A 58,264-nucleotide genomic window follows, 5' to 3' on the forward strand; every position below is an offset into this window, starting at 1 on the left:
TCATCCACGTATTAAGTCTTGAGGACTACTTTTACGTGTAACCAATGAGAAATAGAAACATGTAAAATGATAATTGAAAAATTTAAAAGGTTAGTTTGACCAGTAATTATCTTTTTTAGATTCTTATAGCTATGTATCAGTAACGTACTCTCTTTTTGTTTTCAGGTATTTTAAAAGAGAAAAATAAAAGTAAAAATAATATAAAAGATAAAAATAAAAAGTAGTAGAAATTATTTTTAATATAAAGATAAAAATAATATTTTAATTAAATATTAATATTTAAAATGTATTATAATATTATAGACGTATAAAAAATGTGTGAAGCATAAAATACACAAATTTTTTAATAGCAAGTACAATTAAGTCTTACAATTTATAATATTTTTAGGTTTAAATGTCCTTCAAATAAATTGATAGGATTTATCAATTCCTTCTTTAAATTTTGAAGGCTTTAGTTATCTACTTAATAAGTGGACAAAGGTTTAATAGTCTATTTTTTCCATGCAAAATAAAAAAAAAGGTGTCCCCCACTAGCGAGCAATTCTCCTGGGCCAAATGGTGCAACAAGTACAAGTGAAGCAATTAATTGTATTGTAAGCGCTACATATATATAATTCTACATTTACATCATAACAAATATGTTTGGCCTAAACTATTGCCTTATCTGTGTTTTATAAGCTAAAGCTAAAAAGTTAGAAGAAAAAACAACCAAAAAAAAATTTCAATGCCACCACAACAAAAAGATAAGATTATTTTACTTTCTTAATTTACACCACAACGTTCTAATGCAGAATCCAGTTTAAGCAAGACTATGGAGAATAAAACAGCCCATTATGAAGCAACATGTATGCACAATTTCAATACTCCCTTTGTGACACTAAGTTGTTAATCCAAATTTAATTCCAAAAACAGCTAATCCAGCACCTCCTAAACCAAGTAACACCACTGGAATTTCTGTAGAGATATTGGGAGCTACAAACTCTGACACAGCAACAAAGCTTTTTGAGTTTATCCCAATTTCAAACCTCAATCTAATCCCAGACTTGAAGGCACTAGTTGATTTCAATGCAGCAAACTATTTTCAAGCCTCCAATGAAGAATCGAAGACCTTCGTAAACACCAATTTAAAGATGAAGATTGGTCTGTGTAACTCATGTTTTTTTTTATGGTTTGAAATACATTAAGCAACGAAGAGAAAGTTGGTATTAAATTCTTTTTGAAACAAGCAAAATACCAACATTTGCTAACTGTCCAGGACTATCTGTTCTTAAAAACATCTTCAATGCTTGGTTTTAGTTTAATTTTATTTTGGGTCCTATTTAATGGATTATACAAGTAGCAATATTTTATGAAAAATATGAAAATTTGAACTTGTAACCTCTTAGATGAGTATGGAAAGATCATGTTATTTAATTAAGTTATAACTCATTGGCATACAAATAGCAATATTTGATTGATCTTTTTTTACAGTGATACAGTCTATCTTTATATAAATATTGTATCCAATGTAAATTTCAATTTTAAATCAATTCAATTGTAAAAAATGATACCAAAAAATATTTTATTGGAATTACTCTAAAAGATTGTAATTAACACATAGGAACGTAACGTTATATGTAGGAACACCGTCATCTCTTATTGCCGGTGAGGTTCACATAAAGGCCAAAATGTCCGACGAAGACAATGGATAGAGATCGTAATGGTATTATGCTTTCATTTGGAGTTGGTTAGAGGTATTTAATGAAATTATTAAGGTCGGAGTGAAATTTTAGTTAAATTTTTAATTTTTTGGCCTTGACCTTTTATAGTTAGTCTAACGAATTATATGTATTGTTCTATTTATTTTTTCACTTTTAAAAAAATTGGACAAAAGCTCGATTTTAGTCTCTTTTATACCAAAAGCTTAAATAATTAGTTTTTTTTTTAGTAGGTGAGTAAGTGTTCTAGATAGATTAGGAAAATTTTAAATGGGTCACCCATTTAATTTGTGGGAATGACTCGTTTAACCCGCAGTTATTTGAATAAATCAGGTCATGTCCGTTTAATATCTCACTTTTGTAAGTCTAGTTTTAGAGATTAAAATTCTTTCAATTAAGCCAAGTAAATAGATGATTTCAAATCAATTTAGATTTGTTGAGTGGTCAATTTCCTCATCTGTTTAAATTAAGTATTAAAGGTTCGAGTTTTATTATTTTTTATTTTTACAGGAATTTGGTTAAAAAGTTTTACTCAAGGAAAGAAAAAAAAAAGGCACCTATTCATTCATCTATACAAGAAGTTTCATGCTATCTGAAGTCTAAAAGTCTAGTTATGAAATTATAATAACAAAACTAATGTCTACAATAGTACGAATAGTATATAATATATTCTCATCAACTTTAGTCACCAAAAAAAATATTCTCCTCAACTTTTAGTAGACCTTAGATTGTTAAGCTAAGCTAGTATCATCATTTTTTCATTTGGTGTATGTTCATGTGAATAATATATTTATATGTTGAAAGAAGAGACTAAACAAATCATTTTTTGAATTATCCGAACTCAACTAAATTAACCTAGTTCTAAACTAATTATATTTTTACTTGCTCATCTCTTGTATTTCAGAGTAGCCTCAATCATGAGTTACACGAATAAAGAAAGGTTGGAAGTCTAGGGCATGGTTTTCAGATGTTATTTACACTAGCAGCCACAAAGCTGATGACACAGGAAATTATAATCAAAGTCATCTTGCTTCCTTTTTTTAAAAATTGAAAAATGAAAAATGACGCGTGAACATATCCAATAGAGGATGCACTAAGGCACATGTATGTGTTAAAAATTAAGGTTACTGTGTGGTTTGCGTTTTTATTTTCTGTTTTTATTGTCAGTATTTTCTATTTTTTGAATTTTGTAAAAAAAAAAAAGTAAAAACAACAGATAAAAACAAAAAATAGAATTTAATTATTTTTACTGTTTTTATTTTTTTGTTCACAAAATAAAAAATAAAAAATATTAAAAAAAAAACAAAAAAAAAAACGCAAACTAAACACACTTTAAAAGTTCTTTGTCATCTAAAAATATGATTTCTTAGATAAACGGAGAAATTAAATTACCCAATTATTAAGCCTAAAAGAGAAAACATGCATAAGAAAAGATTTACCAAAATTCAACCATGCTATCATTGCAGTCACACAAAAAAACCTATGCTATCATTGCTATGCACATATAAACAATCTTATTAAAATTTTCAGAAGAAAAGAGTATCCACACTTATTCGAATTAATGACATGACATGCCATTTCAATTATAATATAATTTCTAATTTTAGTCTTAGGTGTGTATGTAATAGAGAAAACGATAAATAAATTTTTAATATTTTATCTCAAAAACAAATAAATTATCGACTAATTAAAAAAACAAAAATGTCTCTTTCTTTCTAAAACGCGAGACATCTAAATCTTTTCAGATAATTTATTTGTCTTTATATATTTTTGACAGTAAAATTTAAAAATCTCATATTTTAAAAAATAAAAAATATTTTTATATTTTTAATTTGTTTAAAATTTATGTATTTTCGAATTATAAAATTAAAGACTTATTTATTTTTTTAATAAAAAAAAAGAAATAGTAGTTTGGACCTTTGGTCTTTGACTACTCGATCGTCCATGAATTTACTTATGTAAAATTGTAAATTATTGTTTACTAGATATGAAGCCAACCATGGCCTAATATGTTTGTTAGGAAAGCCATAACTAGAAGTCTTCTAAGTAAAGTACATATAGACATTATCGAATTCTCCAAAAGTAGATTGAGCATTATTATTTAATGTCGATAAACTCACCAAGCAGAGCCTAGCTAAGAGTCTTAAAAGTTGGGATTGGAGTAAAGTCTCAGAGGTTATTATTTAGAGCCGCCAAAACGAGATTACTGAGTTCAAATTAGCTCATCTTAAATGTTGAGTCAAAATTGGAAAGACTAGTTCTACTTTTTTAACGAGCCAATAAAATATTAGTTCTATTTGATTTAATTTGTCTTAGTGATGATGAGTTAAATGAGGGATTTTTTTATTTATATAAATTAAATAATTTTATTAATTATCAATTTTTATAATATTCATCGTTTTTACTGAAATACATTCCATATCACATTTTATTTATCGTATAAACGAATTAAATTTACGTTTATTTTACTGTAAACGAAATAAGGTTGAAAATGAGGTGATAGTATGACGTGTGCATACGTGTTCTGTAATGTCTCTATTTTATTTACACTATAAACGAAATAAATTTAGTAACGCCTATAAAAGGGGTTTCGTTCACAGGTCTAGAAGAAGCCAAAATTCAATGTTTGGATAACATGGATAGGCGGCGGTACGAGGGACGGATCATCCTACACAAAGTTCGACTGTCCAGATCCACCACCACTAACATCACCAACTTCTGCGTAGAGCTCCATCACTTGTTCACACAATTCTACCATGAATGTCAAACATCAGCCGCACGCCCGCACATGCTCGTCGCCATGTAGTTGAAACAGACGAAATCGAAAAACTCTATTTCTCATCGGGGCTAGCATTCTATACCCTATCATTCCAATCTCTTTTTTCCCACTATGATTGAGGTGCCTCAATATTAGACTCTTCAGTTCCGACAACGAGGCAACTCGCCGTGTACACAGCAGCACGGGATTCTCACACTCAGACTCGACCCCGTTATCTCGGTTCTTCATAAAGCAATTGGGATACACACACAACTAAATATACACTACTAGTAGACATTATAACTAGTTTGGAAAAGGTTTAAAAGGAGATAGTGAACTTGTTGTGAAGAATACAATAGATTGCACACCCTTTTATAACTGCTGGAAATTTGTCCTATTGTATTTCGTTTACAATATAAACGAATTAACTTTATACGTATTTCGTTCACAGTGTAAACGAAATATACACGTGTCGTTTTGTCGACCATTTTTTGTTTAGGGTGTAAACGAAATACGTGTAAAATTAATTCGTTTACACTATAAATGAAATGTGAGATGCAGCGTATTTAAGTAAAAACACTGTATATTATGAAAATCAGTAATTAATAGTATTATTTAATTTATATAAATAAAAAATCCGTTAAATGAGTTGTCCCTTTTTTATTTTTTGATTTTTTAAAAGAATTTGATTAAAGAAAGTTAATCAAGGACAGAAAAAGTACCTAAACATTCGTATATACAACAGATTTCATACTAACTAAATTCTAAAAGCCTAATTACGAAATTACAATCACAAAGGTCTACAATAATAAGAATAGTATATAATAGAATAAAGGATCATTTTTGTCTCCAACGTTTAGGGTAAGTCTCAAAGTTATCCCTAACATTTCAATAGTTCTATTTAAGTCCCTAACGTTTTAAAATTAACTCAATATTGTCTGCTGTTAGAGATCCGTTAACAAAATTGACGGCAGGACAAAATTGAGACGCTTTTGAAACGTTAGGGACTTAAATAAGACGAAAACGTTATGGACAAAAACAAAACATAAAAATAAATTTTAATTTAATTTTATCTTTCAATAATATTAATTTTTTACTATACATAGTATTCAATTATTTTTTAATTACATCTAAATAAATTACACTTAATTATATTACTTTTATTTTAAATGAATTTATTTTTTTTATAATTTTAAAGAACTTTGATACATTAGAGACAAAAGGTATAATTTATATTTTATTGTATATATATTATTTTTTTCTTTTATGCAAGTTTATATATTAGTCATTTTGCAAACATTTCATGATAACTAAAAATCTTTAAGAGTAAAATTATAAAAAAAATAATTTATTTAAAATGAAAGTAATATGATTAAGTGTAATTTACTTAGATGTGATTAAAAAATAATTGAATATTATGCATAGTAAAAAATTGATATATTGAAGGATAAAATTAAAATTTATTTCTATATGTTATTTTTGTCCCCAACGTTTTCGTCCTATTTAAGTCCCTAACGTTTCAAAATCGTCTCAATTTTATCCCGCCGTCAATTCTGTTAACGGATTCCTAATGACAGGACAACATTGAGTCAGTTTTGAAACGTTAGGGACTTAAATATAGGATTATTGAAACGTTAGGAATAATTTTAGAACTTACCCCAAACGTTGAGGACAAAAACGATACTTTACTTTGTATAATATAAGCTCTCTAACTTTTATTAGACCTTGGATTGTTAAGCTAGTATCATCAATTTTGCACTTAGTGTGTGTTCATGTAAAGAATATGTTTATATGTTAGAAAGAGCGGGCGAAACAAGTCAATGCTCATGTGTGTGTGTTAAAAGTTTCTTGTCATCTAAAAATAAGGTTTCTTATATAAAAGGAGAAATTAAATTACTCAATTGTTGAACATAATAGAGCAAACAAGCATAAGAAAAGATTTACCAAAACTCAACTATGCTATGCACATATAAGAAATCTTATTAAATTTTTAGAAGAAAAGAATATCCACACTTATTCGAATTAAAGGACACAATTGGCTAAATTACATGGGGGCATCATGCTTAATAACGGTATAAAAAACTTCAACCACCCTTCAATGCTACCCCCATGCAGTGTATAGTCCCATCTTCAATCACCCACCAAGTCACGCACACAAACACAAATATTGAAACATATCATACAACCATATGCATCATATTGGAAGATGTTCAGGTATTCGGTTGTACTTGATCGAAACATTTGATTCCACTATTTAGAATCTTTATATTTTAAAAAATGTAAATGGCGTAGATTGATGGAAAATCCTTGATGTGAATAGCACCGGCTAGAACCCATGCTGAGCATGCAACCGGTTCATACTTTGGTCAGTTTATAATGGTTCAAAATTCTCCTACTTGCCCAAACCGGCTGAAAAATAGCTCTGTTTTATATACTAAAGTTGTTTTAGCTGATATAATATTGGGTCTTTTAGTTACATTTTTGTTGCTTTCACTGGAAATTGGCTCCAAATTTTGTATGATGCCATGAAATAAAAAATTTTGGTAAGAAAATATTAACTACACAGATAAGTGATGAAATAGCTCAACATTTTTATTATAATATAAAATTTTTAAAAACATTTTAATTTTCACATAAATTTCGAAACAATTATTTTACATCTTAATATTATTACAGGAAAGTAATTGAATATATTAAGAAATTCATACTGATAAGGTTAAATAAATTTTTGAAAAAGACAAAATTAAGATAGATATTCATGCTATGTACAAAAAAAATTATTCACTTCATATTTTTAAAATTTTTAATTTTATTATTTAGTAATTTATTTAATTTGTATTACTATTATTTTATTATATAAATATTCTTGAATAATTTTTCTGGAATAGATTTGAAAGAAGATAAAATAAAAAAGTATAGTTAAGAGAAAGTGGTGTTATTACTTATTAATTTGAGAGTAGTATTATCATTTTCATATATATATATGTATATGATGTTTGTTGTATAGATATTCTTAAATAATTATTATAGATATATTATTTATTTTATAAATATATTTTAATAATTATTAAAAAGATATAATTTATATTAAAATTTTATATAATTAATAAAATCAACATGTTACGATATACAATAACATAATTGCGAATAAAATAACTAAAATTGGAGTATTTTTTCTTATTTATTAGAATTTTGTACACATAAATTAATACTGTTTGTACTTATATTTTTTAAAATTTGCATATCTAAATTAATAAAATTTATTTGTTAAAGATAATTTAATAATTATACTTGTTAAATAATGACAAAAAATACTAATAATTATTCATCCCCTAAAATTTCTCATATATATGGATATACAAATAAGTAATAAGAAATATATAAAGAAAATTTAACAAATTTAAAAATACAAAATAACTAAAACAACGTAATAAGAGAATATAGTTTGAATATATTACTTTAAAAGAAGAAAGCACTTAATTTCAAATCATAATTTAAAACAATAAAATAATAATAAATTAACAAGATAAATAAAGGAAATAAAGTACAAAGAAAAAATAATTTTAAAAACAATATATATATATAGTCATATTTAAATTTAATACCATTTTCTTATAATTATATTTTTTTATCTTTTATCTCCAATAATTATTCAAAAATATTCTTGCAATAAAATAAATTAATACAAATTAAATAAATTAATAAAAAATAAATTTAAAATATTTTATAAATACAGATTGAATAGAAATTTTTTGTATAATTTATAAATATTTACTCTAATTATACTTAATTTCCTTCCTATTAATAAATTGTTTAATCTTATCGGTATTAATTTTTTTAACATTTTCAATTACTGCTCTATAATAATATTAATATATAAAATAATTGTTTTTAAATTTACGTAAAAATTAAAATATTTTCAAATATTCTATATTGTAAATAGAAATGTTGAGCCGTTCTATCCCCTATTCTTATATACTTTGAATGAGTCAAAACGAGGCCACTAATTAAGCCACAAACATTTGAAGCGAACTATCCTACTATTCCTATGTGAACTATTTCAGCTGGTCAATTGCATAATTTCATATCTACTTCAAGAATTAATATGGTAATCCCAAAACTCACTAGAAGATAAAAATATTGCTGGAAACTTGATAGACACAAGAACATAAATACGTGATAATTTTCCCATCATTACTAACTTGTATAAATTATTGTAGAGTAAATATCGTTTTTGTTCTCAACGTTTGGGGTAAGTCTTAAAGTTGTCCCTAACGTTTCAATCGTCCTATTTAAGTCCCTAACGTTTCAAAATAGACTCAATGTTGTCCTGCCGTTAGGAATCCGTTAACAGAATTGATGGCGGGACAAAATTGATACGATTTTAAAACGTTAGAGACTTAAATAGGATAAAAACGTTGGGGACAAAAATGATACATAGAAATAAATTTTAATTTTATTATTCAATAATATCAATTTTTTACTATATATAGTATTCAATTATTTTTTAATCACATCTAAGTAAATTACACTAAATCATATTACTTTCATTTTAAATAAATTAATTTTTTTATAATTTTACTCTTAAAGATTTTTAGTTATCATGAAATGTTTGTAGAATGATTAGTATATAAACTTGCAGAAAAAAATAAATAATATATATATAATAAAATATAAATTATATCTTTTGTCTCTAATGTATCAAAATTCTTTAAAATTATAAAAAAATAAATTTATTTAAAATGAAAATAATGTAATTAAGTGTAATTTATTTAGATGTAATTAAAAATTAATTGAATATTATGTACATTAAAAAATTAATATTATTGAAAGATAAAATTAAATTAAAATTTGTTTTTATGTATTGTTTTTGTCCCTAACGTTTTCGTCCTATTTAAGTCACTAATATTTCAAAATCGTTTCAATTTTGTCCCGCCGTCAATTCTGTTAGAACAGGACAACATTGAGTCAATTTTGAAACGTTAGGAACTTAAATAGGACTATTGAAACGTTAGGGACAACTTTAAGACTTATCCCAAACATTGGGGACAAAAACGATACTTTACTCATTATTGTATAAACCATATGTATCATATTACTGACTTGTATAAATTATTGTATAAAGTCTGCTATTTGGGCTATCCTGGTATTAAGAGCCCATTTTTTATGCCAAGTTTATTTAGTGCTAGTATGGAATCAAATCATGTTCTACTATTATGCCAAGTTTATTTAGTGTTAATATGGAATCAAATCATGTTCTACTATTATGTCGTGGAATCAAAGAAGTTATTAGTTCGCCAAAATTTTCTTCTTTTTTTTTTGGCAATTTTTCTCCTATTTGACATTTAGTTATTACCATTAGTTTTTTAACTTTCCTTGTAATATGTAACTCTTGGACAGTTGTATAAAGTTGCGGAATATTTGTAAGAAATTTCTATCAAAAATTTAAATTAAAAATATATGAAATTGCCATAAACACACCTTAGAATACAATTGCTAACTGGTAATATTCAAAACACTTTTTTTTTTCAAAAAAATCAAAATTATATAAAATGTTGAACGAACATGGAACCGAATAAATTCATAAGTACATACCAATTAATATTAATAAGTCATCATAAAGTATACCAACATCATACAATAAATCAAATTAATTACATAATAAAAATAAATTGTCATAAGGATCAGTTAAACATCATTCAAACTTCAAAAGTCTATCATAATCCCCATAAGTTTAAAATAAAATAAACCCTTAAGGATGATCTAAACCTAAGAAAATGTGAGTTTAAATTAAAAAAAAAAAACAAATTAGAAAAAAAAAAGGTCTAAAGACCAAGTCATTCCAGACATGTGACTGCAAAATCATGCAATCATCATCTGTTAAGCAGTTGCAGAGACAATCTCCACCACAGACAGCCATCTTCACCCTTCACTTGCAGCAGCATAGAGAACTCATTCAACACCCAATTATAGCAGGTACAAGGAGAGAAACTGACCCCAAAGATTTTAAAAAATAGCTAAGGGGAAGGTTTGGGGAAAAAGAAAGAAGAAAGTAAAAAAACAAATCCCCTGATTTAAACAAACAACCACCATCATGCCATCAGAGTAGGACAGCCGTGTATATATATATTTTTGATATAATGTATAAAATTGTGTCTATTCTTTGAGGGATTTTTCCTTCCCATTTCTCAATCATGTTTTTCTATATACCTCATGAGAAATTGCATCGCACCACCCATATGTAAAAATTAAGACCATGATAGATACCTGCTTTCCATTTTGCCCTAAGAATATTCTCCAAAAAATCTTTTTTAGAACATCTGAAACTAGTTTTGCGCAGAAATTGAGTGATTTGAAACCTGAATCCCAGCTTGACCACCATCGCTGGTGGAGGGCAGAAGTTGACTATTTAATTCCCCAAAAGGCCTATTCTGTAAAGCATCTAATCCTTGAGCACTGTCATTGTTAGTTGACTCTAGCGCAATGCCTTGAATCTGTTCTGCCAACCTTCCAACAGTCTGAGAACTCATGATATTAGGGGGAATGAGCCATCTGGCCCAATCATTTCGCCTCCTTATCTTGTCGCCCTATAATTGAAATAAAAACAAATATGATTAAACTTTGTAACAATAAATATGAAAAAATCCTTTGAGAATTTAAAACTAAGAACTTGACATCTAATGAGTTTAGAAAATATACATTCACTTCAAGGACGGATGAAGTTCGAACAGCATCCAACACAACCTGGATGTTATCAGTCAGCTGCATAACCTGGTAAATACAAACTAATGGTCATCTAACTGCAGATGATTCTACACAACTCAAATATCCAGCAACAAATAAATTTTCACGATAGTTAGAAGGTTAAATAATTACATATAATCTTAAGATAGATTACTATTTTTGAGAAGGTCTTCACCTTTTCTATCTTCAGTATCTTGTCATTTTTTTAATATGCATACTTTAAATACAATGTGTTTGTAATATCAATTTTCATCTATCAACACTAATTCAATGAATATTGATATTGCAACCATAGAAACATAAATCATAGTCATGTATGTTTTCTAGGAAAGTTCTCAAACACAGCAGATGTCGCATCAAAGTACATATAACAGAGACATAATTGAATACTCCAAGAGTAGATTGATTATTTATGGATAATAAGTAAATAAAAAAGTTGTGTTAATCATCTATAAATTCAAACAAACAACCCCATTCATGATAGAAAAGGAGCAGAGGAGTAGTTAATAGCTAGAAACAACAGAAGAACAATAGCTTACTTTCTTGAAGCCTGCTATCAAGCTTATAGGAACCCACCCCTGATCATCCATGTTCTGCCGCAAGTACAGATCTTTGATCAAATTGTCATTACTGCAAAACCAGTTATTGCATGTATGCAGTCATCTTTCCAAATCATATACCAAATGAAAACTGTAGCTAACAAAAATATGAGCATTACCTGAAATAATAATCAATCTGGTTCACTATCTTTGTATACAAGTGCGGATCAGGAGGTTGATAATACATCAAATTTGGTGGTATTGGAGGAATATAAGAAACACCTCTTAGTGAATCCAGGTGTGGAGATGGCATGTACACCATCTGCTGAAGAGGTGGTTCTGAAAATGCATGTAAACATCAGAACATATCCATACACAAAAACATTAAATAGCATGTTAACGTTTATAAATTTTACCAGAATACCCCATGCCCCCAAAAGGCCTCATCTGTGGGGGTGCAGCATAGAAGTGATTAGGAGGAGGTGGTGGCGGAGCTTGCACCATCCTCGGACCAAATCTCGGTGACATATAATTGTCTCTGCCATTGAAGTTTCGATGAGCATTCCAGTCCTGATGCCCATGTCCCTGATCACGTCTGCCACCATAATTATGATGGTGAGCCCCATCTCCACGAGGATGTGGACCACCATTCCGGTTTCTAAACGAATTACGCTGAGGATGGTCATTACGCTGCTGAGGGTGGTCACTAGACCCAAATCCAGTCCTAGAGCCATGGTGTTGGGGCCCTGATGCAGTGACCGAACCTTGAGGACCAGAATGTTGCTGTGGGTGGCCTCCATTAGAGGAGGTATTTGAGTTGTTCCTTCTAAATGTCCTTTGGTGAGTCGGCACTGCATTGCTCATGCCTGCATTGTCCTTTACTTGCCTCTGTGGAGAAGAAGGAACAGAGCTCCCAGTATTCTATAATTATCACTCAAAAACAAATAACCATCAGTGTGTACATTAAACAAACAAACAATAACTAACATCCATGAAAGTAAAATCACGGAGAACAAACGCAATTTCTAGCAATACTCAATCCTCAGTGACATCAACTACTGTTTTATTTGTTCCGTAATTAGAACTACCCCGATTGTGCCCTAAAAATAACAAGCAATACCTTTTTTTTTTCTTTTTCGTTTATTTTCTCTTATTCTTTAGGTTATTCTCTAACTTTCGATCACTGTCAGCTAAGAACTCCTCCGATAAAGGATTTGAAAGCTTTAACAATCATAAATAATGTAACAATTGAAATTACTAACAATGTGATTTAATTTATCCAAATCAAATCAAAATCTGAAAGGAGGAACACAAAAATCGCAACCTGCAATTCCGGCACAGGGCCCTTCGCAGCAGTCTCCGATAGCGCGGGAGATTTCGCCGTAGCCCTGGCTGACTCCACCAACGCCGGCCAAGAATCTGCATCCATGACCTCCGACGAAGAAGAGCCACCACCGCCGCTCGAGGGTTTGCTCCAAGCAGGCCTCCTCCCGGCTCCACCGGCGCCATTGTTCCCGCCGTTGTCAAATCCCTCACGACCAGGCTCCTCCGGCGGCACAGAATTCACAGAAACAGCTGGAGCCTCAACGAGCGGCTGCGTAGGAGGAGCGGCGGCGGCGGCGACGACGTGGCTCCACGCAGAGGAACCAACGCCTCCAGTTCCAACGACGGTGAGATTCGGTGAATGATTGGAAGGAGCACCTGCACCGGTCATGGCCATTGGAATCGGAACGATGATGGAATCGAATAATCACGTGATGGATTGGGAGTGATCACGTGACCGAGAACAGATTGAAGAAGAAAACACGAAATTAGTTAGGGTTCGTTGCTCGGTTTGATTATTCCGATCTCTTTCTCTCTCTCTCTCTCTTTCTCTTTCTCTTTCTCTTTCTCTCTCTCGCTGTGTGATCGCGGAAGTGAGAAGCAGAAGAGGGTGGAAGAAGAGGAGGTTTGTTAAGAGTGTGTGTGCATTTATAGGAACCTAAGGCTCTGTTTGGCACCAAAACGTGTTTTCATTTTTCAAGCTTCTTCTTTCTCTCTCTTCATTCTCAAATTTTTATTTTTATATTACATATTAAATAAGATAAGATATGATAGCAGCTGAAAGATATAAGTATAACTCATTCAATTTTTCGAATGCTACTAGTTAGTAAGGTAGTTTTAAAATTTTAATTCAATTCAAAATAAAAATCGGTTGGAGTTGTTTTTAATTTTTTATCTTACTTACTATTTTAAAATTTTTGTTTCGAAGATACATTGCTTTTAGATATTGATTCTAGTATATTGAATTGAATTGAATTATTGATACTGTAAACAAATAATATTATTTTTATTACTACCATTTAATTGAATTTGGCATCCAAGTTTAAGTACCAATTTTTCCTTTTAATTTTTACTTATTTATTATTAACTAGTTACTTATATAAGGTGTTTATATAAAATAATTTAACTGTATTATATATACACTAAAATTAATTATTAGTATAAAATATATATTAAAATATAAAATACATATTAAAAATGAGTTCATAAATATATAGAAATGATTTTAATGCATCTATTATTATATAAACCAAATTCATGTGTTTGTGTTTAAATCTCTCTCGTTTGTTTTCTACTGTTGTTATGTTGTCACTTTTTTAATTATGATGATTTAAGATCAATAAAAATATCTAACATTATCATGACAATCTTGAACTTAATTAAAAAAATTTTGAGAATCCACTTTGTACGGATAATTAATTTTTACCGAATTTTTTGTTATCTTATTTAAATATCACTATTAACCATAGTTCTAAGCATCAAACTGAATTGACCGATTTTAATAGGATTAATTAAAAATCAAATACCAAATAGATTTTAACAAAGATAAAAATTAGTTACAGATCAAATTATAACTGCTTAAATTTGTACAATTTTGTATCAGCATCAAATTATCATAAAAAAAAAGTATGAATTCTCTTAAATAATAACATGTTGTTCAACGAAGATTGAGTAATAAGGTTTACTGAAACAAAATCCAAAATAAATCAACAAATTCTTGAAGAAGCTTCACTATTGGAAAATTGAATGAAAGCTACCTTTAAATATATTTATGTTTAGCTTTATTCCCCTATATACTACACACTAATTAAGTCTTAATTATATGTAGCTTTCAAACAAGTGTGTTTCTAACATGTATTATTTTATTAATAGATGTGACATGTATAACCATAAATAAATATCAATTATTTCACTCATTATTTATATATATCACTTTTATATAATTTTCTATTTTTATATTAAAAATATTTGATAAAAAATATAAGCAAATATAGTGCAAATATCATTATTACTTCACTTTTTTACTCACGTTACTGTGAATGTGAACAGTAATCAGTGAGGTGATCCAGCTTTGTAATATCATCTAATCTTATGAGGGTTATCTAGTGTAATTCATTGTTAGCAGAACCGGACCGGATTATCCGGTTCGACCTGAAAACTGATGAATTGGACTCGATATCGATCCGATCTGATGATTGGACCGTACAAAGTTAAAAATCGGTGCGAACCGGTCAAATCTACAAAGAATTGGTAGAAATCGATCAAATTCGATAGTAACCGGTCTGATCGAACCGGAACAATTTAAAATTTTTTCAAAATGAAGCAGTTGGAGTTCGAACCCCCTCTCTCCAAGAAATAAAAGGTAGCTACAAGGATTTATTTTTAAATTAATTATATTTTTATTTAACAGTAATTATAAACTCACTTATTATTTTTTCATAATTATATAATATCTATTAATATTATTTTTTAATAAATACTTGTAGTATATAATAGTATAATAGATATAAACTAATTAATAAATTATTAAAATTCGAAAATAATACTTATTTTAATATAAAAATAAAATAAAAATATTTATTGTTACGTTGGGTAATCGGAGATAATGGGCTTGACTCGTTAGGTTGGCCCAAACGCTTGTGGAGGGAAACCTTCGAAGAGAATCGCGCTCTTAGGCTTCCATCCGACTTGTGAGTACGAGTGAATGGGGGTGGTACCTGCAAAGACACTCCGATGCCTAAGTCAGCAAGGGTGTAAGCAGGTCTAGAGAGTATTGGGACTTAGAGATACCTGAGGGATGTCAGTGTATTTATAGTGGTGAACCAATAACCACCGTTGGAGTAGTTCCACTTTTCAGGGTGTATAACCGTCCCTTTATCTTAGGGAGGTTACGATATGGCCTCTGGAAATGGGTAGAGAGATTTTAGGGGCAGTTACTCATTTGAATGAGTGTTTATCTGCCAGTCAATCTTCGTCCCCAACTTCTTTGGGATAAGTCGTGGTGAGAACCGACTTCGTCAGGAGTAGGTCGGTATAGTGCGAGGCTCAATCCTTTGGATTGGGCCTTTCGTTGGGTCCTGGGCCTTATCATTGGGCCAGGGTATGAACAGTGTCCCTACTCGAGCCCAATTTCTTTTAAGACTTGGGTTCGAGTATTCTACTCGGGGTCGTAGCCGACCTGGGAGGGAACCGACGTGACTTTTCGTGGCTTTTGATTTTCACAGTTATGTCTAATCAAACGTCGCGTCCGTTAGAGGTTCGCGTAGGGATTGATTACCTTGGTAACGGTGCACTCATTAATGACCGCTTCTGTTTTTACCATTATGCCCCTAACGTGTTTATAAATACTTTCCCTCTCTTTCGTTGTTTCGTTTCTGCGATTTTTTGCTTCTCATCTGTTCGTGGGGAATTCTTGTTTGAAGGCTTTCATCTTCCTCTACCCTTTTCCAAGCAAAGGTTGGTTCTTTCTCTCCTTCTCTTTTACTAGGTGCTTCTGTTTGCATGTTTTTACTTTTAGAGAGAGGAGTTTACTCTGTAGGCTTCTGTTTGATTCCATGTTCCCTTAGAGACCCTGTTCTTGATCTTTTTCTTTTTTCCTTTGTAGGTTTCGCTAATCCTTTTTAGGAAAAGAAAAATGTCTTCCATAGAAATTCTTGCTCAGCGGGTCGATGTTACTGTTTTAGGAGAGGAAATTTTGGTTGATGCCGAATTTATTACCAACTTTCGCACTCACCACAGAATTTGTACTTCTGAGGAGGATGAGCCGAAGTACGAATTGGTGGTCCCGGGTCCGGAAGACCGGGTTTGCTTCGGGAGGGCTACTGAAGCGGCTCCTCATTTCTTCTACATGTATGAGAGCATGGTTACCCGTTTGGGTGTTTTTCTTCCATTTTCTGACTTCGAAATTACTGTCTTACATCACTGCCGAGTTGCTCCTACCCAACTTCACCTAAATTCCTGGGGTTTTCTGAAAATCTACCAGTTTATTAGTCACGCTTTAGACTTTCCGACGTCCTTGAGGATTTTCTTTTATCTCTTCCACATGACCAAGCCCTTCAGTGGGCTAAACAACAAGCAACAATGGGTGTCTTTCCGAGCTATACAAGGTTGGAGAGTTTTTACCCTTTTTGACGAATCCTTCCATGACTTCAAAAATTATTTTTTCAAAGTTCAAGGCGTAGAAGGTCACCACACCTTTTTCTTAGACGAGAGTTCTTCCCCTCGCTTTCCTCTGTACTGGCTAGAGGCCTCCCCCTGTGAGAAATATGGTTTGGATGACCTGGATGAGGTGGAGGCAGCCATTGTGGGGTTCCTCCGAGAAGTGAGGGGGAGGGCCCCATATCTGGATACTAAGAAGTTTCTCCAAGGGGCTCCGACCTTTGTCCAGACACAATTAGGTAGCCTTTACTTTGTTTATGTTTTCTGACTTTGTTTCTTCCGACTTGTTCTTCTGACTATTAATTTGTTTTGAACAGAGATGGCGAAGAAGAATTCCAGTGAATCTTACCAGAGAGTCCAGGAGGCCAAGGCGAGGTCCCGTGCCAGGGCTGGCGGCGCTAGGGTAACTAGCTCTCCTCTTCCTCCTCCTCCCCCTTCTTCCCGAAGTTTGGGGACTCCTTCTCAACCCATCGTCATTTCCTCCTCGGCTTCTTCTTAGCCGCTCCCTCCCCCCGACCTTCTCCTGAGCCAGAGAAGAAGAAGCGTAAGACTTTAGAGTCTAGCTCTTCTTTTGAAGGTGAGGCTAAGGTGGATGCTCCTGTATTTATCCGAAAATACATCTTTTCCCATACCCGTATAGGTATGGATGATGTTTCTATCCGGAACCACCTCACTATTCTGGCTCAGGAGAATATCAGGGGGGCGGCGATGTGCACCAAGTTTCTTGATATTTTTGAGAAGACTCCTCTTAGCTCTCTGGGTTCAACCTCGAGGGTTGAAGAGTTGGAGGAAAGGCTTCTCATATATCAGAAAAATGACAAGGAATTGAAGGAGGGGGTTGCTAAGTTGAAGGAGGAGAGGGATGGCCTTCGGGAGAAGGAGAGCAAGTTACAAGCCCAATGCAATATGGAGGAGGGCTTGAGGAAGAAGGCGCAGGAGAGTTATTCGAGCTTGTTCAAGGACCTCGTGGAGGTGAGGAAGGACTTGTTGAATTCTCGGAATGCTTACGCCGAGTTGGAGGACTCTATTGCTGAAGGAGCCGAGGAGGCCTGGAGGATTTTTAAGGAGCAGGTCGGAGTCCTTGCTCCCGACCTGAATCTCTCTCTTTTGGATCCTGACAAGGTCGTCATTGATGGTGCCATAGTTTCTCCTCCTGCTCTCGAGGTTGTCTCTGAGTCAGATTTGAAGACTCAGGGGCAGAGAATCATTGAGTCCCCTCCTCGTCCAAAGGATGCTCCGAGTTCCTCAAGGTCTCACAGAACCTCCTCTCCATCTCCTACGGACACTTCTCTCCCTGATCCTGATGGCGCTCGACTACTCTTCCCGACTCTGGTGGTGATGTTCTCTAAAAAATTTGTTGGCTATATGGGGGCCCGGCCTGTGGGTCCCCTCTTTTTTTTATGTTTGTGGTAGTGACTTGGTTGACATTTTTCTTGGTCTCTTAAGGCCGTAAACAAAAAATACATAGAAATACCCTTTTTGGATAAGGGTTTAAGTTTAACAAAAAATACCCTTTTTTGGATAAGGGTTTTAGTTACCTTTTGGTGTGCATGCTTTTCTGATTTTGGCGTTTTTGAAAAACCCTTTTGATCTTTTGAAAACCTTTTTCTAGTCTGTCCCTTTTAAGCCTTTTTGTTTTAAGGGCTTAGGACAGCCTTTAGCTTTGGCTTTTTAATAGGTTTTTCAATCTCTTTTTAGTATTCCTTATACTCAATTTTTTTATTCATTGAGTTCCTATGACTTAGGTTATTTTTGCGATGCGTTTTTTTCTCCTACTCGGTTTTTTATCTCGACTTATGAGTCGGAGTGTCTCCGAGTTTCTTACGATCAACCTTTATAACCTCTTTACACCGACTTGTACCTCGTCGTTTTATCCTGACGACCATCTAGGTCGGTTCATGGGATTTTCACGCTTTGTCAAGGTTAAGTCGGCGCGTTTCGTAGAAAGAAAAAACAGACGAGAAGGAATTTATAAGAGATATTGCAAAAAGATCTTTATTTATTTGGGAAGGTACCTTACTACTACTAAGGGTTTTTAATAATCTATTCCCCCTTAGTCTCTACTGTGATGCCTCGTTAAAAACCCTTTTTCAGAAAAAACCCTTTGATTTTTGGGAAAAATCGTGAAGTTGGGAAAAGAGTACATCAGGGAGTAGAGTTCGCATTTAACTATAGTACCTTTTCATGTTACAAGCATGCCACGACCTTGGTAACTCGGTGTCGTTTAGGTCGGTCACCTTATAATAGCCTTTTCCTAGAACTTTCCTAATCTTGTATGGTCCCTTCCAATTAGCGGCGAGCTTTCCTTCCCCAGACTTGTTGACTCCTATGTCATTTCTGATTAAGACCAAGTCGTTTGGGGTGAAGCTCCTTTGAAGGACTTTTTTGTTGTACCTGATAGTCATCCTTTCTTTCAATGCTGCTTCTCTTATCTGGGCTTGCTCTCGGACTTCGGGGAGCAAATCAAGTTCCTCTTTGTGCCCCTGTATGTTCCCGATTTCATCATGGAGGATCACCCTTGGGCTTTGTTCAATGATTTCCACTGGTATCATAGCTTCTACACCACAGACAAGTCGGAAGGGCGTTTCTCCAGTGGCAGATTGTGGTGTCGTCCAGTAAGCCCACAACACTTGGGGGAGCTCCTCTATCCAGGCTCCTTTTGCATCTTGTAGTCTTTTCTTTAGCCCTGCCAATATGACTTTATTGGCTGCCTCGACTTGTCCATTTGCTTGGGGATGTTCCACCGAGGTGAACTGGTGTTTGATCTTCATACTGGCCACTAGGTTTCTAAAGGTGGAGTCGGTGAACTGGGTTTCGTTATCTGTAGTAATGGAATAAGGTATTCCATACCTTGTGATGATATTTTTGTAGAGGAACCTCCGACTTCTTTGGGCTGTGATGGTGGCTAATGGTTCTACTTCTATCTACTTTGTGAAGTAATCTATTCCCACGATTAAGTATTTAACTTGTCCTGGCGCCTGGGGAAAAGGACCTAACAAATCCATTCTCCACTTTGCGAAGGGCCATGGAGAAGTTATACTAATGAACTCCTCGGGGGGAGCCACGTGGAAATTTGCGTGCATTTGGCATGGTTGGCACTTTTTCACAAATTCTGTGGCATCTTTCTACAAGGTCGGCCAGTAGAATCCAGCTCGGATTACTTTCCTAGCTAGCGACCTGGCTCCGAGATGGTTTCCGCAGATCCCATTATGAACATCCTCTAGTACTTCAGTGGTCCTTGAGGTCGGTACGCACTTCAACAATGGCGTTAATATTCCTCTTTTATAAAGGATATTTTTCACCAGAGTGTAATGTTGTGCTTCCCTCCGGATTTTCTTAATCTCTTTTTCCTCTTTGGGGAGGATGTCGAATTTTAGGTATTCGACCAAGGGATTCATCCATCCGAGGTTTAGCCCAGTTACCTCAAGGACATCTCGTTTGTCCTCTACTTTTACCACAGAGGGTTCTTGGAGAGTTTCCTGAATCAAGCTTCTATTATTCCCTCCTGCCTTGGTACTTGCTAACTTGGATAGGGCGTCTGCTCTGCTATTAAGATCCCGGGTTATGTGCTTAACCTCGGTTTCCGCAAAGTGCCTGAGGTGTTCCAGAGTTCTTTCCAAGTATCTTTTCATGTTCGGGTCTTTAGCCTAATACTCTCCATTTATCTGGGAGGTCACTACTTGAGAGTCACTGTATATCATCACTTTTGTTGCACCGACTTCTTCTGCCAGCTTCAATCCTGCAATCAGGGCTTCATATTCTGCCTGATTATTTGAAGCTGGGAATTCAAATTTGAGGGATACCTCTATTTGGGTTCCCCTTTCGTCGGCCAGTATTATGCCTGTACCGCTTCCTATCTTGTTTGAGGATCCATCTACGTAAAGTTCCCATGCAGTTGGCTTCTCTTGATCTCCCGCGTATTCTGCTACGAAGTCGGTGAGGCATTGGGCTTTGATTGCTGTCTGAGTTTCATACTTCAAGTCAAACTCGGAGAGCTCTATTGCCCATTGAACCATTCTCCATGCAACATCCGTTTTTTGGAGGATTTGCTTCATGGGTTGGTTCGTTCGGACTCTTATCGTATGAGCTTGAAAGTAAGGCCATAGCCTCCGTGAGGCTATTACTAAGGAGTAAGCAAATTTCTCCAGTTTGTGGTACCTTAGTTCGGGGCCTTGTAGAACTTTACTGATGAAGTACATTGGATGTTGTCCAACCTCGTCCTCCCTTATCAGGGCTGATGCGACAGCTTTGTCTACTATGGACAGATATAGGACGAGATCTTCCCCAACTAGAGGTCGGGTTAGGATTGGAGGTTAGCTCAAGAACCTTTTGAACTCTTGGAATGCTCCTTCGCATTCTGGAGTCCATTCAAAGTGGCATCCCTTTCTTAATAAAGAGAACAGTGGAAGGGATTTTAATGCTGATCCTGCCAAGAACCTGGAGAGGGCTGCAAGTCGGCCATTTAGTTGTTGAACCTCCCTTAAGCAAGTCGGGCTCTTCATTTCCAGTATAGCTTGACACTTATCGGGATTGGCTTCAATCCCTCTTTGCGTCAGCATAAACCCTAGGAATTTTCCGGCCTCCACTGCGTAGGTACACTTTGCGGGATTTAGCTTCATCCCGTGCAACCTTATGGTGTCGAAGACTTGCGAGAGGTCTGTCAAGAGATCAGCTTCTTCCTTAGTTTTTACTAGTATGTCGTCTACGTAGACTTCCATTAAGCTCCCAAGGTGGCGGGCGAACACCTTGTTCATCAGCCTTTGGTATGTGACCCCTGCATTTTTAGTCCAAATGGCATGACCACGTAGCAAAAATTTGCTCGGGGCGTGATGAACGATGTTTTCTCTTGGTCTGGCTCATACATAGGGATTTGATTATATCCCGAGTAGGCATCCATGAACGACAAGTATTGATACCCCGAGCTAGAGTCTACTAGAGTATCAATACTTGGGAGTGGATAAGGGTCCTTAGGACACGCCTTATTTAAGTCGGTGTAGTCGACGCACATCCTCCATTGGCCGTTTTGCTTCTTAACTAGCACTACATTTGCTAGCCATGTTGGATATTTAACTTCTCTGATGAAGCCGGCTTCTAGGAGTGCCTGTACTTGCTCCTCCACTACTAGGGCTCGTTCCGGGCCGAACTTGCGCCTTCGCTGTTGTACATGTCGGAATCCTGGATACACCGAGAGCTTGTGGGACATAAGCTCGGGATCTATCCCAGGCATGTCGGAGGCTTTCCAGGCAAAAAGGTCAGAATTGTCTCTTAGGAGCTTAGTCAACCCTTGCTTTAGGGTTTCCCCTAGGTTGGCTCCAATGTTGGTATTTTTCCCCTCCTCTTTGCCGACCTGTATTTCCTCGGTTTTTCCTCCTGACTGTGGTCGCAACTCTTCTTTGGCCCTTGCACCGTCGAGCTCTATGGTGTGAACCTCTTTGCTTTTTTCCCTCAGGTTCAAGCTTTCATTGTAGCACTTTCTTGCCAATTTCTGGTCTCCCCGCACCGTTGCCACCCCCGCTGTTGTCGGGAATTTCATGCAGAGATGGGGGTGGATACCACCGCTCTGAGTCGATTTAGGGTAGGTCTTCCGATTAGGGCATTATATGCTAACCCTACGTCGATGACTATGAAGTCTATACTCAAAGAGTTTTGGATTTTTTCCCCTTTCCAAAGGTAGTATGAAGGGGTAAAAATCCCAGTAGCTTTATTGGCGTGTCACCTAGCCTGTATAAGGTGTCGGGGTAGGCTCTTAGCTCCCTCTCGTCCAACCCTAGCTTGTCAAATACGGGTTTGAAAAGGATGTCCGCCGAGCTTCCTTGATCTACTAGAGTTCTGTGGAGATGGGCATTGGCCAGGATCATGGTTATCACCACTAGATCATCGTGTTCAGGGATTACTCCTTGCCCATCCTCCTTTGTAAATGAGATGGTAGGAAGGTCGGGCGATTCGCTCCCGACCTGGTAGACTCGCTTGAGGTGTCTCTTGCGAGAGGACTTGGGGAGTCCCCCTCCTGCGAATCCACCTGAGATCATATGTATATGTCTCTTCGGAGTCTGCGGTGGTGGGTCTCTTCTATCTGCGTCATCTCGCTTTCTCTTCCCATTATTGTCCGACCTTTCCATGAGATATCTGTCAAGTCGGCCTTCTCTGGCCAGCTTTTCTATCACATTCTTGAGGTCGTAACAGTTGTTTGTTGAGTGACCATATATTTTATGGTACTCGCAGTAATCGCTGCGACTCCCCCCTTTTTTATTTTTAATGGGCCTAGGAGGTGGCAGCCTTTCAGTATTGCAAATTTCTCTGTATACGTCCACTATAGAAACCTTTAGAGGAGTATAAGAGTGATATTTCCTGGGTCTGTCGAGACCGAGGTCTTCTTTCTTCTTGGGCTCCCTCTCCCTTTCTTTTATCGAGGGAGGGTGCCCAGATCGCCAACTCGACTCTCTCAGTCTGGCATTTTCCTCTATGTTGATGTACTTTTCCGCTCTCTCCTATACATCACTCAAAGAGGTCGGGTGCCTTTTTGATATGGACTGTGAGAAGGGTCCTTCCCTAAGTCTATTTACTAATCCCATGATAACTGCCTCTGTGGGCAGATCTTGAATTTCCAAACACGCTTTGTTGAACCTTTCCATGTAATCACGTAGGGGTTCCCCGACCTCCTGTTTAACTCCCAGGAGGCTCGGTGCGTGTTTTACTTTATCCTTCTGGATGGAGAATCGCATCAGGAATTTTCTTGAGAGGTCCTCAAAGCCGGTAACCGACCCTGGAGGGAGGCTATCGAACCACTTCATCGCCGCTTTTGACAGGGTGGTCGGAAAAGCCTTGCAACGTGTTGCATCAGAAGCATCAGCCAGATACATCCGACTTTTGAAATTGCTTAAATGATGCTTTGGGTATGTGGTTCCATCATAGAGGTTCATCTCAGGGCTTTTGAAGTTTCTTGGAACCTTTGCCCTCATTATGTCCTCGCTGAACGGGTCCTCTCCTCCCAAGGGCGACTCTTCTCGATTGCCGCGGGAGTCTCGGGCTTTAAGGGAGGATTCAAGCTTTGTGAGTTTTTCTTCCAACTCTTTTCGTCGTTCTATTTCCTCCCTGAGGTTTCGCTCTGCCTCTCGTTGTCGTTCTAGTTCCTGTTCCAATTGCTCCAAACGACCTTGGTGGCCGTGGACCAGCCCCATTAGCTCAGTTGCATGGGGTGGCCCTTCCTTTCCGGACTCTCGTCCTTCCGATGAATTTGCCTTTGGGTTTTTGAGCCCAGAGGTGCCTTCTTTATGCTGGTCGCTGGTTCCTTGATGAAGGGTCAGGTCTGCGTCATTGTTTCCGGTATCTGGATTTTCTTGCTCGGAATCAGACGCTGTATGTCCATCTTCTGGTGAGTTGTCCGCCATTACTGGTTGATCTCTCGGTTCTCCGGCAACGGGGCCAATGTTACGTTGGGTAACCGGAGATAATGGGCTTGACTCGTTAGGTTGGCCCAAACGCTTGTGGAGGGAAACCTTCGAAGAGAATCGCGCTCTTAGGCTTCCGTCCGACTTGTGAGTACGAGTGAATGGGGGTGGTACCTGCAAAGACACTTCGATACCTAAGTCAGCAAAAGTGTAAGCAGGTCTAGAGAGTATTGGGGCTTAGAGATACCTGAGGAATGTCAGTGTATTTATAGTGGTGAACCAATAACCACCGTTGGAGTAGTTCCACTTTTAAGGGTGTATAACCGTCCCTTTATCTTAAGGAGGTTATGATATGGCCTCTGGAAGTGGGTAGAGAGATTTTAGGGCCAGTTACTCATTTGAATGAGTGTTTATCTACCAGCCAATCTTCGTCCCCGACTTCTTTGGGATAAGTCGTGGTGAGAACCGACTTCGTCAGGAGTAGGTCGGTATAGTGCGAGACTCAATCCTTTGGATTGGGCCTTTCGTTGAGTCCTGGGTCTTATCATTAGGTCAGAGTATGAACATTTAAGATAGAGTAAAATTAACAAAATACTTATTGTTTCTGTTCCATATTGTTTAGAATAGCTAGATATTTTTAAAATATTAGTAAAAATATGTATTTTAAATTTTTAATTCTAAATTTTTTACTATATTTTATTTTTTATTTACATAAGACCGGATTAACCGGTTCAACCAATAACCTACCAGTTAAACCAGTAACCCAGTGATCCAGTGACATCACCGGTTCAGTTATGACAATTATGGTGTAATTTACTCTAAATTCTTTTTCTATGTAAAATTAACAAACTTGTTAAAAAGACAATAATATAATTTTTCTTGTATTATTGATACAGTCAATTCATTAAAACTATAAACAAACTTAAAAGTCTATTTGATTTGCGTTTTTAATTTTTCCTTCACAAAATTCTGAAGACAGAAGGTGAAAAACTCAATTCGAACACCCTTACCTTTTCAATATTTTTTAATAAAACTTGCGGGAAAAAAAACGGTAACAGTAGAAAGCCAAAAAAAAATAAACAGCCAGATAAAACAAGTTCTCTGACTGATTTTGGCTAAATTTTTTTGTTACCAAATATTTCCAAAAAAAAAAGGAACATTGTAACATGATCCTCTTCTGTTCTGCATTACATATATACATATAAACCCATCTTAGTAAAAGATGCAATCAAACATTTTCAACAAAATTATCCTAGAAACTGTAGAATCAAATCAAATGCTAAGAACAAGGAATATCAAGATTGCAGAAAGGACAGCAACCAGGATAAAGCATGCCCTGCAATGTTTACCAAAAACAATGGAAACTACAATGGCAGAAGCATAACAGGACATGGAATGAACTCGGCAAGCAAGTTTGCGTCTATATGCTTTGTGTGGATTGCTTCCATGCTAATAACTACCAAGTCCAAATTGAGGTCGTCGGCAACATCGCCAATGATCGCTGTTGGCTTGCTCCCTTCTCCGAGCCGCTCGAGCAAGTTGTAATCCTTGAATCCACCTGTATATATGTTTTATGAATACAGAACAAACAGATCGAACAATCACTCGAAGCTCTCGGACATGATACAACAATGAAAGCCTTTTTCTACCTAGATATTGTTGGGACATATATCAAACAAACCTAGTGAAATCTATTAGGAAATGACCATTTAGACAATTCATGTAAATAATCATTGCATAGAAGAGAAAATAATCATAATAATTACCAGAGAATGTATGACAGAAAACCTTTTGACTAGCAAATGGAGCAGATAAATCTAATGAAATTATCAATTCATTATTCTTGATACTATGATAGCCAAGATTTCGTCACATTAAAAAACTTATGTGCTATTAGATTGAAATCGCGGCATGCATAATTAAGTTTCACAAAACCTCTATGAAAACAACTACATCAATACAACCGTGTTTAGTAACCTTTATATACTAGAAAATAATCTTCTTCTCCTCCTACTCTTCTTTTTTTTTTTTGGGTCCAAAATCTATCACAGGGAGATCATGGTTATAAACTTTTTAACCTGTGAATCCAAAAATAAGCTTATGCAAACAAACCTCCCATGTTACACAAAACCAAAACATTCTATGAAAGATTCTACTGTGAAAGGATATTAACCAAACAAGAAAATTTAGTATTGGTATTGTGCTTCAAAGGGCATGAACATGCATAATGCCAAGTACTATAAACAAAACAAAGAATTGCTTTTGGAAACCTTCAGAAATATGCCAGCGGATGCTGGATAGTTGCGTCTCGTGCTCAGGTAGTGACTCTTTCTGCTGTTCATCAATAACTGCAAAAGCATATAAACATGTAAAGGGTATGCCGATCGCTCCAAATAAATTCTCAATTTACAAATCATCAAAAAGCAAAAGAATGAAAAAGGATTTTCCTTCAGATTTTAATTTGAAACCGGATTCGGGTGTAGTTCTGTGGAAATAAATTAAGTAAAGAAAGATTAAGAGGAGAGATTAAGGGTAGGTAAACTTATGAGGAAAACACTTCTAGTAGTGACAAATAAGCAACATAAGAACTAAAAATGTGAAATGGTGGTGGAGAACAGTGTTGAGACCTTCACTAATGTCACAAGAGGAACTCTTTTTTGGCCTTTTCTTGGGTCATGTTAGAATTATTCATAAACAATAAAATTGCATTTTTGGTGTACAATCAAAACCCCAAATACAAGTTCCAAATTTGAATTGAGGATTTGCATATATATGATATGATGACTTACCTACTACTGTAATGTCAGCTCCATACTTTTTTGCCAAAGCAGTGGTAGTTGCTATAGCCTAATGAAAATTGCATTAACCACAAGTTAATCTTTGGTGAAGAATGGGAAAAAAATGTCAAGGATTCTATCAGGTATCAAAAACATCCCATTTGATTTGTTTTCTATTCTCATTTTCAGATGATATTTTTTCTCCATTACTCACAAAAATGTGACTATTTTGTATTGAATTCTCTGTAAAACAAACAAAAACACCCCAAGTTTCTCGATGAATTGGTTTCAAATTGCATATTCACAAATCACAATACCATCATCAACTAGGTCAAAAAAAACTTTCAATCCCAACATAGAATCAAAGAAGGTGCATCATAGAAACTCACTTGTCTTGTTCCTTCAGAGAGATAAGGATTCCTATCAGTAATAGGCAAAAGCAGATGCTTGAATTGTGTAAAGGCATCGGTAGCTGCACTCACTTCAGGTTCTTGTGCCTTAGCCTTAGCTAAATTGAGAAAGCAACAAATCAATTTTTAATAAATAAATTAAAAAAAATCTTTTTTTTTTTTTACTTCACAAAAAAGGGTAGCTGAACATATAATCAAATGCAATGCCTTGAATGCAAGTATAAGAAATAAAAAGTTGCCCACATAAAAAAGAACCGATTTGACTCAAATAACCACAATTTAGATTAAGAAAGCAGCAATTTTTTTCACCTTTATGGGTGACCCTGCGGAATCTGGAGAATAGAGAGTGTTGTTTATGAGGTTTGGAAGGGAGAGAAGGAAACAAGTTTAAACTGTTTGATGAAATTGAAAATGGTGGATTCAATAAGGAAGATTTTGGGGATTTAGGGGAAGGTTCAATGGGAACTGCAACCAAATAGTGAGCAAGCGCCATAATCAGGTGGATTGTGAGCTTCAGAGTTCAGTGAAGAAGAATATGGAGGAGATTGGGGTAAGTTCCAGAAAGGGGAACAAACATTATGTAAAATATTAAATATGTTTTTGGTAGATAACATGTGTATTTGTATTTATTCATATTTATACATATTCTTTTTAGTTTATTTATTATTTTTTTTTTTTACTTTAAGTTTACATAGTATTTAAGTAGCGTTTGGTAGAGAGATAGAGACGAAAAGACTGAGACTGAGACAGTGATTGAAATAAATCTCTGTTTGGTGCAAAATGGGAGACAGGAATTGAAACAAGAATGAAATTCTAATTTAATTTGCATAAAGGGTAAAATTGGAATTAATTAATTAAAATAAAAATATTTTAGGTATAAAATGTTATTAAAGTTTCAGTCTCCATCTCTAAAAATTTCAGTCTTCTATGTCCTTACTTTTTAGAGATACTAAAATACTGAAATTTTAGAGACAGAGACAAAAATTTTAATACCAGTCTCTGAACTAACAAATACGATATTAAGTCTCAGTCTTTCGGTCTCTATCTCATTACCTCAAAACAAACGCTACCTTAATACTTACAAATAAAAGAACTTGAAGACACGCACAAAAAAAATTACCAAACTTTAGAAAAAAAGCTGACTTCTAAATGAGAAAAGTAATAATAACATAATAAGATAAAAGAGTTTGTTGCAAAAAAAAAAGAGTTAATCATAATTAAATTTATAAATTTTCATCACTTTATCACTTAATCAATTTATAAATTTTTAAAATCTAATAATACTTGAACTTTTTTTTTGTCAACTTTATCACTTTAGAAAAATGTAGTCTCCCATTGAGTTACTAGGGAATTGAAATTTGAAAACATAGACCTGAGGTGTACCCAAGGGCCAAGGGTAGCATGAATAATGGTGCCCTTAGGTGGAGCCTTTATCATGACCACCACCTCTTATCTCAATTTTTTTATTAATATATTTTTTAATTTTTAATTATAGTTTATTTTGTTTTATTTATTCACATATAATTTAATTTCAACCCACAAGAAATGTAAGAGATAAATTGGTGAAAAGTAAGAACTTTTTCTTTTTAATATTGTATTACTAGAGGTGAAATCCTTCATTATGAACCAAACTGTGTGTTAAACACAATTATGACCATTTACAAAACGTCAGTGACGTTTTGTGTTTTTTCAATTAAAATAATATTTTTTTAACAAAACGTCAGTGACGTTTTGTGTTTTAATAATTAAAATAATATTTTTTATTATAAAATGTCGGTGACGTTTTGTTCTTTTATGATCAAAAAAATTTTTTTACTACAAAATGTCAGTGACATTTTATGCTACTACCACAACTGGGTAAAACACTAAAATGATCAAATACTTTTGTATTTCACATTAAAATTATTCATATATAAAAATTTTAGCCGAAAAGTGAAAACTGAGCAAAATTATCTAAAACTATAATCTTTGTGATAAACCCGTATGGTGACAATATTGAAATTATAAAGAAAAAGAAAATTGAAATTATAATTTTAAAGAGAAGGGAGAGAGAGAGGGAAGTTGACATGAATAAAATAAGTTGAATATTTTTATAATTTTTTTAAGTGATGTTAGGTCTATTTTATAAAAAATTTTTGTTTATATTTTAAGTTTATTTGATAAATACACTCTTACATGAATCAAAGACAATCCAATTTTATAAATTTATAAGTGCTAATAGTTTTTATATTTAATTTGTTTTATAATAGTGTGATAATAGCCAATATATTTGTTGGTGGATTTAACTATTACTATATTATTTATGATCACATTCAGTATATATGTGTGATTTATTGAAGAAAGTAGATTATTAAAACCAATTAATAACTATTTTAGAGTTAATCTAATTAACACTAGATTAAAAAAAATCAAACAATGCATAATATATTATTTTTTTATTAATCAAATTATTATAATTTAAATTAATTTAAAAAAATAATTTAGAATTATAATTTCAATCTTATCACGTGCATAGCATGGATAATTTCAATCTTATCACGTGCATGGCAAGATAATAGTTTTACACGGATAATTACACTTGAAAACTAGGGCTAGCAATGGGTAGGGTAGGGTAGGGTTTGGAGCCTACCCTAACCCTACCCGCGGGTTGAAAATTTCATTAAAACTCTACCCTACCTTATTCGCGGGTTGAAAATCTCTCAACCCTAACCCTACCCGCGCCTTAAAGTTCTAAACCCTACCCTACCCAACCCTACCCGAAGAAATATCAATTTTTTTCAAAGTAAATATAAAATTCAATCATTTCAAAATTTATACATATTAATAACATAAAAAACAAAAACATAATACTTTAAATTACTAAATTAATTAACTAGTTTAGTAGTTGTTCACTTATTGTAAGTCATTACATAAAGGAAGTTGTGGGTTCAACTTTCACTTCCTTCACTATATATCCAATTTTTATAAAATATGTGTTATATATATGAGGTGCGGGTAGGGTAGGGCACCCTAAACCCGTACTCTACCCTATCGGCAAGCATACCCGGACCGTACCCTATTCTACCCGCAGTGGGTCGGGTAGCCTACCCTAGTCGAACGGGTTGGACTGAGTTGGATATCCGCGGTAGAATATGAATTGCCAGCCCTATTGAAAACTATAATCTTATCTAAACCATTTTTAAAAATTATCTAAGAATGTATAACTGGCCAATAAATTATTACATGTGGTGATATTTATTTAAGTGGACAAGGGAGCTTAGGACCCAATCAACTTGGGTCGGTTAAAAAAAAAAAGAAAAACAAAATAACGAAAAGAAGTGTTTGTTAGTTGGACTTGGCCCGAAGCAAAAAACCCGAGCCCACAATTCAAAAAACTTGGCTAAACCCTAACGACTAACGAAACGTTTTTCATTTATAATCAAAACCCTCTTTTTTATTCCGTCTGCTGTTGCGCCCTGCAAACTTCAGTACCGCCACGAAGCGACGTCGTTGGATTCAAGCACAGAATGGGATCCAAAAACAATGTTAAGAAGAACAAGAGCAAGAAGAAGAAGGACAACAGCGAGAAGCACAATTCCAACAACGATTTTGATGAGAAGAACAATAACAACAACGATGGAAGCAATAATGTCATCAGCGACCCTAGATTCTCGTCGCTTCACACCGATCCTCGGTTCCGCGAGGACGCGCCAAAACACAAAACCAAGGTGGCTATCGATTCGCGATTCGACCGAATGTTTACAGATAAGAGCTTCCGGCCCAGTGAAGCCCCCGTTGACAAGAGGGGCAGGCCCAAGAAGGGCCCACCTTCCACTCACGCTTCTCTGAGACACTACTATAAAGAAGAAGAAGAAGAAGAAGAAGAAGAAGAAGAAGAAGAAGAAGAAGGGACTGAGTCGGAATCGGCTGAGTCGGAAGAGGGGAGTGAATCGGAGTCTGATGCCGATACGGATACGGATACAGATGCAGATGAGGAAGGTGCTGACGTGGAGGCTTACGATGAGGAAGAATCTGAAGTGAAGGTAATGATTCTGCAACGGTTGAATTGCAGCTGGTTAAGCTCAGTTTGGTTAAAATTGAAAATATCTCGATGAGAAAATATGATTTTTTTTCGATTTTCTCAATAATTGGGATAGGATATTAGCAAACAGAATTTAAGGTGTGATTGAATGAGCTTGTTTTGAGCTCGTTATTTCTCAGAATTATTTGAAAAATGGGGATGCTTTGGTTCTTAATTGAGTCTGTGATGATGATTGTGTGTTGTATCGACAGGAAGAGGTGCCGGCGATTGAGCAAGAGACACATAGGCTTGCTGTTGTTAACATGGACTGGAGGTATGTTAAGGTGCGTAATTCATCAAGTTTGATAATGTGCTTCAATCAAGCTTTTATTTGGTTGGTTATTTGGATATAATGTAGATTTTTCTGAATTTTTTAGGGTTCAATTATGGATTATTTTGTTGTCATTGTAGGCTGTTGACTTGTATGTGTTATTAAGTTCGTTTGTCCCATCTAGTGGAATGATCGAATCGGTAGCTGTCTATCCGTCTGAGTTTGGTCTCCAGCGTATGAAAGAGGAGGAAGTTCATGGCCCCATTGGTCTATTTGACGATGAAAAGGAAAACGGTGACGATGACAGCGATGATGATGATATTTACAATGAGAAGCTGCGCGAATATGAGAAGAGCAGGATGAGGTAAATATGGCTTGTGTTAAGGACATCTTGGCTTCGCATAGAAGAAAAGCTGCTGATTTTAATTTCCACCTTCGATTAAATATGGCTTTAAATAGTGATTTTATTGGTCTTACTGTGAGTACTATTATGTACCTTGGTTGGTTCTTTCTGGTACTCCAGGTACTATTTTGCCGTGGTGGAATGTGATTCGGTTGCCACAGCAGATCATATTTACAAAGAATGTGATGGTCTTGAGTTCATACAATCATCTAATGCACTTGACTTGAGATTTATTCCTGATGACATGGAATTCAAGCACCCACCTCGGGATGTTGCTACAGAGGTATTTAGCATTTGATGATAGTCTGCCTGTCACTATGTTATAGCTTTGAATTAGAATTTAGAAAAATCACACCTTGAAACAAATAGGTAGTTATTGATTCTTTTTTCTGATTAGGCACCTGCAAACTATGAGTGCAAAGATTTCTATTCTCGAGCACTTCAACACAGTAAAGTTAATCTATCTTGGGATGAGGATGAACCTCTCCGTGCGAAGACCTTGAAACGGAAATTCAATGATGAACAGGTCGGTGTAATTTGTCTTAACTTTACTGTAATTAGTACAGCTTCTTTTATGCCTTTACCTTTTATCTTGTCACTTATGTTTATATTGTTATGTATCTTCATGTCAAGGGAGAGAAATTGAAAAGATCCTTTTCTTCATGTATATAGTTTTATATTATTTATATAACTTGCTTTATAAGGAACCTGATTTTTCCTTTTCTTCTGTCCTCTTTAACAGCTGGCCCAGTTGGAATTGAATGAATTTTTGAACACTGATGAGAGTGCAAGTGATGATGATGAAGAAGATAACAATGAGACAAAGGATCAAGTTGATAAAAAGGCAAAAAAACGAGAAAAATACCGTTCTTTACTCCAAGCTGGTGATGGTTCAGAAGGAGATAGTGAAGAGGATGGTCCCCAGGATATGGAGGTCACCTTCAATACGGGGTTAGAAGATATAAGCAAACATATTATGGAAAAGAAGGATAAACAATCAGAAACAGTTTGGGAAGCGTATCTGAGGAAAAGGCGTGAGAAAAAGAGGGCCAGGAAAAACAAATCTCAGTATTCATCAGATGATGATAGTAGTGATGATTCTGATCAGGAAGCTGCTGAAGATGCAGATGATTTCTTCGTTGAGGAGCCTGCTGTAAAGAAGAAGGCAAAAACTAAAAATGAAGAGAATAAGAACCAAAATATTGATGGAGCTGACAAAGCAAGCAAAGAAGAGCTTGAATTATTACTTGCTGATGACAATGGAACTGATGCTGGCCCTAGGGGATATAATCTCAAGTTCAAAAAAGGAAAGGGCAAAAAGAAGGATAATGCCATCGATGAGGCTAAAATACCAAGCAGTACTTATGATGATCCGCGTTTTGCATCTCTTTTCTCTCCTGACTATGTAATTGATCCAACTGACCCACAATTTAAGAGGTATCTCCTGTACTGCTCCTGTTTCTCGACTTTCTTATTACCATGTTATTTTAGATATGTATCTCCTCATATGCAGCTAGCAACCAGTCTTATATCTAACAGATTAGCAATTTCTAGTTTTAACTTTTAATGATGCTATGATGAGCCTTGTTCCTGACTGGTTGATCTAATGATCTGGTTCTAATAGCTGCATGTAACTTTGATGACATTAGTTATAGTTGCCAAGATTGGTATGTCCTAAATCTCCTAGATGGGACTATCCAAAATTCAAGACGCTTTGTATCTGTTGTTCACTTAAATGATTTATTTACTTTTTTCTCAAGTATAACCGTGGGTGTTTGCAGGAGTGCGGCATATGTCAGGCAACTGGCACAGAAGCAGCAGAAGGGTAGTTCGGAAATATCAGCGGAAAGGGAGAATGTGAAGCCTCCTAGAGGAGCACGGTTGTCCTCTGAAGATTCTGGCATGGCGAAGAAGGGTGAGGAAGAAGGATCAGATGTTTTGAGAACAAAGAAAGATAAGCACGAGTTGTCATCTTTAGTGAAATCGATTAAGATGAAATCAAAGCAAGTTAAATTGCCCTCAGATGGTAAGACAAGGAAAGATGGAAAATTGCCAAAGAGACATTAGTTTCTCAACCTTGTTCAATCCATAAACTGGGAAGAATGAGATCATTCAAAATGCTATACAATCTTGAAGGACTAAAGGTTAAGATAGTTCAATCTTTTGCCAAGAATCTTTTGAATCCACATAATAATTATGGTGCTGATTCGTTTTTTTGTTGTACAAGTTAACTACATATACCAATTTGTATTGAATGCAGACCCAAATCCTGTGCTTGGTATACTTGAGAATATTATTCCACTTGAACACTTGCAAAATAGGACAGTAGTAATTATTAACCCACTCCTCGAGTTTAACCAAGTGTATCAAGATCAAGATATATTAACTTTAAAATTTAATCATCTTTTGTTCTATCTCGGTTCTGTTCTGTTTTTAATAAACCCCAAACAACATAATGAGGTCATATTTCGTTCACTTAATACTCATTCAATAAGATTATATTTACTAGATTAATCACATGTTGGATCAAAACACACTTAACCATAACAGATTATTAGTGCAAAAAATGTTATATTATCAGTTGTAAATTGTAATTATTAAGATATTGTGTCATACCATAGAGAATCATTAATTTAAACAAGTTGTAAGGCTTTTTATTATAGATACAAATCTGTTTCAAGATGTTTCTGCTCTCCATCAACTTTATTAAGATTATGCTTCAATACAAGGTTTTGATCCATTAAATAAAAAACTCCAAGCCAGAGTGAAAAAACATCTCAACAGTGTTAAGAGGGGGAAAAGAGCCATAAAACTGACCCCTGATGTGTAATAAAGAATAATATAAGAGAAATTTCTATAAGATTACAACTATGCTGTGTAATGAATGCACTATATACAGAACCATAATAAAATTAATGCTATAAAAGAAAAATGGAAGCAATATGGCTCCTAGTGTGGTCAACTAAAAATAAAATCGCCTATAAATTTGAATAATACTCATGGAATGAACATGAAGAATGCAAAAAAAATTGTCTAAAGTAGAAATAGTACAATCATAAGTGCAAAAATAGGTTTGATCCTGGACGAGTGACTAGGCGAAAGCTTCCCAGAATTTCTCGAAGGGTCCGATGTAACTGTCGGATTGGCGGCCTCAGCGGGAGAAATAGCAGGAGAGTGTGATTTATTAGCAGGTAATGTGCTGGTGAGTACATCATCATAACCTGAGATGATCATATTCCATTGTTTAGTAAAACTTAACGAGAAGAATCACAATATGAACAAAATTTAATGTAGAAAAGAGGTGGAATGTACTCACAATTGGATTGCTTCCAACCAAGATTCATGTTATCGCGATCAAAGACAATACGGTAACCGGTCATAAAGTTTTCTGCACGAAGATAAATAGAATGAATGCTTCAGCAATGATTTAATGGAAGCCTTACTGAAATTGACTACCATATATTTGATTTACTCAAGTAAGAAAGAAGAAGATAAACTTTGAAATAGATACTTACGTCCAATAATATTTACAGTGTTGCTTTTCACGATCGCCAAACAAATCATTTCTGCAATCTGTGGATATATAACAAAGAGAGGTGGTGGTTAAGATTTAAGAAAGCTGAGAATACTTAGAAATTGCAAAACAAGAATATTGAAACCAAATGTTCTCACCCCATTAGAAACTGTTATTGTTGGTTCCATGACAGGATAATCATCTCCACCTTTCATCGTTAGATTCAAATCCGGAACTTCAACTGACTGGTTCGGACTGCACGTAAAGTCAAAATCAGTGTCTGATTGCTTAAAACGGGGAGGAAAGGGGTTGAAACTTGAAAGGGTTTCTCTCAAGTGAAATCACCTCGTGTCATAACAATATTCAAAGGGGAGATCAGAAGTTGATTGAGATGAATGCCGTGGTGCTTTCATTAGTGAATCGAACTGCAGATATACCAAGAAATCTTAACAACCCATGCAACATGAAAATTCAGGCGCCATCTTAAAATAAAGAACATGCAATGTAGACAATTACCTTTTCAGCAATTTGTGTATAAGCCGGGTCGTTTAGGTATGTATATGAGGTGCCAGAGTCGAAAATTGCATAGAACTCAACATCAGCAGCATTCCCTCCCAAAATGATTTGGGTAATGGTGATATTGTAAGTTGGACTGGAAACAAGAACAGGATTGAATGAGCACTAATCTAATTTCATTTGCATATTTCAGGGTGCAAGTTACAATTTATTGTTTAAATTAGAAAGAGACGCACTGTGATGCCCCAACAGTGAACGGAGTTTTTCCTTGGTTTGAGCTGCCGCTATCCCCAAACGTGATCTTTCCAAAACCATCAGATCCAAAACACATTGAAAATGAATTCGAAGTAAGGCCTTGTTTGGCTAGAACGCTAGGAACAGACATGTTCTCCATACCAAGTCCAAATAGACCATTTGGAGCCGCCCCATTTAGAAATGTACCGGTCTCAATTTGGCCACAACTGCAATACATAGGATGGCACATACTATATGTTAATGTTAAGAAGATTCAACCTTGAAGGATGTTGGTAAGGAGAAACAAACAGAAGATATGCCTTCACACGCAAAGAGAATAAAATTTCTCAGGAAGTTCTTAGAATTATACCCTAAAGTAATTCGTGCATTAGCATCCTTTGTTTGATCATCGTCTGTAATCAAATGCAACACATCCTCTACCAAGAATCCTTTAGATGAAGTATCAGCCGAAAGATAGTCAACTTGATATTGACAACTGCTGCTAGAGGAAGAACATTGTTTTTGTTCACCACACAAGCTGCTATTGCATAGAACTTTCTTGCTAGTGGAAGACTGATCAATATCATAGATGTTAAAATCAATCTGCAAGAAGAAAAAAAGTAAACCATCAAATTGAAACCTACCTAGCCATCAAGATAATCCATTAACCTATTATTTGCAAATTAAAGTTTCATACAACTCTTCAATTTTACCAAGCCAACATACTAGTAACATAAAACATTTCTCGAGTAAACCATTAATTTAGCTCCCGAAATAACTAAACAAACTTGTGATCTCGATTTCATTTCTGTTAATAGTAATGCCTATGTGAATTCTACGAAATTTGTCAACAGAAAAGCATTTCTCGGGTATACAAAATATTCTAGAGCATGATCTTAACCGGAATAGAGAGTATGTGTATATGTACCTTCCCATTTTGTGTCTCTATACCCCTCACACAACTGCTACAATTACAAGGTACCCAGAACAAATCACTACCGGTATCCAATGCCACCAGAAACCAAAGAGGTGGTGTTCCAACAGAAACATTGGCAAAATGCAAACTGAAATCCAAAACAATGAGAAGAAGTTATTACTTATTATTACACAGACACACAGCAACATAAAGTATACCTCACAAAACCCATCAAACAACTGACTGAAGATAGATAAAGTTTAAAAAGGATAAAAGATTCATATGCAACTAGCAACAATTTCATCAAAAAAAGAAACAAAAGAAAAACACTTTTGAAACCGCAAAGTGTGTTAAAAAAGTCAGAATCTTCAAGCATGATATGGTTTTACCAATGGATCAAATCAAATACAATTTCTTCCCCTGAAACAGAGAAAAAACACAGCATATTCTTCTACAGTCAAAACTTCGATTCTGATTTCAAAAAACAAAATTCTCTATCTTTTCCTTAAAAAAAAAAAATCAAATTTTGTTCAGCTCTCTTATTAATTCCTCAATTATCATAAACAAAAGGAGTAAAAATCAAATTAGCAAGTAGGGGTGAGTGAGGAATTTTGTCATACGATCCAAAAGCAGGAATGTCAACAGTATCATTGCCGGCGGCGAAGGTGAGAGGCGGGTTTCGATCTCCGGCGGCGAGTCTCCGGCCATGAAAAAGTCGATCCCTGTGAGCCATAGCAGCATAGTACTGAGGAGTTCCAATTTGAGGCAATCCTTGAGTTCCCAAAATGCCCTTAACCTGATCCGAAAACCGGTGATGTATGCTGAAGCCGAATGTCGTGTATCCATGGCAACGAGAAAGTAACAAACTCAGCATCGTCATCGACAACAACAACAGCTTAGAAGAGGAACCCATGGATGAAAGATTGAAGCTTTGAAGTATGGTCTCTGTGAATGAATGAAAAAATGAATGAAGATATGATTTTGCTTTGTGGGGTGTGAGAATTGAAGTGTATGTGTCAATTGAAGTATGAAAGGTTGAGTCAGAGAGTCAAAGAAGGGCGGTTTAGTATAACTGAGAGGAAAGGGAGAGAAACGCGTATAAGAAGTTGACGTTCGTTGAAACACAGAAATTGTTTTCAGACGAACGAGAGAGAGAGAGAGAGAGAGAGAGAGAACGAGAGGAGGAGGAGGAAGAAGAAGGTGATGAGAAAGAACGGTGTTTGGTCGGCTATTACTACTTAATTACTAATTGGTTATGAGATTACAAAAAATTAATCACTAATTATGATATAGATATGAGGGATTTTTTATTTAAATAAATAAAATAAAAGTAATAATTATCAAAATAAATAATTTTAAAAATATGGAACACTTTATTGTATAGATTGGAGTAGGGGTGTTCGAGGTGCGGTTTGGATCGGTTTTGAGTCAAAAACTCATCCGATCCGAACAATAACTTTGTTTGCGGTGTGGTTTGGATCGGATGACTTAAAAAAAATCCGATCCGATCCAATTTCAATCGGTTTGGATTGGATTGGATTTGCGGTTTTGTAAATTAAAAAAAAATTAAATACATATAACAAGTCTTAACATCAAATTTTAAATAATCAACAATAATATAACAAGTTTCAACAATATTTTTAAAAGCCAATGATAACATAACAATAGAAATAAAATTATAGGTTAGTTAAAATAAATAAATAAATAACATTTTGAACATAAAATATTTATTAAATAATAATAATACTGAATAATATAAAAATGTATAACAAATTGAACATGTTATAAGTATAATTGTAAATATAATAATAAAATAATAATATTATAGTACATTGTGCGATTTGGATTGGATTGGATCGGTTATGAAAAGTAGATCCGAAATCCGATCCGATCCAGCGGTTTGTAAAAAATAAAATCCAATCAAATCCGAATTAGTGCGGTTTTAATCGATTTTCGATTTGGATTGGATTGGATGAACGGTTTAATTTGGATCGGTTTGGATTTGAATATCCCTAGATTGGAGTGATACAGAAAAAGAATATAATTTCTTTTATAGCTATTTTTTATTATTTTATTATTATTCAAAATGTGGATCCTATTTTTATTAATCTCTCTTTCATTCTATTAAAGGAAAAATCTGTAAACTTACATCTTTACCCTATAATTCACCTAAAAATATTTACCGTTTTGTATTCCTTAGTTATATCTCGTTTACACCGTAAACGAGATACATGAAATGTTCATCTTGTGTACAGTTTAAGCGAGATATGTAGAAGACAATCCCAACAGCTATAAAAGGATGTGTAATCCTTGGTATTCATATTTCTCACAAAGACAAGGCGTTAATGGCTAGTAATAGTCCATATATAGTTGTGCTTGTTTATTCCAATTGTCGTATAAGAAATGGCGACAACGGGTCACATTTGAGTGTGAGGATCCGATATTGTTTTGCACCCAATGTGGGGAGACGTTGTCGGATTTGAAGAGTTTGATATTGAGCAAGCTTGGTGGTACACAAGCAAGGGAAATTGAAAGGGTGGCGTATAGGTTGCTGGCACCCATGGGTAACAGAGTCTTTCGGTTTCGACTATTCCGCCTTCTAGGGGACGAGCATATGCGACTGATGTTCGACATTTATGGGAGGAGTTCCGTCCACTCGATGTATGTACAGGACGACTGACCCTTTGCACCACCGCCCATTCATGTCGCCATTCCAGTGGATGAGGTAGAGGAGGGCGAGGAGGAGTCGGACGAGGATTACGTGGCGGACAATGCGGACAACGACTTGTCCAATAGTGTGGATGAGGATGAGTGTGTTCCGGAGACACCTGTTCAGACTGTGGCGCGCCATGTCCTGCTTCCACCTCACCCAATTCCGGCGCTATCGGTAGTGCCATCTCACTATCACAGTCTGGATCTGGACGCCATGCATGAGAGGACTCCGTTTTCTAACACAGGTGAAGAGGATTACAACCTAGACGGCGGTGTAGAGCTTCGGATCGGCCACAAGTTTAGAAGCCGAGAGGCAGTACTTCAAGGTTTGAAGAACTACAGTATTTGGAGGAGTGCCGAGTACCGGGTGATCGAATCGGACCGGTTAAAGTACCATGTGCAGTGCCATCAAGCTGAGAATGGGTGTCAATGGAGCCTCCGTGTGGCCCTTCGGCAGAACCTGGGATACTGGTAAGCTTTACATTTACTTGCGATGTTCAATACTTCTGTTGATATATTAAGTAGGTGTATGACAAGGTTAAAGCAATACTGTTTTGTTGTGTTCAGGGAGGTTCGGAAGGTTGGTGGGGTGCACAATCGTCTAGCACCCACCATGTTTCAAGACCATCGTCAGTTAGACATCAGTCTGATCTGCAGGGTCATCTTGCCGTTGATTCAGTCCAACCCTTCTGTAAGCATTCCGGTTTTTCAAGATGCGGTCCAAGCAAGCTATCACTTCAAACCATCCTAATGTGATGTCTCGTTCAATCTGTTGATGTCTCCGTCGTTTCCCATCTGGTGTGCCATCAGTGTATCAGACTCAAATATAGTAGAAAATGATTGAAAGAGGGAAAAAAGAATTTGACTAAGTCAAATTGGGGCTCAGAGACATGCTGTAAACGAGTTATATTTATAGGCGCAGTACGGCCTTATCTCGTTTACAAATCTCTCTGGGTAATTGGTATCAGTCTTGGTTTTTAAATCACTCGCTTGATGCCATGCGTATCGTCAACATAAATAACAGAAGTTTCAAGATGATAAATACTATAGTGATCTAGTCACGTACAACCACTGTAGATAACTAGATATAGTTAATTAAGGATTTAATTTGAATTATATAGATTCTACAAAATGAGAGCAATTCACATATTTAGAATAAATAGAAATTAAAATTATATAAATGCAATATTTTTAAATTGGTTACATTTTGTTCTTATGCCTATTTTATATTTTTTTGGTGACTTAAAAAAAACAACTAAGAAAGAAAAAATAAATAATTAAGAAATTACTTAAGAAAGACAGTCTTGTTGAATATTACTTTTAATTTTTTTTTAAGGTAACGGAAGCTCCACTTGGAGAGAAAAAATCTTCATTACAGTTTTTGCCAAAGGTCTATCTCGTTTTACAGTGCATCTGACGTGTCTTATCTTATTTATACTGTAAACAAGATACATGTAGTGTCATCTCATTTACAGTGTAAATGAGATAAGACTGATGTTAAATCGGTAAATATTTTTTAAATTATTTATTTTAATAATTATTAAATTTATTTTATTTATTTAAATAAAAAATCTTAAATATGAGATATTACATTATTACACCATAGAAGATATATTAATATACTAATTTTAAATTTTTATTAGATATCAGAATTTTTTTTTCTCATAAGATGAGTTTAATTTTAATATAATTTTTTGGTGATTATTTTAATATATTAATATAATATAATTATTTAATTTGGTCTATTTGTTTTTAAATTATTCACACATTGATTGTTAAAAATAATTATTCTGTGTAAAAGTCTTTTTATATTGTTGATGAAACAAAATTAAATTATTTTATAATTATATTAGGTGGACATTTAAAATAGCCACTAATATAAAATATATATTAAAATAAAAAATATAAATTAAAAATAAGTTAAATAATATATATATATATTTATTGATTGATTTTAATATATAAATAATGTGTTAGATTACTTTTTAATTATATAAAGTATTTTACGTAATTTCTTATTAATAATTAATAATATTTATTATTTTTAAATTTATTTTAAGTATGTTTGCTATTTTGCTAAAAATAATATTAAATGAGTTAATAGTTAAATTAGTCTCTGAAAAATAAGACATTTTTTAAATTTATCTTTGAAAGATTTTTTCAATCAAATTAATTCTTTAAAAATTACGAATTAATCATATTTGTCCTCCAATCACTTTATTAATAATTTTCTCAAAAGATTGATGTTGTAAAACGTTAATTGATAACATATATAATACTTTATATGTCTAATTGGATATTGACCAAATATATTTATAAAAATTTATTAATTTAATTATTTTCTCCAATTACAAAAATTCTATTCCTAATATGACTTAGTGACTAAATTGATAGACGATTTTCGTAAACATATTTAGTCAACTTCTAATTGAATATGTTATGTGTCATGTATGCTATCAGTTAACATTTACATCATCAATTATTGACGAAAATTATGAGTGGAGTAATTAAAGGACAGATATAATTAATTCATAATTTTTGAAGGTCCAATTTAATTAAAAAAAAATTTCAGGAATAAATTTAAAAAATGTTTTATCTTTTAAGAATTAATTTGACTATTAACCCAATATTAAATATAAAACACAATCAAAATACTTGTATCGAACAAGTATCACAACATCTAAAATATATTCGATAAAAAAGATATGATCATTTGGCAAAATTATATTCCTGTATTTTATAAGTCACTGATTAATTATATATATAAAGATATAAAAATATAAAATGTTCTATTATATAGTCATGATTATGCGTAAAGACCGACTTAGTTGAACTATATTTTAAGTGAAGTGAACCTATCTAGCTAAGAAAACAAACTGAAACTACTAATTATTTTGAATTTTCGCTATGCAATTTGTAAATTTAGATGATAACACAATGCAACAATAAATAAATTATCTGGTAGTTAGAATGTTTTTTTGGTTTTTTTTTTTAATTAAAGGAGAATATAGAAGTTTGTTTATTAGAATGGAAGCCAATAATGCATATTTGACTCTTTTATCTGGAAGATTTTTTCTTAGCCTTACAAATGAACTAACCCAGTTGAATCCTTTCCCAGCTGATTCCTTTGAATATTTTATTCTGTCATAACTATTTCACTATATTATATATATTGTTGCATGAAAATAAATGGGATGTTATTAGTTTGTAATAATATTGTAACAACTCCCACATTTTCCCATCTTTTCTTTCCTTTATGTTTTCTCCTTTAATCCCTTAAATGTTATGAATCATGGAACATCTTAATCTTGTACTTAAAAGGGTTATTATCATCCTTTATTTGTGTCTCTACCAACATCATCCTTTAATATTTAATTAATATTAATTTTACCTATAGATGAGATATATATAAGTTTAATTTGAAAAGTCGGGTTAAATATAAAAGAAGATATTAAATTAGATTTAAATTAATTTTTTTTAATTAAATTAGTTATTGTACACTCTAACATGATAAAGTGATACTATATTAATATTGTAACAACTGAATTATCACCAAAAAGATATTCAAAAATTATTTAACTAATATTCAAAATTGTATCTAAAATATTATAATAATAAAACTGAAATTCGAAAATTAAATTAAATAATCGCATGAATTTTAGACACTATTATAAAAAAATTGAACCCTTTTATTTGAAGTGATATTTATATCTTATTGTGTTTACTAGCAAATAAAATATGGATTGATAGTTGTATAATTTACCATATATGTTGGGAATTTGGATTGCTTTGATAGGTGTACCATAAAAGGGCACCCCATGTTGTGATTAGTACTTTACATGTGAAGTAATAATGTACCAATTTGTACTAACTCATCAAGTCAACCATCTTAATAATATAAGTTATCTCTTTCTTATTAAATTTATTTAAAATATTTTCCAAAATCAGATAAAGAATATAATTAATGACGGAATAAGTTATAAAGAAGAATTACAAAATTCAGAAACAAGATATACTTAATATGGGGAATTGCGGGATTACTATATATGCATGTATGAAGCATTTAATGAATGGTGAATTGATGGAGAAATGGAGATGATAAAATTAGAATGTTGCTATAGAGAATATAATCCAATTCAGAGAAGCTTATTTATTTAATCCTATAGCATAATGTTTGGTGGAATTATTCTTTTCAAACTCCAAGTCTCCAACTCTACTTGATTAAGATTCATTTAATAATTATGTTTTACTAAGTCAACTTAATATGTTTGTTAAACATAGCTATAAATTATAAATAGACGTATTGTATGGTGACTAACTGACTATAATTATAACATGATGAATGTAGTAATTATAATTTTTTTATAATATTTAAAAAGTATAGTTTACATTATTAATGTTATGTTTTTTATTATTTTATAATATTTTTTAAGGTGAAAAAATATTTAAAAAAAGCATGATCAAATTAAAAAATATTATCGAACTTTTATAATCACCCTAGCTATATCATAACAATAATTATTATATAGAGTTTATCTTATGAATATTGATATTAGTATGTATATACCTTCAATTCGAGTCATAAATTTTAAAAATCTATATTAATAAGGTATTGGTCTGTATATATATTATAGAGGAGATTATAGATTAAAATGCACTAATGTAAGAAAATCAAAAATGGAAAAATTGTGGAATATATATATATATATATATATATATATATATATATATATATACGTTTTTTATAGATTTTTAATTTGACAAATTAAAAATTATTTTATTATAGCTGAAGCTTCATTTAAAAATTTATTGGTGACGATTATATTGTTGTATGCACATGTCAGGTATATATATATATATAATAGGGTTTGAGCAATCCAAAATATATACACGCCAAACCTATATTTAATATACCGAATAAATTAATTCATCCAATTAATATTAGACAAGAGTTTGAAGTGTTAGAGTTAGTTGGGTAAAGAATTGACATTGAAGTTCCTTCCACAACCCGTAAGGTTTTGCCTCCATGGAAACAGTGACATGCATGGTTGCCATCTCCTCTCTCCCAAAGCCACTTGTCCTTCACTATTAAATATTAATAAAGCACCTTAATCAATTAATTAACTATGTATTCATCATAGACCATCCATAAAGTTATAATGGAAAAATACGAGGAAACAATGAAATATTTGTACAATGTGTATAATAAAAGTTTATGGAGTATTAGAGATATAAATATCAATGTTACATTTTTTCATCAGCTGAAGCTTCTAAAATGAGTGGTATCATGATATGGTATTAGAGCGCTAGATCCAAAAGGTCAAGAGTTTGGGAAAGATATTTATTATTCTTAGTACTCGAATGATTATTTTAGATAATATAAGGGATGTTTATTTTGTAATTCAATAAACAATTGTACTGTACATATTGTACAAATAGTCTATTATCTCCCGAAATCCATATAAATAAGTTGTGAGAGGTTTGGAAAAAGTATTTTATTTTATGTATAACTTTTTATCTTATACATATATCAAAATGACTTATTTGTTAGTTATTTTTTTATTGAATAATTTGATTCGTTATTGACTGTAAAATCAAAGTAAAAATAAAAATAAAAATAAAATTGAATCAAATTAATATTAAAAATATTTTGAATATTAGATTTTAAAAAATATTTTTAATAAATAATATTTTTTTTAGCTACCAGGTTAATAAATTATTTTATCTTTTTTAATATTCAAAAATCATATGTAGCCAAATAATAAATAGATTTAATTTTAATAACAATATCTATGTGAATGTATTATATATTATCATCTATATAATCACATGATTCCAACAATTTTGCCCTCTAAACTTTTCACAACAAGTAATTCGGATCATATATATCAAAATCATTCTCAAATAAAACATCTAAAAGAAGTAAATTACTTCACCTATCATATAGTTGGAAGAGAAGGAAAACAACCAATTCACTTGTCTTGTGGAGTTATGCGAAAGGCATCAATTTATTTAAAATACATATACATACAAAATTAATTATTAAATTAATTTTTATATATTTATATATAAAAACATATTATTTGTATATTAAAATTAGTCATTATATATTTATATATAAATATATATAATTTAACTTATTTTTAATATATATTTTATATTGTAATATATATTCTATTTTAATAATTAATTTTTATAACTAATTTAATATATACTTAGTATAATTATTATATAATATATATTATATTTTTAATATGTATTTTATATTTTAATATATATTTTATATAAATAACTAATTTAATGAATGATCTATTTTTAGCGTATATATACTTGATAGATTTGTTTAACTTATCTCAGCCATTTGGCAATAAGAGTTAGGGTGTACGATTATGGATCTTGTCTTTTTCCCCCAAACTCTTTTTGCTTGTGGATGCATGAATATTAATTCACTTGTATAATAATAATAATAATAATAATAATAATAATAATAATAATAATAATAATAATAATAATAATAATAATAATGATGATGAAAAATGAAAAGGACGGTGTGGTTGCCAAGTTGAGCCACCCCATTCTCTAACAAAGACATTCCAACTAAAGTTTTCAGCCTCAAATTACTTCTTAGGGGATTGAAATTTGAAAGGGAAGCAACCAACCACGCGTCTTATATTATTTCTTTATTAATAATATTCATGGTTTCATATATGAATATAAATAAATAAATAAATATAGATAAAGCTTTCAAATTTCAAGAAAATATATATATAATTCATCATTTGCTTCAAGTGAAGGGTGTTTAGCTCTCAAAGTAAAAAGTAAGCATGAAAAAATTATTAGTATATATTAAAACAATCATATTTCTTATAAAAAAAAATATTGAAAAAGAATTCTAATTAAGAAAAAAGAGTTCATGGTTTGTTGAACGAGGGGGATATTTTGAGAAGAAATATAAATGACAAAAGCTTTGAATAATTTTTAACTAGTAATATTAAAAATTTCCTTGCATTATTTTAAAAAATAATGGACTGAAAAGGCGAAAAGATAATAAATAGGATGGGAAGAATTTCAGGTATGCCATGTACTTTTCTGGAAGTTTAAAATTCCAGTTGTGACTACCGTTGAGATATAATATTAAAGAAAACGTAAGGTTCAGATTTTTTGATAAAATATACTATGAACATAAAGATTTAGAGTGCTTGTAGACATACAACCGTTTCTTCCTTTATCAAGTTTTTTTTAGGTTGAAATTCTCAATTTGTCATCCACTCCTCCTGCAAGTTTGAAAAGCCACCCCAACCTTATATATGGTTTCGGCTAAAGTGTAGTCGTGTTAGGAGTTTTTTGTTTATTCTATTTTTGTTTTTTTTTTTTAATGTGTCTCATATTAATGTTTAATTATGTTGTTCATATATCCAAAATTAGATATTGTGTAGAAAAATTATGTATTTAGTATTTGATAAAAAATATTGTATATTATTATTAACAAATTTTAATTAGACGAATACTATATTTTAGACGAAAATCGCTTAATCAAAGATATTACAAAAGAAAATATAAAAATCCAAGAGATATTTCAAATAAAAAATTTATATAGAAAGATAAAAAAAGAGTAGTACAAACTCAAATAATTAATATTATAAAACATTTAATTTTACAAAATATATGAGAGAAGAACAAACAAACAATTTAATAGAAAGCAAAGAAAAAAAAAATAAAACAAATACCACATAAAAAATTAATAAATCTGTAATTATAAAAAATAAAATAAAAAAATTAACATGTAATTTTATACTATTACAATATTAAATATCTATATCTGTTTTTTTTAAATACATAATATTTCACTTGAATAATTATATTGAATTATATATAAATCACAAAATTAATACTTTATACAGTATTTTTAAATTTAATATTAATTTATATATTATTTAATCAATTTATAAATAATATAACATTTTTAAATTTATATTATAAATTATTTTTTCTCTTTGCACATCGTATAGATTTTAGTCTAGTTATTATAATGTCATTTAATACTATTATAAAATTTTTATTATTCATTAATATCATAATTAATTTAATTTATTATCAATGTATCTATTTTACTTAGCAGCAGAAGAGATCCTAATAACAAAAAATTAAAAACTTGCCTTTAACGAAAATAAATAAACATTATTCACGTTAATGATCATAAATAGAGCAAGTTTACCTTACACAAAATTTTATTAAACTGATTCTATTTAGGATGCAAAATTATTCGTCATCATGCCTTAAATTAAACAAAATTATTAGTCTTAATAATAGTAAGCTAGTGCTAATTAATTTATGACTAGATCGATAAGAAAAGTTTTATGTAACATTATTTTAGTTTTCTAATAAATTTTAATTATCAAATCATTAATTCTTTAAACTTTTATTTTGTTAAAAAATTAATTTTTATATTAAATTATTTATTCTCTATAAATATTCAAATTTTTATTAAATAATAAAAAATACTAAAAGATCATCATAATTTATTATTTTTTATCATCACTTAATTATTAATGTTTAAAAGTATGAGATAAAATATGTTTTTGGATTATTAGATTAAAAAGATTAAACTAAAAAAATTAAACTGATAGCTAAGTAAATTAAACTTTCGACCAAAAAAATTTAAAAACGAATTTACTAGTAAATAATTAATTATTGTTTCCTTTAGAATAGGTAAATATTAATTATATAACCTATATATGTATTCTGTTGGGTCATTATAACGTATAGAACACTAATTTTTTTGGTGACTTATGAAACACTAATTAAAAAATTCTATTCTTTTTGGACATATCAGTATTAATAAAAAATTATCTATTTATCCATCTTAATTTCATAATAAATATTATCTTTTATCTGCAATAATAATTGAATTACTTTTATCAATTAAAAATATTAAAATTTTAACTATTTTAATTATTCTTTTAATTTTTAACTTAAAAACTTTAAATTTCTTATCGTTTTGGTTTTTTTTTAAATATATATTAAAACTTAATTTATTAAATATTAAGAAGATAATTAAAAAATATATTAAAACCCTTAATTTTTTTTAGGTGTTCTCATAACAGTTCCATACAATACTCTTGCTTTATTTTATTAATTACCTTTCATATTACTATATATAGTGGATTCATTATTATTTTTTATTTTTATTTAAAAATATTAATAAACAAAACCTACAAAAATATTAGATGAAAAATTCATTTTTATAATCGAAAAAGCACTACATCCATGTAAAAATTACATGGATGGTATCCAAGTAACTTTCACTTCACGTCTCATACTCCCGTTTGTTTTACACGCGTCTCTTATAACCTATATAACGAATCCTTATTTTGCGTTATCAATGTTTCTCAACGTAAACCTTTTCATACAACGTAAATCTCTTTCAACCTAATTAAAATCGTTGTTCTCCTCTTTCGCGTTTTTCTTTTCTGCATTATAGATTTGGATTGATTCAACAGAATTAGCTTCGTCGTTCATCTTCTTCTTTGTTTTCTTTTTCGATATGCACTTTTGAATTGAAACAATGAATGAATCAACTTCAAATCAATTGAATGAGTGCGATTTGGATGATTCTTCTAAAACGCATCAATTTGATGAGATTTGGATTATTGAATTCTGAATCGAATTTAATAGAATGAAATTGCTAATTTTATTTGAAGTGAATTGAATGGACTGAGATGATCTACATCTGAATTGAATTCAATTGAATTGATAATATGTAACTATGAGTAATTGTGAGTGTCAGTAACTGTGAGTAACTCTGAGTAAATATGAGTAATTTTTCGCTTCGGTAAGTATTAAAGAGGTGGTTCATCACGTTCATATTTTTGGTTCGGTTCACAGAAAGAAGTCTAACAAAAATTAGACCAATATTTTCTGTTTTCTTCTCTAAGCACTATATAATTGTTTCACCGTAATTAAGATTTCGGTTCACCATAATTAAGAGATTTTGGTTCACCATGCAGACCAGCTATGTTGTGGATGAAAAATTTGTCCCAAAGGTGGGAATGATTTTCAAGACACTAGAAGAAGTTGAAAAGTTCTACAAACATTATTCTAAACTTGCCAGTTTTTCTACCAAAATCAGGAACACGACTCAAGATGGAGACAAGATTAAGAATCAACTAATTGTATGCTCTAGAGAGGGGAGGTGGAAATTAAAGATATTTCCAATTTTGAAGACAAACCCTTCAGCTGGGTTAAATTGTCCGGCCAGAATATACGTGTACATAATGAAGGATGTTGGTCTTTGGACAATTTCCAAAGTTGTTTTGAATCACTCACATCCTTGTTGTCCAGACTAGGCAACAATCACAAGCATGTATATCTTAATCAAAACTCATTCAATACATCAACAACCACAAGCATGTATATCTTAATCAAGTCAATTAATATGTCACAACCCACCGAACCAAAAATCCTTCATGCATAGAACCAAAATCACAAAGGCCACCAGACTGAAAAATGTATATAACTATTCACACAAATAAGAACAACCACATATCTTAATCAAATATAATTAGACAATTTTACAGTAGTATGGCTATTAAAGTGAAAGAGTTGTCCCTAATGTCGATTGTTCTAAACAAAACTCATTCAATACATCAACAACCACAAGCATGTATATTTTAATCAAGTTAATTAATGTGCCACAACCCACCGAACAAAAATTCTTCATGTACAGAACCAAAATCACAAAAGTCATCGAATCGAAAATGTTCATGTGGTTAATAAATCATTATCAATTTTCAATCAACAAGAATAGTGTTCTTCAATGCAAAAGAAGTACTGAAGATAGTAACAAAGCTCTAGTTAAACTATCCACACCAATAAGAACAAGCACCTATATCTTAAAGCCCTAGTTATACTGTAAAATCATTCACAATAGTTCAATCTACTAAACGAAGCAATCAAACCAATAAACTAAAATGAAACTAGGCGAAACGCGACATTACAAGATTTTAAATGAACAGTAGTTTTTCTCATACCTTTTGTAGTCTTTGTTGCTGTTTTCATTTGTTTCTGGTTGTTGCTTGTGAAATCTTCTTCCGATTCCTTTGCAGTAATGGTTTCCGCAAAGAATGTGATTGAAGTTTGAGCGATGTTCAGAGAGATTCGAAGAGAATGAGTGTTTTGGTGTATTGGTTTCGTATTGAAGATGTAACGTTCTTTCATAAAGAAGCGCGAATGGAAAACGAGAGGTTTTTTTGTGTCTGACGCGTGTTTCTCACTCTGCATTTAATGCGCCTGAATCTATTTGGAATTGGGCCAACTTGTTTATATGGTTATATGGATGTGTAGCCCTGTTTTGTAATAATCAAATTTTAATCAAGTCGTGTTAGTTATATGCACATATACGTAAGTGTCTTTTTTTTCATCTTCTTTCTCTAGTCTTTCTCTCTTTCTCTGTTTTTACCTCCTTTTTAAAATTTGTACAATTTAAAAGAATTTTTATAATTTTTAAATAAATTTATGTATTTTATTGTGTTATTTTTTATTATATCTTTATATAATTTAACTTAAAAACTAATTTGTTTGAATGAAATTTATTATTTTTAAGAGAAATATATGAAGACACATAAATTATTTTATGTCAATAATAAAACATATAAAAGAGAAGAAGAAAAAAGATATAAAAAAATATTTGCACTATTTAAAATAATTTTTTGTGTTATGAAACTAATTTTTTGTATTTTTTTATTGTTATTCAACAAAAAATTACACAATTTAAAATAAATTTATTTTTATAACTAAAATTTTTGGGTTTTTTATTAAATTTTTTTTGTACTTTTCTATTTTATTTTATTTTCTTGTTTTATATTTTTTTTGGCACTTTTTATATGGTAATATTTAATAGGTTCATTTTTTACATATTCTAAAATGTCACTTACATATTTTTTTTATAATTAAATTAATAATACACTCTGAATAGTTTTAATTTTTTTCTTACTTAATATTATTTATATTTTTTAATAAAAATATAAGATTTTAAAATTAAATTGAGTTTGTTTTCCTATACATATTATAACTTTTTAAAAATATATTCGTATTTAAAATTTTTTCTTTTTCATAAATATGATTTGGAATAAATTAACTTAGCATAATTTTACTATGTATACATAATGACTTGATAATTTTTTTAAAAATAATAGTATATATAATTTTAATATTTAATAATATTTATGAATTACTATCAATGTTAGAAAATAGACATATATAACGAATTAAAGTTATGGCAAGTGGAGCTTCATAGCATGATTGGATTAGCACTAGACTTAGTCTCGTTGCACTAGACTTGGCTTCAAGTCTTCAGCTTTGCGCTCATTGTTCAGCAGTGACTACAACATGATTACCAAATTGGTCTTTCAAACAAAACTTGAGGGATGTTTATGGTAATTCATCGCACACAACATGACAAAATTTTTAACTTTTACCGGACCGTACTTGACATACCAGTGTTACAATAAAGTGAATGGCACACTTGAAAGTTTTCCAATAGGATGAGAGAAAAAAGAGTTCTATGATTCTACTAGCCAATAAGATTAATAATAAAAATAAACACACTTACATATTAAATTACTATTTCAAAAAAAAAAAGACAATGATTATCATCATTCATCATTTAGTTAATAAATTAAACTCACTTAAATAACATTAATATTTTCACATAAAATCATCATAAATTAATATCAACAATCCTATTTATTAACAATAGACTTAATTAACAATAGACTCAAATAATTAGGTTTTTATTTGAATATTGTTAGGAACTTTCTTTTCAAAGTAGATAGATATTGGCATAATTAATAGGCTGCCACTATAAGTCAACTTTGACCATTTTAATAATTACTTTCAATCTTACGTGTCATATATTGTCCTTTCTCTTTTGTAATTTGTTCACTTCACAATAATAATTCACGTTCTTTTCTCTCATACATACGTGTGGAACTTGAACTTTCCAAGCACCTGTATATTCATGTAATAACCTAATTCCAACTAATAATAAATAAAGTGAACATAAAATTCGTTTGGCCAATTTCATGGAAGAAGTGGACATGTAACTAACATTGAGTTCATATTGGAAGTTTATAACCAATCTACAAGGCTATGTTCATGCAAATACCACGAGAAAGATCAACATTACTTTCTATTTGATTATGCAAGTGAATAAGCGCGATCAATGAGTTATAGTTCAAATGACATAATTTTTTATTTTAAAAATCAATAAAAATCAAATCCAGGGGCGGAGCTACATACTCAGCAAGGGCGACGACGTCCCCCCATTTTAATTTTTTACATATAAATTATATATAAATTTTAGTTTATACTCCTCAAAATTTTTATTTTAATATTATTTTATTGTATAAATATTTTTAACCCTCTTAAATATTTTATCTAGCTCCGCCCCTGATCAAACCGTAAATATTTTTTATCATAGAAATTCTAATATTATACCATAATTTATGATATTATTTATTTAAAAAATTTAAATTGATAGAGAAATACATAAAAAATAAAAATTAATTAGTATTAATTTAAATAAAAAAGATAATAAAATATTAATCACTTTACATTTTAAAAAATACCATGGTAACTATATTTAAATAAAAGTATTCGTCAACTAAACACTTGATGATGGTGTTGCATATTTGTAAGGTGGGCATGATTATGGTACGGAATCACTTGTCCAAATCAACGTGGGAAGTGTATAGCTTAATCCTTCATTTTCTTAGCATTGAATCTAATGTCAGATATTTCAAAGAAGGATGGCGTACGAAGCATAGGTGTAGCATATGGTTTGGCCCACGAATATGATGGAACCAAGTTATGGAGATTAAGTTTTCCACATTGTCTTTGGGTCCGAATTATTTGCATCATGCTTTTCATCACACATCATAAACGATGTTGACTGTTCTTATAACGTCCTTTCTTACTTAGTTCTTGCATATACATTGCCATTATTTGAATTCTCTAACATAACTCATTGGCATATCCATTTTGGTGAATTACACCAAATTCAATCCCATTGTTGTGCCAAAAAATTAGCTTCCTCAGAACATGTAACATGGAAAAGATAGAGAACCCTGTCCTTGAAGGCTTGAATAGATAGATAACTAGGTGCATGGGAAGTGAAACATACAAATAGCATTTACACGGTGGAAGATCATGAGTGGGAAAAAATTGGTACATATTCTACAACACTATACTATAGAGCAGCAAATGGAGACGGTGCTTTCTAATATATCAACATGTACTCATGTAGTGCAATAATGTGAGCAAAAAAGGTTCACCGTGAACTACCACTCCCCCATAGAAACGAGTGATCCCTGAATATGTAAGCAAAACAACACAAGAGAAAACAGAAAAAAGCCAGAAGTGAACTATGACTATGATGGGATGGTGGTGATACAGTGGTGGAACTGCTTTCTGTCCTTTTGGCAGCAGAGTCTGGAGCCGGGTAATGACCGAAACCGGCAGCCACTGCAGGAGGCACAGTATCTGAGTGTGGTCTTGTTGGAATTTCGTCATGATCGTCAGTGTCATAACCTGTTTAAGGAATCAACTTATGAATTTGATCCTCAGTGAAGCATATATACAATCAAATTGAGGAACAGTAACTATGAGAAGAAAGCAAACACTTACAATCAAATTTCTTCCATCCTAGGATGAGCTTTTCCCGATCAAATACAACACGGTAGCCGGTCATGAAGTTTTCTGCAATCAGCAACAATAGCATAGGCATAAACAATCATCAAAATGATTTGGTAGAACAGAACATTAGAATGAGCATATAAGAAGCATCAAGCATGATTTGGGGGGAAAAAAAGGCAATGCAGCATTGATATCAAGAAACCTGGAAACAAAAATACCCTATTGTATCTTATCAAATTAATATGAAGTAAAAATTCATTCTTTTAATGTGTTTGCCCTTAAGAAATTAAAAGACTTACGTCCAATTATGTTCAATTCGGCACTCTTGACAACTGCTAGACAATATACAAGTTCGTTCTGCAACATAATAAGGGAAGGAACACATTTAGCAATATGTAGATCCAAAAATGACAAACAAGCATACAGGGATTGAAGAGGTGAATAATTTCTTTACTCACCTGAGTAGTGATAATAATTATTGGATCATAAACAGGAAAATGGCCTCCACCTCCCATAGTTAAAGTCACACTAGGTATCAAGCTCCTATTTGCATCAGGACTGTCCAACATAAGAAAGAATATTTAGCTTTGAATTTGAAAGAAAAAGAAAAAAAAATTATATGAACCATGAAAAAATAGCAGTTCTATGACCTCATATCATAACAATATTCAAAAGGGATTCTTGAATCAGGTGGACGCCGCCTTTCTTTTACTTGGGAATGAAACTACAATATAGATATCGTGGTAAGTTTGTCTTCAAAGAATATCTAGCTAACTTCAGGCAGAATTGCTTCCCTTTCTGGTTAAGTACTTACATTATCAGAAAGCTTTGTATAAGTTGGATCAACCAAGTATGTGAAAGATGTCCCAGAATCAAAAAGAGCAGTGAATTCCACGTCAATTAGAGTTGTGCCTACATGGACTTGAGTGACTGTGATGTTATAGGTAGGGCTGTGTGATGTTGTGCCCAACCATAAGAAGTTATATTCTTTTCAAGCATTAATAATAATACTTTAAATTCAGATAATCAGAGGGGAAGCAACAGGGAATTACCACTTACTGTGATGGATTAAAATTAAATGGAGTCTCTTCTTGATCAAGACTTCCCTTGTCCCCAAAACTTATCCTTCCAACACCATCACGTCCAAAACACATGGAGAATGAATCTGCTATAAAGCCTTCCCTTGATAATATGCTAGGAACCGATATTTTCTCCATACCCAGCCCAAACAAACCATTGGGAGCAGCAACATCTAAGAATGATCCACTCTGTACTTGTCCACAGCTGCAACACGCACGTATATTGGTAACTTTTAGATGAATTGTTGAGAAAAAAGTGAAGGAAGGAAAAAAATAAAACATGAGACACTAAGTAAGAATCATATTGTCAAGGTAATTTAACAAAGTAACTGACCCAAATATAATATTTGCCTCAACAAGGTCATCATTATTATCTTCTTTCGTTAAATGCAGAACATCCTCTACTAGTATTCCCGACGTTGAAGTTTCAGCAGAGACATAAGAGACCATGTAGGGGCAGTTACTGAATGTTCCAGGGCATTGGTTGCGATGCGTGCACAGACTATTGTTACAAGTCACCATTTTGCTCGTTGTTGATCCATTAGGACTATACACACTAAGGTCAAAATCCTGCGCAAACAACGATCGTCATTCAAAATCATAAACAGGCAATAGCAATAACCAATACAGAAGCACTTTATAATTATAAAGTTATAACTAATAACTAATTGTAGAGATTCTTTTTCACTTCAGCCACAGATAATGAGAAAGAGAGCAAAGTGAACATACTGGCGCCAAGGAAGAAGCAAAGACCGAGCCGTCGGTAGCTGCACATCTGGTGCAATCACAGGGTACCCAGAATAAGTCACTTCCAGTGTCAAGGGCCACCATGAACTTCACTCCTGGAGTCCCCAGCTGAACTGTCGTGTAATGCAAACTGAGTAAATCTCCAGAAAAAGGAAAAAGAAAGAGTTAAAGAACACCCAAAAGAGAAAAACAAATAACAAAAAGTTTCATCTAATCTAATCTAATCCAATCCAATTCACAAGCACTTATCTACTAAAAGTTTGTTCGTTGGTTTCCTCAAACATAATAAAGCAAGAAAGCTTAAATGTAATGTTCACATTGCAAAATCACTAATTAAGTGCATTCAAGTTTCTCTCTTTATATTTTTCCCCCCAAAATAATTATGAACAAAATGTTTTCTTTCTCAAAATTCTCTCTTTAATAATCTTGATAACAATCTCCAAAACATTTCTTTGTAAAAAAAAATCCAAAACAAAAAATGAAGAGCGAAGATTGAGAAATGAAGGTAAGTACAATCCGAGGGAGCTGATACGGAAGGTGGAGTTGCCGTCGGAGAAAGCAAGTCCGGCGTCGAGATCGGATCCAAGGTTGCGGCCGCGGAGGAAGCGGTCGTGGTCAGCAAGCTCAGCGTAGTACTCGAAAGTTCCCTTCTCCGGCGGTGGCGGGATGCCGGCGGCGGCTGACGACCACTTGCGGACAGGGCCAGAGAAGCGGTGGTGCATCGGAAACGTGAAGACGGCGGCGCCATGTCCATGGAAGCAGCGGCATAGAAAGAGAAGGATGAAGAATGCGAATCTGCAGAAGAAAGTGAGCATTTTCTTTTCTTTTCTTTTCTTTTCTGTGTATGTGAATTGAAGAAGAGAAGAGAAGCAAAACGAAACCCTATCTTGGAAGATCCATTATTATTATTTGAATCTGAAATTTGAGTTCTTGTGTTGGAATCTTAGTGAGAGTGATGGGTTGAAAATGAGAACACTAAACACTCAAGTGTGACACACTCACCTCAACTCAGCTCAACAGTGACACTCTTAAATTGTTATTAACTTAATAATAATAATAATAATAATAATAATAATAATAATAATAATAATAAATTGACAGTGAACGACAGAGTGTAAGAGAGGCCATGTGAGTGGGGCCTTCTTTTCTTTTTGACAGTTGATGACGGTTGCTGCTAAGGCGGGCTTCTCTTATTTAGTTATTTATTTATTTTAGCTTTTGGTTTTTTTACTAAAATTTACATGTTATTTATTTGAGTAAAATACTATTTTAGTTTTTTGAGTTAATTTTTAATTTGATTCCTATTATTTTAAACATCTTATTT

General features: G+C 32.7%; 5 protein-coding genes across 5 annotated transcripts; 1 reads left to right on the plus strand and 4 right to left on the minus strand.

Moving 5' to 3' along the window:
- Positions 1-10,031: 10,031 nt before the first annotated feature.
- On the minus strand, positions 10,032-13,760 carry LOC130943818 (la-related protein 1B). The gene is made up of 6 exons (XM_057871849.1): positions 13,063-13,760; positions 12,155-12,659; positions 11,918-12,077; positions 11,739-11,829; positions 11,155-11,226; positions 10,032-11,042 (listed from the first exon to the last, which is right to left on the minus strand). The coding sequence occupies exons 1-6, from the start codon at positions 13,456-13,458 to the stop codon at positions 10,782-10,784; spliced, it is 1,485 nt and encodes a 494-aa protein (XP_057727832.1). The 5' UTR covers positions 13,459-13,760; the 3' UTR covers positions 10,032-10,781.
- An 11,939-nt stretch (positions 13,761-25,699) lies between these two features.
- On the minus strand, positions 25,700-28,385 carry LOC130937895 (uncharacterized). The gene is made up of 5 exons (XM_057867114.1): positions 28,104-28,385; positions 27,774-27,892; positions 27,397-27,454; positions 26,878-26,955; positions 25,700-26,165 (listed from the first exon to the last, which is right to left on the minus strand). The coding sequence occupies exons 1-5, from the start codon at positions 28,285-28,287 to the stop codon at positions 25,972-25,974; spliced, it is 633 nt and encodes a 210-aa protein (XP_057723097.1). The 5' UTR covers positions 28,288-28,385; the 3' UTR covers positions 25,700-25,971.
- Positions 28,386-31,231: 2,846 nt separating this feature from the next.
- LOC130954430 (pre-rRNA-processing protein ESF1) lies at positions 31,232-34,979 on the plus strand. Its single transcript, XM_057881203.1, has 7 exons — positions 31,232-31,816; positions 32,067-32,138; positions 32,266-32,489; positions 32,649-32,811; positions 32,926-33,054; positions 33,271-33,965; positions 34,310-34,979. The coding sequence occupies exons 1-7, from the start codon at positions 31,301-31,303 to the stop codon at positions 34,593-34,595; spliced, it is 2,085 nt and encodes a 694-aa protein (XP_057737186.1). The 5' UTR covers positions 31,232-31,300; the 3' UTR covers positions 34,596-34,979.
- A 335-nt stretch (positions 34,980-35,314) lies between these two features.
- LOC130954520 (aspartyl protease family protein 1-like) lies at positions 35,315-38,881 on the minus strand. The gene is made up of 10 exons (XM_057881307.1): positions 38,329-38,881; positions 37,721-37,856; positions 37,163-37,395; positions 36,795-37,019; positions 36,559-36,694; positions 36,388-36,467; positions 36,201-36,297; positions 36,044-36,101; positions 35,845-35,916; positions 35,315-35,749 (listed from the first exon to the last, which is right to left on the minus strand). Exons 1-10 carry the CDS (start codon positions 38,619-38,621, stop codon positions 35,562-35,564), a joined length of 1,518 nt encoding a protein of 505 aa, XP_057737290.1. The 5' UTR covers positions 38,622-38,881; the 3' UTR covers positions 35,315-35,561.
- Positions 38,882-54,086: 15,205 nt separating this feature from the next.
- Positions 54,087-57,831, minus strand: LOC130961041 (aspartyl protease family protein 1). The gene is made up of 10 exons (XM_057886670.1): positions 57,454-57,831; positions 56,923-57,070; positions 56,528-56,763; positions 56,174-56,398; positions 55,929-56,064; positions 55,765-55,838; positions 55,573-55,672; positions 55,414-55,471; positions 55,106-55,177; positions 54,087-55,009 (listed from the first exon to the last, which is right to left on the minus strand). Exons 1-10 carry the CDS (start codon positions 57,753-57,755, stop codon positions 54,750-54,752), a joined length of 1,611 nt encoding a protein of 536 aa, XP_057742653.1. The 5' UTR covers positions 57,756-57,831; the 3' UTR covers positions 54,087-54,749.
- Positions 57,832-58,264: the final 433 nt, after the last annotated feature.

The sequence above is a fragment of the Arachis stenosperma genome, chromosome 1, assembly GCF_014773155.1.
Source record: "Arachis stenosperma cultivar V10309 chromosome 1, arast.V10309.gnm1.PFL2, whole genome shotgun sequence".
NCBI lineage: Eukaryota > Viridiplantae > Streptophyta > Magnoliopsida > Fabales > Fabaceae > Arachis > Arachis stenosperma.

Excerpts from the sequence above, each read along its gene's own strand:
- LOC130937895 (XM_057867114.1), bottom strand. The coding sequence starts at position 28,287 with ATGGCGCTTGCTCACTATTTGGTTGCAGTTCCCATTGAACCTTCCCCT. Across the intron at positions 27,893-28,103 it reads CCGCAGGGTCACCCATAAAG|CTAAGGCTAAGGCACAAGAA; the intron begins GTGAAAAAAATT and ends TTCTCAATTTAG. Across the intron at positions 27,455-27,773 it reads TCTCTGAAGGAACAAGACAA|GCTATAGCAACTACCACTGC; the intron begins GTGAGTTTCTAT and ends AATTTTCATTAG.
- LOC130943818 (XM_057871849.1), bottom strand. The coding sequence starts at position 13,458 with ATGGCCATGACCGGTGCAGGTGCTCCTTCCAATCATTCACCGAATCTC. Across the intron at positions 11,830-11,917 it reads CAGATTGATTATTATTTCAG|TAATGACAATTTGATCAAAG; the intron begins GTAATGCTCATA and ends CTGGTTTTGCAG. Across the intron at positions 11,227-11,738 it reads TGATAGCAGGCTTCAAGAAA|GTTATGCAGCTGACTGATAA; the intron begins GTAAGCTATTGT and ends TGTATTTACCAG.
- LOC130961041 (XM_057886670.1), bottom strand. The coding sequence starts at position 57,755 with ATGCTCACTTTCTTCTGCAGATTCGCATTCTTCATCCTTCTCTTTCTA. Across the intron at positions 56,399-56,527 it reads GAGGCAAATATTATATTTGG|CTGTGGACAAGTACAGAGTG; the intron begins GTCAGTTACTTT and ends TGCGTGTTGCAG. Across the intron at positions 55,839-55,928 it reads ATACAAAGCTTTCTGATAAT|TTTCATTCCCAAGTAAAAGA; the intron begins GTAAGTACTTAA and ends TCTATATTGTAG.
- LOC130954520 (XM_057881307.1), bottom strand. The coding sequence starts at position 38,621 with ATGGGTTCCTCTTCTAAGCTGTTGTTGTTGTCGATGACGATGCTGAGT. Across the intron at positions 37,857-38,328 it reads GACATTCCTGCTTTTGGATC|TTTGCATTTTGCCAATGTTT; the intron begins GTATGACAAAAT and ends TTTGGATTTCAG. Across the intron at positions 35,917-36,043 it reads CACTGTAAATATTATTGGAC|AAAACTTTATGACCGGTTAC; the intron begins GTAAGTATCTAT and ends ATCTTCGTGCAG.
- LOC130954430 (XM_057881203.1), top strand. The coding sequence starts at position 31,301 with ATGGGATCCAAAAACAATGTTAAGAAGAACAAGAGCAAGAAGAAGAAG. Across the intron at positions 31,817-32,066 it reads AGGAAGAATCTGAAGTGAAG|GAAGAGGTGCCGGCGATTGA; the intron begins GTAATGATTCTG and ends TTGTATCGACAG. Across the intron at positions 32,490-32,648 it reads TATGAGAAGAGCAGGATGAG|GTACTATTTTGCCGTGGTGG; the intron begins GTAAATATGGCT and ends CTGGTACTCCAG.